The 72,089-nt window shown below is 38.4% G+C and overlaps 2 protein-coding genes across 5 annotated transcripts; both read right to left on the reverse strand.

Moving 5' to 3' along the window:
* Positions 1 to 7,333: 7,333 nt before the first annotated feature.
* Positions 7,334 to 38,110, reverse strand: blm (BLM RecQ like helicase). Of its 4 annotated transcripts, XM_060877720.1 has the most exons (22): positions 37,742 to 38,110; positions 27,131 to 27,191; positions 26,749 to 26,998; positions 26,602 to 26,649; positions 25,995 to 26,036; positions 25,720 to 25,840; positions 24,896 to 25,590; positions 24,607 to 24,783; positions 24,278 to 24,396; positions 24,067 to 24,180; positions 23,735 to 23,833; positions 23,222 to 23,370; positions 22,523 to 22,629; positions 22,268 to 22,428; positions 21,679 to 21,874; positions 17,717 to 17,907; positions 17,293 to 17,437; positions 17,017 to 17,216; positions 16,568 to 16,763; positions 11,348 to 11,470; positions 9,733 to 9,895; positions 7,334 to 9,406 (listed from the first exon to the last, which is right to left on the reverse strand). In XM_060877720.1, the coding sequence occupies exons 1-22, from the start codon at positions 37,834 to 37,836 to the stop codon at positions 9,244 to 9,246; spliced, it is 3,615 nt and encodes a 1,204-aa protein (XP_060733703.1). In that variant the 5' UTR covers positions 37,837 to 38,110; the 3' UTR covers positions 7,334 to 9,243. The 4 variants fall into 4 exon arrangements, with proteins under 4 accessions (XP_060733703.1, XP_060733704.1, XP_060733706.1 ...); XM_060877721.1 differs by lacking the exon at positions 11,348 to 11,470; XM_060877722.1 differs by lacking the exons at positions 7,334 to 9,406; positions 9,733 to 9,895; positions 11,348 to 11,470 and adding an exon at positions 11,480 to 14,468.
* A 23,004-nt stretch (positions 38,111 to 61,114) lies between these two features.
* On the reverse strand, positions 61,115 to 66,959 carry ppp1r15b (protein phosphatase 1, regulatory subunit 15B). Its single transcript, XM_060877724.1, has 3 exons — positions 66,150 to 66,959; positions 64,613 to 65,625; positions 61,115 to 63,130 (listed from the first exon to the last, which is right to left on the reverse strand). The coding sequence occupies exons 1-3, from the start codon at positions 66,304 to 66,306 to the stop codon at positions 62,924 to 62,926; spliced, it is 1,377 nt and encodes a 458-aa protein (XP_060733707.1). The 5' UTR covers positions 66,307 to 66,959; the 3' UTR covers positions 61,115 to 62,923.
* Between the last annotated feature and the right edge of the window lie 5,130 nt (positions 66,960 to 72,089).

A 72,089-nucleotide genomic window follows, 5' to 3' on the forward strand; every position in this document is an offset into this window, starting at 1 on the left:
TGCAAGCACATTCACATTTTCTTCAGGAAATGTCCGTTCCAATTATTATTATTCTTCTTCCGGACGCTTTTTCGGCATGTAACTTGTACCGCAGCTTTTGTCCTAGACCCATGAATGAGGTGTCAAATCGACCGGCTCATTGAGGAGAGGTGTGCTATGACTTTTATAAGCGATCTGACCAACGGTGTTCGCACAGCGGACGAAAAAGCGGCGAAAAAAGTCCCATACAAATGAATGGGAAATTCCTGAAATTCCTTTAAGCTCTCACACACGCAGCGTGCGCAGAGCTCAGGCACCGCTTCTCTCCTGTGTTCTCCTAGTGACTGTAGATGTAAAGGAGACTCTCAATACATATAACTATCAACTCCACACTATCAATCCAATGATTCCAAAAGTATTGGCCCCCTGGTGACGGCACTCGACACCACGTGACGTGACGTGTAGCCCTGCGCCCAAAATAAGCAAAATCAAAAAGTTAGCACAACATGGACATGTCATATATCAAAACACTCAGTACAATGAGGGGAACTTGCTCGCGGGTATTCTGATGACGTCACGTGTAGCCCCGCCCCCAAAATTAGCGAAATCAAAAAGTTAGCACAACATGGACATGTCATATATCAAAACACTCAGCCCGATGAGGGGAACTGCCTCATGTGTATTTTGATGACGTCACGTGACGTCATGTAAAAATAAATTTGCACAACGTGGACATTAGACATATCAAAACACTCAGAACAATGAGGGGAACTTGCCCACGGGTGTTCTGATGACGTCACCTGAAAAATCAAAATTTAGCACAACATGGACATGTGACATATCAAAACATTCAGCACAATGAGGGGAACTGCCTCACGTGTTTTCTGATGATGTCAAGTGACGTCACGTGATGTCACAGGAAAATCATAAATTTGCACAACATGGACATTCGGCATATCAAAACACTCAGAACAATGAGGGGAACTTGCTCGCAGGTATTCTGATGACGTCACGTGACGTCATATGGAAATCAAAAATTTGCACAACATGGACATGTGACATATCAAAACACACCCTTATGTCCCCTCATCTCCAAAAAGCACCAGCCTTTGCCAATACTTGCATAGTCAAATTCAACATCAAAGTTACTAATTTTAATGTGGCCTAGGGCTTTTGAGCCACATGCACCAAATTCGGATATGTCATAGACGCAGGTCTGAAGTTTGTGGCTAGTACTTTTCTAAGCGATTGGAATTCCGGAATTCCCGGTACGGAAGCTCAAAGTGGCCTTTTTTCCCCATAGACTTCCATTATAAACTTTGGAGGTTCATAACTCGGCAAGTTTTCGAGCGATTTACACTGAAATCGGTCAGGTTCTTTAGGACCTTACTCCGGACAAAGTTTTATTTCGGGGTTCCGACGGAACTTTCGGTTTCCCCATAGTTGACGATTGAATATCCCAGAAACCCCCATAGACTTGAATGGGGAATTCCTAAAATTCCTCTAAGCTCTCACACATGCACGGCTTCTCTCCTGTGTTCTCTGTAGATGTAAAGGAGACTCTCAATACATGTAACTAAAAGTATAATTTTTACTTTCATAAATAAACAATAAAAATTACATTAAAATGCAGGACATGTCGTCGATGGGAAAGAAAATTATCTATCAGGTTGATCCAAGAACGATTTTTTTTACTTTTCTTTTACGCGCGTGTGTTGTAGTCTTTCAAAAGTGCGTCATGAGCTGTCTGCTTTATTTGAACGGAGAAGCACAGGCACGCGCAGCATGCACGCGCAGTCAGAGCTGGAGGCGTTTATCTATAACGTTAATTGGCGGAAAGCCGCAAAAACGGCAACCAAAAGCAGTGAAATTTCACTATTCTTATTACCAGAGTTGATAGCACAAACAAAATATTAATGCAAACAATCCATTCAATATTAAATAAAAATAACATTTATTGATTTGTTCTTTGTCTTGTGAATATGACTGCATTCATTGGACACACTGTTCATAGAGAAAGCACACATACATGGACTGATTTGAATCAAGACTGGCATCATTACATCATGCATAAAATTTTGGTGTCCACTTTTGCCATTTTAAATAATATCATAACTTTTGGCTTACTATGTAGTCATATAATATATAATTATATATTATATGACTACATAGTAAGCCAAAAGTTATGGTTATATATATATATATATATATATATTATAATATAAAACTCTTCTTGTTTTAAATTCTCACTGAGGGCTAAGCCAACCTAAAGATGAAATCCTAGATCCACCCCTGCGCTAAGCCCCGCCCGCAGAATAAGCAAAATTAAAAATTAGCACAACATGGACATGTCGTATATCAAAACACTCAGCCCAACGAGGGGAAGTGCCTCACGTGTATTCTGGTCACGTCACGTGACGTAACGTGATGTCACGTAAAAATAAGAAATTTGCACAACATGGACATGTGACATAGCAAAACACTCAGCCCAATGCGAGGTACTTCGTCAAGAGTATTTGGATGGCATCACATGCTCGTCTCCACTTGCCTCCAAATGTTTTGGCACCCTATCTTACTGTCCACTTGCCTCCAAAAGTAACAGTGAGCCTTATGTCCACTCGCCTCCAAAAAGCACCGGCCTTTGTGAATACTTGCACCCTCAAAGCCAACATCAAAGTTTGTTGTGATGAACTTTACAAATCTAGTTATTCTTCTTATCTAACTTTTTATTAATTGTAATTCCTCCTAGGGCTTTCGACCAACATGCACCAAATTCGCATATGTTGTAGACCCTGGTCTGACGTTTTATGCCGGTACTTCTGGTACCGGGTCTCAAAGTGGCCTTTTTTCCCCCCCATAGACTCCCATTATAAAGTTTGGAGGTTTATAACTCGGCAGGCTTTCAAAGTATCTACACCAAACTCGGCCAGCTCCTTTAGGGTGATACTCTGAACAAAGTTTTAAATTGGTGTACCGACTGGCCTTTTGGTTCTGCCGCAGCCACGCCCCATAATATGCTGAATCAAAAATCTTTTTACATCATAGACATGTGACATATCAAAACACTCAGAACAATGAGGGGAACGTCCTCACGTGTATTCTGATGACGTCACGTGATGTCACGTGAAAATCAAAAATTAGCACAACATGGGCATGTGATATATCAAAACACTCCGCACAATGAGGGGAACTTCAGGAGTATTCGGATGACACCACATGCTCATCTCCACTTGCCTCCAAATGTTTTGGCACCCTATCTTTCTGTCCACTTGCCTCCAAAAGTAACACTGACCCTTATGTCCACTCACAAAAAAGCCCAACTCCAAAAAGCACCGGCCTTTACGAATACTTGCACTGTCAAAGCCAACATCAAAGTTTGTCATGACGAACTTTACAAATCTAGTTTCAAACTGAAATGCTACAGTTCCAGACTAGAGGCTGACATTTTTTCGGGATTCCCGCGGGTCACAGGAATCCCGCGGGAATCTCGTGGGATGGGAAACATAATCACGTGACTGGGACGGGACAGGAAAAAATGTCAGCAGGAGTGGGCGGGACCGGGAATACACAAATATACCTTTGATATAAATAAAAATATAATCTGTTTGCTTTGGTATGGCTGGTTAAATGAATGACGTGCTCCACACACCTGTGACAGTTGGTGGCAGTAAAGCAGCAAGTTTGTATGCCAACCACCAATAATATAAGAGAAGGCGTCTTCCCCATGCACTGTCTAGAAGCCGCGGAAATTAAAAATGGAGTCGGACCCGAAACTCACACTGCAACGACTACTCTGGGAAAAACATGACTCTGTCGAGCTCACTTCCATTTCTGCACAGTCTGAAATAACAAAGAATTTTTTCCGAATTGAGAAAGACTGTGTGAAAACGCCATATGCCAGCTGCAAAATGTGTAGACACATTATAAAATACGATTCTGTCTCAGGCACAAGTGGCCTTCAGCATCACACATGCAAAGAGGTCCACTCAAGTCAACCGACGATTTCTACATTTATGAAGCGCAAGTTACCCTCAACCGTAAAGTCGAGATTCACAGATGTAATGGCTCGTATGTGCAGCCAAGATCTACAACCGTTCACTATTGTTGAAGGACGAGGGTTCACTGAAGTTGTGAAAGAGCTCATTAATGTCGGCGCTAAATGGTAGCAGCATTGACGTCAGAGATGTGCTACCGAGTGCACGCACTATTTCTCGCCATGTTAAAGACGAATACGAGAAAGTACAGAAACATGTTATGCATGAGCTACAACAGGTAAGCCTGGCTACACTGCTTCCTTTAGGTTATGTTTACTGTTGGTTTTTATTTTTTTTAGCCATTTTTTACAATCCCATTTTACTTTGTAAATTGTAAAATAATAGCATAGAGTCAAGTGGTTATCTGTTCATGTAAGATCCTGTGAATCCTGAAATAACATTCATGACATACTCCATTTCATAAGTGCCCAGACTGCTGTGACAACTGACCTTTGGGCAGAAGAAAGGACAAACACGCATTACATAACAGTAATGATTCATTATATTCTTGGATGGAATTTGTTCAACTGGGTCCTGGCTACAAGGGAGATCCTGGGTATCAAAACCCATGAAAATATCAGAATGACTGTAGAGTCCATCCTTCAGGTATCTGTCCTTTACCCCCAGTTTCCTCCTGTGTGTACATATGTGTAATACTTGCAAAACAATGTTATACAGTGTACATTTGGTTTTGCTTGTCTAAGTAATATGGTACTATTCTATTAAGTCTCTTAAATGTCTTGTTAACTGTTCTGACTAGCTCAAGCTTTAACAATAATTTACTTAGAAAGTAATACTTATGTAACATTTATTTGTGTTTGGAATAATCTTTTATATTTGTACTTTTCTAATTTAAATAGGAGTTTGGCATCTTGAGCAAGGACATTGTTGTAGTGACTGACAATGGCTCAAATGTGGTCACAGCTTTCAAGGATTACACGAGACTCTCCTGTGCAGGCCATAACATTAACCTGATTCTTAAATACACATTTGACCGTTTGGATGTGGAGAACCCAAAGCACAGCCCAATCATCAACCTGTTTAGAGATGTGAAGACTCTGGTTACACACTTTAAAAGAGCAGGGTAAGATATTTTACAGTCTTGCCATGCCTGTTTGGTGTAGTTGGCAGGTATTTCTGTAGGATTTTATACAGTTTATTATAAAATTGGCATAAAAACAACTGTTGTATTTTTTAAATAGTTTGCTCTTCTTCAGCAAGCAATTTTTGACTTAACTATTCTGTTGTTCATCTTTTTCTAACAAACATTTATATTTTAAAAACCTGCAACAAATTGACTGAGATTTTAACACCTTACTTTGTGTAGTGTACACTGGCTCTTTCTTGAATTTCAGATTACAAAAAGCATTGGACAGATCACTTAAGCAAGCAGTGGAAACGAGGTGGAATACCAGACTTGGAATGCTGCAATCTTTAAGGGATGCTCTGCAGTCTGGTAAGCTGCATGAGATCCTGCTTCACCGAAATGAACTCCGTTATGTCAACAACATAGATCCAGACCTTCTTGAAGACATTATCCACCTTCTGGAACCTTTTGATGAGGCTACCAGGCACCTTTCCACTAATCAGACACCTAGTCTTCACCTTGTCCTCCCAACCAAAGAAACCCTGCTGAGGGGGTTGTTGCTTAAGGATAGAGACTGTGTTATTATGAAAGAGGCAAAATAATACAGTCCTCATTTGTAATTTTGTTGTTTATTAACAGCAGAGGGACATTATGCAATAATGTTGTCTATCATGTAATTTTATTTTCCTCCTTGCTGAAAGGGATATTAGGTCAGGCAGTGGAACTGAATTTCAAAATCCACCTTTACCACAAGATAGCCACAGCACTCTCTCCTAGCCTGAGGTGTTTCTTTAAAAAAAACTCTCAAAGCTGAGGAATATGCAGAGGTTATCAACACTCTGGTAGCAAAGATTAGGGATAGAGGAGGGAACCAGTGTCCAACAGGGTAATTCATAGCATCAGCACAAAGATGTTAGAACAGACAGTGCATTCTAAGATATTTTCGAATATCTTAAGTACAAAATATTATCTTGTGGACACACACACACTTGTATACAATATACCACCATCAACATAAAGGCGTGTGTTTTGCACTATATAAAGTATTATGCCTGTAATGAAAACGATTGTACCATAAGTATCTGTCTTTTTTCAGAAGCTCCACCACTAGTGGCCACAGGCACAGAGGTGCACAGTTTCTTCTCAAGCTGTGTGCAGGTGGAGAAGAGGGAGAAACATAGTAACACAGTCACTGAGCCACGATTTGGTGCTGAAATATATGAACAAGCCTATAAATATGACCAGAGGCAGCCAGTCCCTTCTCAACTTCTGGCAGAATATGTCAGGTGAGATGGTGCCAGTTGCCAGGAAGCTGCTGGCAATCCCAGCAACAAGTACCCCTTCAGAAAGGAGCTTCAGTGGTGCTGGAAGATTAATTGAGGAGAGGCGCACCAGCCTCAGTCCGGAATGTGTGGACAATCTCTTGTTCCTGCATAGCAACAGTGGGACTTCATCCTAATGGAAACTCAGTGAAATGTTTGCATTAAGCTGACATTGTTAAATAAAAGAACAAAAAACATTTTAGAGTGAGCTGTACTGTATCTCCTTACTGTAACAGAGATTTCAGACAAAATAAAAAACACGGGAGTGGGAGGGAATGGGAGTCATTCTTCTGGGATTGGGGCGGGATGGGATTTTCCCCAGTTTTTGTTTTTTTTGTGGGATTGGGATGGGACAGGAATTTTTTTTGGGAGTGGGATGGGAGAAGTTTGAAAATCCACTCCTGTGTCACCCTCCATTCCAGACCTCACATAAGTTCAAACAGATAAAAGTGCAAAAGATACATCTTCCATAAGTCCAATTATCAGTGATATGTGCTTGCCCTATCTGAGGAAAATGCACTACTGTGCACCTGCAACTTCCAACTAAATGTCTTTTGGGTTAGCAATCCGCAGGTGGTGTGATTTCCCAATGTGTACTTCCATATTTCTGTAAGATTAAGTGAATATTTAATAAGACCCATCCCAAACCCTACAGTGCATACGGAAAGTATTCACATTGCTTCACTTTTTCCTTTGCATAGTCCTCTCCACATTTTCCTATTTAACATATATTAACCATAGGTTAAGTTACCTTTGTGCTCATGTTCTGCCTATTTCTTTTTTGTTAAGAGCTAATTTTAAGTGCTACTAATCATGCTGTCTCCTGCAACATGGCACCCTAGGGAAGTGAAACTCTAGACCTTTTATCGCCTTAATTTGTAATAATGAAATAAGTAAGCAGGCACAGGAACTTCTTTTAAGTGAATTGTTTAGTTACTTTTGGGAAAGCTGTGAAAAGAAACAGACTCTGAAAATAATTCCAAACGGTTGAATTAAATATAGTGTATAACACCTCAAAGGTACACTTCAATCACATTAATTGCTTTCATTTTCATATCTATTAGGATGGTATACAGAAGCAAATAAGAAAATTGTCACCATCCATGCAGACACCTCTATAGACATTCATGAAAAAGAAATCAGAATATCAGTCTTTAGGAACACCTATTAATTTATGCAATTATTTCATCAGCCAATTGTGTAGCAGCAGGGCAATGTAGATTCAATTATGCAGATACAATCCAGCAGATTTTCTTTTGGTGATTCGCATCAGCTTTCAAAACAGGTGATCTCTGTGACTAACTGTGGCTTGGTTGTTGGTGCCAGATTAACTGGTTGAGTACATCATATACTGCTCATCTCCAGGAATTTTCCTCATACAACCATCTCTAAAGCTTACACAGAATAATGCAAAGGAAAAAAAAAAAGACATGCTGCCTGTTAGTTAAAACAGCTGTCTAGAGATCAGAAGAGAATGACCACACTGGTTTGAACTGACAAAGTCCTATAGTAACTTAAACAACCACTCTACAACCATGATGAGCAAAATTGCATCTCAGAAGACATCAACTTTGAGGTACACTCCTGTCAGCCAAGAACAAGAATGTGTAGTTTGGAAATAGACCAGGTGTCTTTTTTCTAATCTGCAACTGTCCAATTTAGGTGAGCCTATGCCCACTGAAGCCTCAGATGTAGTCTTATATAACAAGGTCAATGCTTTTCTGCTCACCACAGTTGATTAAGTTACTATTCAGTATACCAGTAAGGTAGAGCAAACTGAACTAACAATTTTTCCTGACCTCTCTCAACAAGTTGTTTCCAGCAACAGTGTCATATTTTGCTTACCATTCTATGTAAACTCTAAAATTATACCCTTGGATTTCAGACAACAGTTTCTGAAATATACATAATTCTATCTGGTACCAACAACCATGCCACAATCAAAATTGCAGAGATCATACTTTTTCTTCATTCTGACGTGAACATTAACCAAAGCTTTTGACATCTATCTGCATGCCATTTTTGAATTTCACTGCTGACACGATTGGCTGATTTCATTACTGTTTTTTTTGGGAGCATCTGCACATTCATGCATATATCTAGACTGCAACTGTACCTAAACATGAAGACCAAGAATCAAAGGCCCAGGTTGGTTACTTAAAACATTAAACCCACTCTAAACATCTGACAGACAATTATTAAAAAGTACATTTTTATTTAAAATTCTAAAAATAAAAACAGTATGGCTTAACCACAATAATGCCTAGGCTAGCCTGTCCATCAAGTAATTGAACGAGTAAATAAGGCATTAGTATAGCTGCACTCGAATTAATTTCTCTTGTGTATACTATGGGGCAAGGGTGTATGCAAAATTAATTTTTAGGTTTTTGGATTTATTTGTAATTTTTTTGCAAAACACATTGAATCCCCACAAACAAACATCAATGTTATTGGTTATTTTCCCCAATCTAAAGAATCCCCATAAAAAACATTTTATTTGGAGGAGTTACTCACTCCACTCAAAGTCTAAAATATATTTCGAATTTTGCCTAAAATGATAGAAATTGCAAAAAAGATGGGGATTTGAAATTAAAGCTATTACTAGATTAGCTAGAACATTTGTATCTGAACATTTTTTTTAATTACTTTCATTCTAAACATATAAAATACAAAAGTATAAAAAAATTATACAAATGAACTATACAGTTCAACACAAACTAAATATGGACTTAATATATACAAGACATGCAGGCAAAAAGTAGAACAGCACACATTTAGCAAAAAGAATTAGAAAGAATTAAAAAATGCAGTGCTTGAAGACTCAGCCAAGTTGAGAGAAGGCAGAATTATGGTATGGCAGCTCAGCACACTTTGGGATGGGCAGTGCCATGAAGCCTGGTTTCTTCCGTGCTGGAGCTGAAGGAACATGCTTAGAGAACTGATCCCCTCCTGTGTGTTTTGCTTTAGATGAAGACCAGTTTCCACTGCAATTGAATACAAATTGAAACAAATTAGTTTTTAAATCAATCAATCTGTGGATTAAGCTCTTGCCATAATTATAATTAATCATTAGAAACATTATGGTAAATTAAAACAAAGCTAATGACTTTGGATTTATCAACCTGTAAAGAGGTCTCATTCAATGGAAAGAGCTGTTTTCAAGTAACCAAATGCCAACTTGAAGACATTTCATTAGCACATAAATACTGGGACTAATTTTGCAGTGGCTTATTGATAGATTTTGTCAAGCTGTTTGGGTTTATTAAATCAAATACTGAATCAAATACTTGGCTCTAAATCAAATACTGACCATGTAGTGGAGTTCTGTTTGTTGTAACCCCTGCGCCTTTTGGGGTTCTTTGATGAAGGTGTTTTTTTTCTCTTTCCCCCTTGACTTTTGCTACTTCTAATGTAGACAGACAAGTTGCCATCTTCACCATCAATAGATTGAAAGTCCTTAGTCTGCTCCTCAGCTTCAGGGGGAAAAGAAAATCATTGAGTATATAAATTGTTAAAGGTTTGTGTTTTAAACTGTTGTTTATTAATATTTAAAAACGTAAGGCAGCTGAATTTCACCTAACGTATGCATAAATATTAATTTCCTATTTAACATATCTTGATGCGTTAAACACCTTAAAACATGGTACCTTTAACATAAATGCTCCTGTTTTTCAAGTGATAAAAAAAATACTGTAATGTGGCCAAAAGGTGTCTATGGCTGCACAGGTTAGCCATGTTAGACATATTGTTTTTGTGGGAAAAAAAAAAAAATAAAACACCTTTTCATTCAAACCAAGTAAAAGCCATATTAGAGTTGATTGAAAGCCAAAAATCACCTGATCATGTGACTTCAGCTTGAATGGAATGAAAACCTGACACACACACACCCCAAACTTGGCAAAGGATTATATACGCCTGAATTAATAGTCCACTAGACATTGAGAGCCACTCCTAATACAATATGATGCTTATTTATGTTTTGTAGAACATAACCTACATAACCAGACTCTAGGACCTTCCAAATGAAATTCAAAACTTGCTCTCATATGAAAAGAGGACTTTGGACCACCGGGGAACAGGCCAGTTCTTCCTCTCCTTAGCTCAGCTAAGATGCCTCTGACATTAAAAGAACAAATAAAGTTAAAAAAAAAAATCTACTTATCATGCAGGCGTAACTTAATGTCACATGACATGAGTATTACGCATAAGCGTAATATCATTACATTTTATTTATAAAATGGAGCGGCCAAATATGAGAGCTAAGTAATTCTAATTCAGATTTTGATTCTAGTGGCCATAATTACTCGAAGAACAAAGGCCCTGGATACTGAATGAGTCATTCATAATTTTGCCATCTACCACAGCAACCGCTGCATCTCCTGATTTGAGACTCTAAATAGTGTCATTTGGAAACTACATGGTGATACAGGTGTTAAGTACAGTATATGCAAAATCATTGGATGATTGTTTAATTTTGTTATTTGAATGCTTCTTTAATTAAAAAAAAAATTAAAAAAACAAGTTGCACTCTCTTGGTGATTTGAGACTCAAAATAGTAACTGGTAACTATTAAGTAGTATCCAGTAAATATAACCCCAGTGCTATAGGTGTTTGTTGTATTGCCATTGAATGAAATTCTGAAGTGTTCAATTAATGTCTATACAAAATCATTTAATTTTTTAAATCAGTGCTTCTTTATATTAAAATAAAGGGGAAAAAAATAATTTAAATTAAATTAAATCTAAATTTCATATCTGTACAACCTTTGGTTTGTTCTCAAGTTCCTCAAGTTTATTTTATTTCTAGAGCACAAAGTGAAATAACAAAGTCCTAATCCTAATAAAAATTTATTAGCCTTACATAATTATAATAATGCAAAATAAAATTTGCTATCTAATTTTTTTTATTTGTGTAAATATCCACACCTGAGAGCATCCATTCTGAGTATTTCTGCAGTAGCTCAATAAGCTCAGCGCCATACTTCTCTAGTTTGTCTTCAGTCACGCCATCAATCTGCAGTAGCACCTCAGGGTCAGCAGACAGAGTTTCTAGTCGGGGGAGGGGGTGTGTGTTACACTTAGGTCATCAAAAGATACTCAGAAGACATCACAAAAGTTTGGAAATTGTTAAGTTGCAATGCAAATGTTTCTGACAACAGTTTCTAAGCACAGAAGTATTAATGGGAAAAACATTAGTGTTTGTTTTTCATTTAGTCATAAACAGATCAGAAGGATCACACTGGTCGGCGCCATTTTGTGTATTTGCCCTGTAGTGTTTTGCATTGTCTGTCTGCACTGTATTTTGTCTCACACTTGGCACTTTATGCAACTAGGACAACTTTAAGTCCACAGCTTTGTGTTGTTTTATGTAGCACCAATGAAACATTGTTTTATTTCACTGTGTACTGTGTCAGTTGTATATGGTTCAAATGACAATAAGCAGCTTCTTGACTTGACATGTAGCAGTAAAGTATGAATGTAGCAATAAAAGATCAATGCAAAGAACAAGAATAGGCAGCAAAGATGACAAAAAAGGCTAAATGTGTCACCCAGTATTATTTCTTCTTCCTTTAGTCCCTTTCATTTCTTAAGCTTTATATGAAGCCCTGTAGAATTTTTTCTGCTTCATATAACAGAATAATGGTGGCTGCCATTACAAGATATCCACCATTTAAACTTCTAGCAATTCATGTTTATCAACAGAGAAAACTTGTCACTAATTAAAACCTTATAGACCAGGTCCAGTATTCACAAATCTCAGAGAGCTCGTAACTTAGTTTAAAAATTCCTAGCTAGGAATCTTAGCTTAAGAGTGATCTCAGAGCAACTCTGAACAAGGAAAATCAAAAACTTTTATTTTAGAGATGAAGCAGTGCTGACCCTTTTACTAGGTATGCTACAGATCTGTAGCTGAAGAACTAAAGTTTCGTTTATTTCCTGGAGGGAGCAAAAGTTGAACTCTGCTCTGCATGAATATTCCAATATCTACTCGTGCCTGACATTCCTTCAAGAACAAAGGTTAGATAAGCTGCTTTTTAATGTTAAGAACACATAAGTTAGCATGTTTTTCATGAATACATCCAACAAGCAGGACATCGAAGTTTGTGTTCTGAAAGGTAAGACAAGAATTGAAAAACTACAAAAAACTGTGTGTAACTTAATTGTAATAGCAGTGTTTGTAAAAGGTTTGAAGAAGCATGAAGAATCATTACTACACAAAAAATAAAGGGAACACAAACAACACAATGTAACTCCAAGTCAATCACACGTCTGTGAAATCAAACTGCCCACTTAGGAAGCAACACTGATTGACAATCAATTTCACATGCTGTTGTGCAAATGGAATAGACAACAGGTAGAAATTATAGGCAAGTACCAAGACACCCCCAATAAAGGAGTGGTTCTGCAGGTGGTGACCACAGACCACTTCTCAGTTCCTATGCTTTCTGGCTGAAGTTTTGGTCACTTTTGAATGCTGGCAGTGCTTTTACTCTAGTGCTAGCATGAGACAGAGTCTACAACCCACACAAGTGGCTCAGGTAGTGCAGCTCATCCAGGATGGCACATCAATGCGAGCTGTGGCAAGAAGGTTTGCTGTGTCTGTCAGCGTAGTTTCCAGAGCATGGAGGCACTACCAGGAGACAGGCCAGTACATCAGGAGACGTGGAGTAGGCCGTAGGAGGGCAACAACCCAGCAGCAGGACCGCTACCTCCGCCTTTGTGCAAGGAGGAACAGGAGGAGCACTGCCAGAGCCATGCAAAATTACCTCCAGCAGGCCGCAAATGTGCATGTGTCCGCTCAAACAGTCAGAAACAGACTCCATGAGGGTGGTATGAGGGCCCGACGTCCACAGGTGGGGTTGTGCTTACAGCCCAACACCGGGCAGGACGTTTGGCATTTGCCAGAGAACACCAAGATGTGCAAATTTGCCACTAGCGCCCTGTGCTCTTCACAAATGAAAGCAGGTTCACACTGAGCACATGTGACAGACGTGACAGAGTCTGGAGACACCGTGGAGAACGTTCTGCTGCCTGCAACATCCTCCAGCATGACCGGTTTGGCGTGGCATTACTTTGGAGGGCCGCACAGCCCTCCATGTGCTCGCCAGAGGTAGCCTGACTGCCATTAGGTACAGAAATGAGATCCTCAGACCCCTTGTGAGACCATATGCTGGTGCAGTTGGCCCTGGGTTCCTCCTAATGCAAGACAATGCTAGACCTCGTGTGGCTGGAGTGTGTCAGCAGTACCTGCAAGACGAAGGCACTGATGCTATGGACTGGCCCGCACGTTCCCCAGACCTGAATCAAATTGAGCACACCTGGGACATCATGTCTCGCTCCATCCACCAACGCCACGTTGCACCACAGACTGTCCAGGAGTTGGCAGATGCTTTAGTGCAGGTCTGGGAGTAGATCCCTCAGGAGACCATCCACCACCTCATCAGGAGCATGCCCAGGCATTGTAGGGAGGTCATACAGGCATGTGGAGGCCACACACACTACTGAGCCTCATTTTGACTTGTTTTAAGGACATTACATCAAAGTTGGATCAGCCTGTAGTGTGTTTTTCCACTTCAGTTTTGAGTGTGACTCCAAATCCAGACCTCCATGGGTTAATAAATTTGATTTTCATTGATAATTTTTGTGTGATTTTGTCATCAGCACATTCAACTATGTAAAGAAGAAAATATTTAATAAGATTTCCATTCACTCAGATTTCAGCCAATTGAAAATAATAACTGCTTTATTTTTTGTAAATGTGAGAGTTTTGTTTGTATATAAGCATGTCAAATTAGTCCTGTATGATGCAAGTTTCTTCTCAAACACATTGAAGTGTTAGCATATTGTTAAATGTATTTGCTATCTTTCAAGTTTCTGTGATGCAGATTATGTACAGATAAACATTATTTTAAAAATTTTACAACCAAGTGATGAGACTCAGGGTTTGGTAGCCACCTTGAAACAAGTGTCAAAGTTAGTGCAGACGGATGAGTCTAGGGCTCTGCAACAATCTACCTTCTGGGGAGCTTCATAGAAGTGACAGAGCCTGTACGTTGACAGAAAATGGAAGGGAATTTCAGAAAGAACATATTAAAGGGCTACATCACTTTGATAGCATTTATGAATTGTAAATAGCTCTGACTAAGGTGGCTAAAAAATAATATATAAAACAGGCTACCAACAATATCTTACAAGAACACATTAACAGCATTCAAAACGAGCTATTTGAGCTTAATCTTCAGTTTCTACTAGTTTGTCTCCTGCCTTCAAGTATTCTGAAACTGTTCAATCTAGTATATCCTCGGTTTTAAAAAACAAGATGTTGCTGAGCAAGATCATGGTGGAGCGAGTGTGTCACCATAAAGAATTACAAAAACTCAAAGCTGAGGATAGGCTGATAGTGGCAGACCAAGAAGCAGCTGCAATAGCTCGTCATCTTCAGAGAAAAAAAAAGGAAGAAACTGAACTCAAGATAAAGAGGGTGAGACAAGAAGCTATTTTGTTAAAGAAAGAGCAAGAAGAGAGTAATGCGAGAAGACAAGTGGACAACTTGAGTGTCTGGAGAAGCTGAAAAGGCAAAACTCCCAAGTGTATGATGAAAATTTGTTATATCCTGTTCTTGAGTTGTCTACATTTATGCAGGAAGTTGATCTGGTGGAACCCACTGATCCACAATTAAAGAATTTGTCTCCACAAAGTGTGCACCAAGATGACACTTAAGAGCTGGTGAAAATATTGGCAGAGGCTATACCAGCAAAAAAAAGAAAAAAATTAAGAGAAACTGTTCTTCTTTCAAAAATATGTTGCAGAAGAATATTTACATGCATGTCCAAAATACATTAGTAGTACATTAGTAGTAGTAGTAGTAGTAGTAGTCTGTAGTACAGAATTGTACATTCTTTCCTACTCAGAGTGCAAAGTTTAGAAAATTTGTGAAGATTCTAAAAATGTGCCATGGCTCATAATGAAAGTTTGCATACTGTATTCCAAATGATGGAGTTGAGAATCAGAAACTTGCTGCCACAAATAAGAGAGCTATACTCTTTCAAGAAAATTAATTTTCAAGCTAATGCATGGCATAATTTGGTACAAAATGCAGAACACATTGCTCCACAAAAGGAATGTGAAATTGGCATGCTGATTGGGTACAATTGCCCACAGGCTCTAATGACTAGAAATGTCATATTTGTGGAGGAGAACCAATCTTTTGCACTGAAAACTGAACTTGGCTGGAGCATAGTTATGAGATATGGTGACCTATAAGAGCATGATGACCATTCAATAGCTGTACCAATTTTGTATTTAAACATCTAGCCACTGAAAGTCAGGGTCAATTTAACCAAAGCACAGTTACATTCATCCAAAGAAATTTTTATGTCGATGGACTAGTAAGTGTAATGCTGGCTGTGAGGCAATCCAGCTCATAAAGGAGGAAAGAGAACTCTGCAGCACTGGTAAACCTAGACTACACAATTTAATTTCCATTAGAAAGAATTTATTGAAATCTATACCAAAGGAAGAGTGTGCGGAAAGTGTCAAAGACCTAGATGTGGCTTTAAGAGACACCTCTGATGACTTTCAGTTCAGTGTTACTGTCAGAGAACACCCAATAACCAGAAGAGGAGTGTTATCTACAGAAGCCTACATTTACAACCCATTGGGGTTTGTAGCACCTTTCATCCTAGCAGATTTTACAACAACTATGCAGATACAAGGTTAGTTGGGACAATCTACTCCCAGAAGATTTCAGAGCTCAGTGGGAGACATGGCTGCAAGATCCCTAACATTAGGATCAAGAGCTGCTAAAAAACTTAAGCCTCTTAAAAATCCTCTTCACTATTCCTAAGGCTTTTTGAATTTTCTTAGAATTATGTCACTAGAAGCAACTCTAAGAATCTTTATGAATACGAGCCCAGTATTTTAATTCATATTTTAGGCTTTCCAGTGTAGACTGTAGAACCCCACATTGAAGGCTGACTCAATAATGCTCAATTTGTAAGTTATTATAACAATTTTTTTAGCTCTCAAAATGCTAAGAGAAAGTAAAAAGTTTCAATTTTTAGTTTCAAAAATTCTGTTTGCGCTCAAATTTTCTTTGTAGTTTACACATTACCTTGTTTTTGTATATATGTATAAAAAACTTACCAGCAATCTTTTTCAAAGTGACTGTGGAAAATATGTTGTAATAATGAAGACCAAACACTTTGCCAAGCTTTTTGCACAGCTCATTAAGCTCTGCCAGGCAGTTTTTCACCATTTCCTCCCTCTTAGAAACACTTTTGATCATAGTGTCCTTGTGCTTTCTAATGCTAGAGGCACTCTCAGTCTCATGGAAAGTGACCTGAAATAAAAACATTATAAACATAAAAGGGGGCCAATTAGTATTATATAGCTGATACCATGTAAACAAACAACTCTGAATTACTTGGAATAATTATCTCTCTGAATAAAAATCAACTGAACACACTTGCAGTAAACTACATAGAAAAAATGTATAAAATGCCATCAAGATGTATAAAAGACTATACCTCAGTAAAATGTAGAAAGCACCTACTTCAAGAGCACTCCCTAAGGGAGGATAAATAAGTCAATACCTGCATGATGCCACTGAGGATGTCCATGGCTTTAAGGCCAGCTGAAATGTAGGCGACAGCTTGTCCATTTTTAGTAATGTATAGGTCCTCCTTTAGAATGTGGTCCAGCACTAGTTTCCTAAAAAGCCTTTCTGCATTGTGTTTGGAGTACGCTGCTCCAATCCCATATATTCCTGACTTGATTCTGGCACTTTTCGAGCCTGTCGAGATTTTGCTTTTAAAGTGCATTATATTCATTTAATTGAATTTAAAAACACTGATTGCTGAAACTCTTACCCAAATAAATGTCAATTAGCATGTTTAGTGTGAGTCTGTTTGGCTGGAAAGATTTGCCAGGTTTGCCAACAACCTTCTCACAGTTTTCCTGTATAAACCGCACAATCTTCTTTACATCCTCAGTAACAGTTCTTTCCTTGTATTGCTAAAAGAACAGAATTTCTAACATGATTATTATGCATTTATATATACACACACACCTATACATCAACTATCATTTTTAAACCCACACGTATTTAGTAAGATAAATAAAAGAAATATGAGCAAATAGAGCAGAGAGAAAACCACTATTCCTATACATCCCACTTTTTTCTTCAATAGTTCACTAATTACCACTCATTTCAAATCAGTGGGAAACAATAGAAAATGTGTGCTGAATAAATCAACACGCTTGCATAATTGGTAGATGATTTAAGGACCTTACGTGTGGTCGGGCACAGTTGTCACAGATGACCTCTGGATGCTGCTTGCAAAAATCTTTATTAAATTTGTGCTCTCCAAAGTATGCCAGTAGCTGAATCCTCCTACACTCGGTCACATTTTCACAGAAATGTACCATGCTGTGCAGGTTGTTAATGTGAATGGCTTTGGATTGGTGGTTGCCTTCTTTGTCCACTAAAGTGATATTATATGAAATCATTATTAATACCTTACAATGGTAAGTGATTCTTATAAACTATCAGCCAGTATGTATTTACTATTATTTACACCACAGAGCTATTTAATTTTCAAATTGTTTGGTCAGGTGGTGTGGATTAATTTTATATAACAATTGGCTTTAACAAATAATAGAAATAGCAACAGTTCAACATTACCAACTCATTATACACACCTTCATGTGGTAGATTCATCACATAGACTAATAATCAGATTACATTGTCAAATGTATGATTTAACAAAGAAAAGTGTAAAAAAAATTTACTGATGTAAAGGCTTTTTAGGGGATGATATGTAAGACTGATCTAAGGAGTCTCATTTTTCAGCACTTTGTAATGGCCAAGGTTTTGGACAAGTTTGAACATTAAAGCAGTTTTTTTTTCTTTACGGTTTCTCCATTTCACCACAATTTCTATAAATAAACAAAAAAACACAGCTGATTTAAAAAACAAAAACTTCATTATGTAGTCAAAAAGTAAACCATTTTGAAACCAGACAAAAAGTTAAAAAAAAAAAAAAAGTACACCCAATAATTCAGCAATACACTCTAAACCCATATTTTGTGTTAATGAAACATTTTAAGTGGTCATTACTTATTCTTTGTCGTTTTTTAAAAAAACATTGTCACTACTAATTCAATTAGTTGTTTGCACTATTCAGATGAAATATTGAGTGCAATGATCATGTTAAGCAGAGACAACCTGGTATGTTACGTTTCTGCAAGGGAGGGGAGGGGCCTGAAACAGGACGTGACTGCGCTGTCTGGTCCTCAGCACGCAAACCATGGATTTTTGAAAGCAATTTGAAACGGTGAGTGTAAATAGTCTAATATATAGAAATCTTTCTGACAAAAAAATTATTACCCTAAAACCGATGCATATTAAATGTTAATAAGTTAACTTACTGTAAATGTGACGATACGTGCTAGTTTTTTTTTCTCATTTTCTGTCCGTTCACAGTAACATGAGTTATTTCTGTCCCTAGGTCATATTTAATAACGTTAGCCAGTGTTATATGTTCCCGGTTACAACGTTTGTATTACGCTGGCATAAGTTTTTTTTCGCTGGTTCATAAAAGCGTGTATGCATGTACACGTGCTTGTCACTAACGGTAGTCATATGTCTCAGGTGTATTTTTCGTCGGTTCATATAAGCGTATGTAAGTTATGCATGTACGTTACACTCTAGCATATGCCTCTGGTGTATTAAAATAACCGTCAAAAACGTGTTTCCTAAATTTTCTTTTGAAACATTTATTATTTTTTGTTTGTTTGTTGTAGCAACTTAAACTGTTTAAAAGATGAAGTCATTAGCAGATGTTCATTAACGTTTTACAGTGAAAGTGATTTGCTAATCTAAACATTTTCCTTTGCTCTGTTTTCACAGGTTCTTTTGAACATGCAGTGGATGTGTATGTTTTGTGAATATATATACGTGAAACGAGGTTACCTATTAAAACATTATAGGTAAAACATGGAAAATACAGCAGAACTTTACCATTTACTTGCCTACAACAAGATTGTCTGTGCACATTTAACTCAATTAATGCACTTAAGGTCCACTTCTCTAAGATTCTGTTTAATGCTTTATTGTTGAATAATGTATTTTCCTCTAAACACTCTATTGTTAACATTGTGAACTTGAGTACATTGCAGTGTTACCTGTTTTTTGTCAACAAAAAAAATTAAATGGTGTTATTGTTTAATTTCTTATTAAATTAATACATAAAATCTCATTTAAGTAGTATAATTTAAATTATAAGACATTGCTTAAATATAATATTTATTTCTACTTAAAATCATTTGTTTAACTTAGTTATTTTATAAAACATATGCTCAAAAACATTAATGATGTGAACTAATGAATTTCAGTAAAAACTACTAATGTAAACTTGATTTGTCTATCGCATAACTTGAGATTCTATGTTCAAACAACTTAACTTTAGTTTTATCCTCTATAAAAACTAAAATGGTTTAGTGCAATGGGTTTCCTTGCAAATTTTTAGTAATGTCAACTAATTCGGGTTAAGAGTGTATAAACAAATTTGTTCATGTAGTAACATGAAAAACAGGAACCAGGAAAAACATTTCAGACCATATTGCAGCATGGAAATAATCCATAACTGTTTGGTAAGGCATCACAGCAGACGCAAGAGAATATTATTCTCAACCATGAAGTCTGCTGTGCAATATCTTATGTACTATCCCAATTTTTATAATGTTTAATTCAAAGAAAGCAACCACATGGACAACAGCATCATTAGAAAATAAAATTAAATGGCGAAACAGGGAGCATCACAGACTATCAAAATGGCATTAATGCAGATGATACCACTAGCTGATCAGATCAGCAACAATGATGAATCATCCAACAGGGAGGAAATCCAAAGCCTGTCATCATGGTGTTCTGTTAACAACCTCACCCTCAGTGCCACAAAAGAGTTCGTTGTGGAAAACTATTAGCAGACACTCCATCTACATTAAGGGGAATAAAATAGAGCGCGTCTCCAGATTTTAGTTCCTGTGCATCCACATACCCTAGGACCTGTCTTGGCATTATAACACTTCAACTATGGTTAGAAACAGCACCTTAGATCCTAAGAAGACTCAAAGTTCATCTGCACAGAGCATACAAGATCATCAAGGACTCAAGGTCACAAACTGTTCAACCTCTTCCCATCCAGTAAGAGAAACAGAAACATCTGCACCAGAACCAGCAGGTTCAAAGCCAGTGATTTCCGAACAACCATGAACTTACTGAACTCTACACTACTAAGATCCTGGTTGTTTCACTATTACTAATACTTCACTATATGTAATCACCATGCATTTCTGCTCCCCCCTGTACATTTCTTTACAGCTTTTCTATCAATTATAATATAACAGTAAATTCATTGCTTTACCCCAGTTTACATCTATTTATGTATATTATCTGTACTTAAACTGTATATTTCTTGGTTGATCTTGTACACAATGCATACATTTGCACAATATATATAATTCTTTTTTTAGACAACTGGACAACCGGCACATATTCCGGTTTTGCACATACTATAATTTATGCACATAACACCGACCATAACTATTTATTGTTGGAAATATTGTTGTCATATCTTAGGTTGATGGGCAACAATGTCAGAAGAGGTTTCACTCTGCCAAGAAAATAAATCTGAGGCTATAGTGGGTACAGTCTCACCAGAAGCTGACTTTTTTTTTTTTTAAACTGTCCAGTTTTCATTTACTTACACGCAACATAACCACAAACCTCTGTTATTTGTAGACTGTAATGTGCAAACATCCAAGCAGATCACAGGTTTCTGTAATATTCATGTCAGCATGTCTGACACAAACATCCCTTCCACTCAGATCACTTTTTTCATGCATTCACACTAGGACCTAATGGTTGGCTGATTGGATAATTACACAAATGTCAAGGTATAACTAATAACGTGTATTAAATATAGACCTTTACACAATTAATACAAAAAGGCAACTCTAATGTGCCAATTTTCTGTTAGTTGTGATCTCTGAAGGTGAGGATCATCTTACATTTACTGTATACTTTCGAAGCTTTGTGCATACGTAATACTTCTGATATACCTATACAGAGTTATACATACACAAGGCCCCAAGTGCATTCTTACTCTAAAATAGAGTAAGACATTCAAATACAAAAACAGTTCAACTAAGAAAAACAGTTCAACCAAGTATTGCAGTGTAAGTATACGTACTGGCTATTAGTCTTTTAATGCGAATCACATCTGTGTAAGAATAGAAGAGAATGCAGTGGGAGATGTCTCCATCCCGGCCAGCTCTGCCTGATTCTTGGTAGTAGCCCTCCACTGACTTGGGTAGGCTGGCATGGATCACATAACGCACATCAGGCTTGTCAATGCCCATGCCAAACGCAATAGTGGCACATATGACCTATACAGGATTTGCATAATAGATCATATTACAAATAGTAATTTAGAACCAAATTCACTATATAAGCAAGCCTGCTTACTACATACATAATACAAAATCTTTGTACAAAAATAAGCAGAAGTCTGGTTGGCATAACTGCATTCAAATTAAGCATATATGATTATAAAATCTTGACCCATACACAAAGCCTTATGCAACATTAAAAAAAAGATGGAAGGAATTAGCAACACTCTCTGTGGACATGTGGAGAATTTATCTACCTTCCTTCAGTTTATCTACCTTCCTTCTCTCCATCATATTTGTGTTTCTCTCTACAACTTTTATTATTATTATTATTATTATTATTATTATTATTATTATTATTACTTAAAAAAAGTTTTAAAAGCCCATTACCTGACAACCATCCTGGTTAATCCATTTGTTTTGGACATACTCTCGGTCACTGTCATTTATTCCAGCGTGATATGCTAGTGCTGCAATGCCTGCCCCCTGAAGACTACTAGACATGCTGTCACAGTCATTTCGTGACAGGCAGTATACAATTCCTGAGTCATCTGTGTGAAGAAATTACCTTAATTAGTGTTGCAAGACATATACAATTGAAAAATACTACTACATACTACTAAGTTTAAAATGCATAATACTCACATGGATAATATTTCTTAATCCAGTGAATACAGTCCTCCGCAACTTTCTTGGGGTTTTTAGGTAATATAGAATATTTGAGATTGTGTCTATTGAAGCTCATTGAGAATCTAGGGTAAGAGTAAACAGTGTGATTGACAGACATGAGAAACTCTTCTCAGTCCAGGCACAAAGATGGTAAAATCACTTCCTCCTGGCTGTCTGAACAGCATACAACCCCTGGCAAAAATTATGCAATCACCACACTTCGATGATGTTCACCCTGCTTTTTTACTTTATAGTAAATAAACAAATGAATGAAAAGATAATACTTAGAAATGGAAAATACAAGATAATTCCATACTTTTTTCCTTTACTTGATTAGGAAGAAAACACGCCAATAATAAAAAGAAAGCGTCAGTGAATTTGTTGATGCATGTTTCACAAAGCTAGGGTTTAATCTATTGAAAAAAGCTTTTTTGCGTTACATCTGTTATTTGTTTGTTGGATATGAAGTAAAAAAACTGAATGAACATCCTCTAAGTGAGGTGATTTCATCATTTTTGCCAGGAGCTATGTCATGTAAACATCCTGTTTCACAAAAAATACAATGCACATGAAACCTCCTTTTGTCATTTTATTGCTGTCCAGATAGGTGTTTTTTTTAAACAATGTTGGTAAAACCATTATGTAAATAATATTTGACAGAATGTTAAGACTTACACTTGTGGTTGAGTCATGGCCAACTGGTTAAGGATGTCCTTCTGAACCCTAGGTGTGGCTGTGGCCGTCAGTGCCATGATAGGAACTTTGGGAAACTTCCGGCGCAGTTCATGCATCCGCTTATAGTCTGGTCTGAAATCATGTCCCCACTACAAACAAACACTATGGTATTAACCATCATTTACAGAACTTGGTAAACAGCCTTATTAATATAGTGACACATTTATTACATTTATTTATATATTTATATATATATATATATATATATATATATATATATACACATATACACACACACACACACAAATGAGCAGTTTGCCGTCCTGCTCAAATTAACATTAGTGAAAGCTTGGTAGTGGTGATGGGATCTGAACTCACGTCCTTTTGTTCAGAAGTCAAATGATTTTACTAGTGATCCATCCCTACCACCAAAATATAGGAACAGCACACGAAGAAAAAAAAAAAAACAACAACAAATGAGTAATTGAATTGTACAATATGCATCTTGTCTACCTGGCTGACACAGTGTGCCTCATCGATGACAAAACGGTCAAGCAGACCTCGCTCATACAGATTCTTCAGTGCACTGATCATCCTCCCACTTGCACAGACCTTGTGACATACATGCACATATGTTTACCAGACATGAAGGCAGATGCATAAAATCAACTTAGTATAAAATAAGCATTAAAAACAATGAATGCATTAAAAATGTGGCAGTATGCTCAGAGAAACATGTTAAGACTACAAACACTACCTAGTCCATACTAACAATTCTTTGCTCTATTTTTTGTGTGTAACATCCTTAGCACTTTTGGTCCAAGTATACTTCTTAAAATATAAACCTTTTCAGGAGTAGCATAAAGCAGTTTGATGACTGGGTCATTCTTAGAAAGCTGCATGTAGATTTGTCCTGCCTCATAGTCACTTTTCCCTCCAGATAGGCTAGTTGCAGGGACCTATTTATTAAAAAATAAATAAATAAATAAAGGTCACAACACATTTCCAAAACAATTAGTATTGAATTTATTGAAGCAGAATCTTAAAGCTGTTTACATCCAAAGTTGTAAGCTTCTGGATCTGATCCACAATAAGTGAACAAAGTGGAGATATCACCACAGTCACTCCATCAGAAACACAGGCAGGCAGCTGATAGCAAAGGCTTTTACCCCCTCCTGTTAAGGGAAGTTAAACTGTGAAATAACAATGGATTTCTATATATTCATTGATTTGTGCCACTAATCCACTAGTGCTTTGGCACATTTGGCAAGGGCAGTTGTTTGCAGAGGTTGTTAAGGAATACAACTTTTAATATATATAACTAGATAAATCTACTAGCATAAAGCAGATATATTAATACTAGCACCTCGTGCTGAAATTCAAACCTGTAGGCATTAGCACAAATGTGTCCTCTCCGAGCAGCGTAGCATTGATGGCTTCTAGCTGATTAAATCTGAACTGATGAAGACCAAACTTTTTGTGGAAAATCTTCATCATCTCTGGAGAGTGTGGAAAGTTGAAGCCACAGAAGCGATCATGTGCTGGATTTCTGGATGTAACCTCTACAGAAACACACTACATTCTCTTAGTACTACAGACTATTAGAATGTAATGCAAAATTAATCTACACAAAGGACAGCAAATAAAACATTTATGTAGCTTATCACTACTAACCAGGTAACCATGGTTTAGTAAACTTCACAACAGCAGTTGAGGTGACAACACTTTTTGTATCACAAGAGTTTGAGAGTCCTCCTTCCCAAACATGTGGTAGTACAATGGAACTCCCTGACACAGATAAAGCTGTGGGTTCCTTACAATAATCCTGGATATCATTGTCACTGAAGTCGTCAATGTCAAAGTCACCAATGCAGAGGTCATTCACATCATTAGATGCTTTGCACTTTTGTAAAACTGCCCCACCAAGTGACACATTGCTGTCCACATTGTCCACTTTAATTGTATTTGGCGGAGAGATAAAATGTACCGTTTTCCCTTGTTTCACAGCCTGACCATTTGACTGACTGAAGGACAGACTCAAGGAACATTCTCCTGACTGACTGTTTCCATTACCACTGTTCTGGCCTGATAGCTTTTCATCATGTTCATTCACAGCCTGAATAAGGAAAGGATTCTGGCTGCAGTTGTCCCCTTGAACATCATTGTTAATGCAGTCTGAATCTTTATAGGTACTCCTGTTGGAATCCAGGAACATTACAGAAGCATTGGATTTACTGAGCTGAAAATGTGTAGATGAACAGTCACATTTGCTTGTGACAGCAGAGCTTCTTTTGTGAAGCGACCTGGGGTGAGCGCTGGATCCTCTATCTGTTTGCCACAACAATGCAGCATCAGCAACGATCCTTTTCCTATGGAAACCATCATATATTTGATAATGGTACAAACTGTGTTCAACTGTGTTGATTTGTGTAATTTAAATAAGACCAACTTAATAAATTCTAGCTCTAAAAGCTAAAACTAGTACTTTTTCTTTTTACCTGTGAGCTCTCAGTAAAAGCAATTCTGTGCCATAGGTCAGGGACATAAGCTCATTTTCAGGGATTGTGTCGACCAAACAACAAATAGATTCCATAACACCAAAAAGAACATCATCAAACCCTGAACAGATCATCAGAAAAAAGTACAAAAGTTAAGAAACGTGTTTTGTTGAGTTAAATAATTATATTACCATAGGCTCCTCTACACAACCTTATTCATGGTTATTACTGCATATGATTTTAACACATCCTGAATTACAGTGCTGGATTCGCACCTTTCAACGGTCCTTGGTCATCTGTCCTTTTCCTGTAAGATACTAAGAAAATACTGTTAGTACAGTAGTACTATCATTTTATGTTTTGTTAAAACAGCAAATTCAGCAGCCCAGTGTTTAAAATGCATTAAGGCAGGTAAAGCCCTATGAAGCTAAAGTTCTGGATCAAGTTGCTGAATGGTCAAAAATTTCCCAAAATGTGAATTTAATTGCTCAGATGCAGATGCCTATAATATACAGAATCCTTAATCAAATCTAATTTCATTGTGAATCAGTTTGAATTCACAGCCCTAACTGCTATGCGTCAACCAAAATTCTGATCCTTCCCAAAAGGAGCAAATTTCTATAAGCAAATTTCATTACATTAAAAACTGGAGAAGAAACCTGCAGTTTCCTCACTTTATAAAAATACTGACCTTTTATTCCTCAAAGTGATAAAGATACAAATGATAAACCATAATCATGAACAAAAAGACAACAGCCTGTAGAACAGCTGAAATTCCCCTTAATTTCTTCACAAGGCTTAAATGGTAGTGCTTTTTTCTTCAGTCACTTAGCATTTACTTGTGTTCTCAAATTCAGTGTTTTGTATTGATGAGGTATTTACCATCACTATGTCTTAACTGGGCGACACCCTCATCAAAGGCAAGAGTTTCTGTGAAAACAAAAAAAATTGTTTGATGTTCCAAAAGATCCAAATTGGATCCAATTGGCAAATTCCTTTGCTCAGTGTTGCAAATCTAAGCTCCATTACCTTTAATTGACAGGTCTGGTCCTGGTCCTTCTCCGTTGACTGTAGTTTTAAAATCATCAAAGTGGTCCCAGTCATCCATGGGAATAGCAGACAAGATGCAATCCTCAGCTACTCCTACGGCTGTGATTCCACTGTTGCCTGAGAGTTGGTTCTTTTGTGGTTTATTCAATCTGCTGATGAAAGGATCAATAAAACTAGGTTTGCTTACTGCAAACGGGTTGGCTACTGGGTTGAATGTCTCGGTCTTGGCCTTGTCCAAAAGACAAAGAAAAGTAGACATAAATAGGTTACGGTTGTGTTCTCACTGAGTTTCTAGAAATATAAAAAAGGAGTTTTGTTTTTTGTGAAACATTATTTTGCAAATGACATTTGCACTAATTACCTTTAGAGGAACTTCAGCTTTGACACTGACTGATTTAGACTTCTTTTTAAAGCAAAAAGATCTAGAAATGAAGAAGGGAATAGTGAAATTATTTTTACACACACACACACATCTGCCATAACATCCCATCTAAACAAAACACCCATCTAATCACCCTCTAATTCACTGTAGGTCACCCTTATGTTTTGTATTCTTTTTGAAAGGTACTAAAGACAGAATCTTGGAAATATACCCAAGACCTGCTATTTATCCATGACAATTTTGGCATTTGTAAGTCACTCAGATCCTTATGATTGCCCATTTTTCCTGCTTCTGGAACACACCAACCCTGAGAACTGAATGTTCACTCAATGTATAAATTTATCCCACACATTGACAGGTGCCACATGGTTTTGAGCACTAATGGTTTTTTTTTCCTCAATCCAACAGATTTATATCCCTGAAGTTTAATTGCTGTTATACTTTTATCAAATGTTTTCTTTATAAAAGTATAACAGCAATTAAACTTCAGAGATATAAATCTGTCTAGTAAGAAAGTATAAGTGATTGTAAGTTAGATTCACCTGCTTTCATGCAAATGAAAGTGAGAAAAGCTGTACCAAAAAGGGAATGGTTTTGCAGATGATAGTTTTCCACACCGCTCTTCTTATTTTGCTAGCCAAAAAAGTTAAGTTAAGAGTCAAGTCAAAATGCTTTTAATGTCATTTCAACCATACCATGCATTGCATAAGTATTCATAACCACTGAACTTTTCCACATTTTGTAGCATGTATTTTATTGGGATTATGTGTGATAGACAAATAGATTGGAAGATAAATGATAAATGGTGTCCATTTTTTACCAGTAAATATCTCAAAAGTGTGCCATGCAATTGTATTCAGCTGCTCAGAGTCAATACTTTGAATGTTTATGTACATTTGCTTGTAATGTGACAAAAATATGAAAACGTTCATTGGGTATGAATACTTTTGCAAGGCACTTCATATAGCTGAGGCAGGACATAGTGAAATGAAAGAACGATTCTCCAGGACCATGGTGCTATATAAATTATCATAAACTACATAAAACACAGAGCTAAAGACTTAAAGTTGTCATAGCTACATAAAGTGTATTGTGTGCAACCTAGTGCAAACAGTGTAAGAAAAAAAAAAAAAAAAACACTACAGGAAATACAGCACCAGTGTGCATTCTGTACATCATACAGTACATTGTGCAGCCAAAGTAAACAAAAAGGGTTCAAGTAAACATATATACACACTTATGTAATAGCAGAATTCTGGTGAGGTATTGACAATACCCTTATTGCTGTTCTGCTGGTAACACAATCCTCAGAGCCATTGTCAGATCTTACACTGATGCATTGAGTCCTGGGCTCCTCCTGGTGCATGACAATGACTGGTCCCGACATTCCCCAGAATTAAATCCAATTAACATCCTCTGGGATTTTATGTATCGCGCATTTGAAAACATCCAAGTAGCACCACAGTCCAGGGGTCTCATTTATAAAGCGTGCGTACGCACAAAACAGGGCTGGAAACGTGCATACGGCAGTTTTCGCCGCAAAGGTTGTGATCTATAAAAAACAAACTTGACGGGAAAATGTGTGCACCTTTAAGCACACTTTGGAGACGTGTATACGCACATTCTGGAGACAAAGGGAATTGGCGACACAGATGGTGAGGTCGTGAACTGAAGTTAGATTGTAGAAAATACATGAGAAGAACGATAGTGTAAAAACGAAATATTTTCCTTAATGTACATGTATCATAAAATGTCAAAGTCTGCAAATACAGTCATGAAGCACAATCGCTACTCATTATCGGTCCTAACTATTACGGTGTTCATTAAAAAACCATCATGAAGAAGTATGTGTTCACTATAGTGAACACATACTTTTTCGTCTTAAAAAACACATACATTTTCGTCTTAAATTTTCGCCCACAAATTAATTCTGTGATTTTGTCAAGGTGTTAACAATCAGTCTAATTGCTAGAAACATATAAATCCTCCGGTGACCCGGGTATGTAATGCTTCATGATGGCACTGCTGGCACTGTTGGAGGATTACGCCAATGGCAGAATAAGGAGAGAACGAGTTTTCAGGGACCATGATGATTTCCTGGCCCATGATGATGACTGGCTAATAAGCCGATTTAGATGTCATCCCAGTCCAAATACAAGTCCTCACCACTCTGGGGTTCTTGGCAACCGGCTGTTTCCAGCAAGAATTGGAAGACAGGTAAATTATTTATATAAAAAAAAAAGTAATCCTCAACTTTGTGTCTAAGACCTTTTTGTATATGAAATAATTCTATTGGAATCTATCATCTCACCCTATAGGTCTGGTATATCACAGCCATCCCTGAGTGCCATAATATCTGTCGTTTTGAATGGTATACTTAATATGGGTAGTCGATACATCAGGTTCCCCTACACTGTGCGAGAACATTCCGAAATTAAAATGCAATTTGCTGCAATGTCTGGTTTCCCAAATGTAATCGGCGCAATTGACTGTGCTCATGTTGCTATAAGGGCACATCTGAAAATGAATTTGCTTATGTTAATAGAAAGCATGTGCATTCTATTAATGTGCAAATCATATGTCTCCAACATGACTCCAACATGACTCTCACAAACATTGTGGCACGCTGGCCTGGTTCAACACATGATTCCTTTATCTTGACACATAGCAGTGTAGGGAACAGACTAAATGCAGGCGGAGTACATAATGGCTGGCTTCTTGGTGAGTTTAACAATATTAAAAAGTAGAAACTGTAACAATGTTGCTTTTAATATAATTATAACCTGCAGGCGACAGTGGCTACCCCCTGAGATGCTGGTTCCTCAGCCCATTTTTAAACCCGCAGAGCGCAGAGGAAACTCATTATAATGAGGTCCACTCTCATGCCCGCGCAGTGATTTGCATTGACTATTTATGGTTAAAAATGGGAATGTACAGGGCGGGATATGAGGCTGGTTCACGTATGCACATCTGCGGGTGATCTGTGATTTATAAAGGGAATATTGCTTAGAGGTGTGTGTACGCATGGTTTTATAAATCGGACTATTTTTTGGCGTACGCCATTTTTGGCTTTTGGGCGTACGTAAACTTTTAGTAGGGATCCTACGCACAGTTTTATAAATGAGACCCCAGGAGATTATTGATGCCCTAATCCAGGTATGGGAGAAGATCCCCATGACACCATTTGCCATCTCCTCTAGGAGCATGCCCAGACATTGTCAGGACTGCATGCAGACGAGTGGGCATCCATACACACTACTGGCTTACATTAGGAATTGCCATGATGAGATTTATGCAAATTCAACAAGGCTGCAATTTTCATTTTTTCCTTTACCTTATTTTTTGGTGTGATTTTGAATCCAGCCGTCTCTGAGCTGACTCACTGAGTTTCCAATTACCACTGTCACAATGTATAGTATTGTGCTGCTCCCCCTTTTGACGCCAAAACAGCAATAACCTGTCGAGGGATGGACTCCACTAGAACCCTGAATGTGTGCTGTGGTATCTGGCACAATGCTGTTGTGCTCCTCAAACCATTCCTGAACCATTTCTGCTTTGCTGCAGGGTGCATTATCCAGCTGAAAGAGGCCACAGGCATCAGGAAATAGCGTTTCCATGAAAGGGAGTAACAATGACATGGTCTGTATGCAGACATGGTCTGTAACAATGCTTAGGTAAGTGGTATGTGTCAAAGTAACATCCGAATGAATGGAAAGACCCAGCAGAGCATTGCCCAATGTTCATCACACCTTTCCAGCATTAACTACTTTAGCAATTTGAGCTACGCACGGGCCAGCCTTCGCTCCCCACCTGCGTCATTGAGAATTGGCCACCCATGACCCTGTCGTCGGTTCACCACTGTTCCTTTCTTGGACCACTTTTAATAGATACTGACCACTGCAGCCTGGGAACACCCCACAAGAGCTGTAGTTTTGGAGAAGCTCATATCCTGTCATCTAAGCATCACAATTTGGCCCTTTTCAAACTCATTCAAATCCCTACACTTGCCCATTTTCCTGCTTCTAATGCATCAATTTTGAAAACAAGATGTTCACTTGCAGCCTAATATTTCCCACTCATTAATAGGTGCCATGATGAAAAGATAATCAGCCTTTTTCACCTTTCAGTGGTCATAATGTTATGCCTGATTTGAATATTTTGTTCATTTAAATCCAATGTGTGATTTAAGTGTTCACTTAATTTTTTTGAGCAGTGTTCATTGCAGCTTGAAGCATACAGGGCTACACAGCTGCAGACCAGTCAGTGCGCCCAAGACCCCGTCCACTGCTGAAAGTGACAACAATAGGCATGGGAGTAGGGGTGCCTCAAAAATATATCATGATATTTCAAGAATATTTTGCAATAATCATATTTGACAGTATATAAAAAAACATTTTATTGCCAATTGTAGCTGGCAGGCAGCAGCATTTATTAGTGCAAACAAAATGAAGGGCATTTTCCATCCAATGAGCCATCATTGATGACAGACTACCTAATTTGAAGTGTAATTCTATTGTCAAAGTGGCAGCAGCATTATAGTGCAATAGTCGTGACGGTCACAATATTGTCACCTAATAAAATTTTAAGAACAAATGTAAGCAAACAGCAGCAATCTAGACAATCCATCAAAATATAAAAAACTGACTGCCTATAAAAATTCAATAAAAACGCTATCAAAGTTACAGTTAAATCAAAGTAGGTAGAATTTCATTGCTGAAACCGTTGCATTGCCTCTAATTCTTTGTGCAAACACAAAATGGAAGTCAGGTTAGAATGTCAGTGCTGGAACCTGTACAAAGTATAACTATTTCTTGGCCAAACAGCTGATCCGAGGAAAGTTCATCTCATGCGTCTTCCACCACATAAAGGGATCACTCTCGCTGTCTGCTGGTGAGCAGTTCAAGTAGCTGTGTAATTCAGCTGTAATTTTCTCAATTGTGACTGAGGAAAAAAGAATGCATTGACAATAGCATAGTGGCTAATCTGTTGCATCATATCGCTGCCATAATTTATGCTCCAGCGATGCTTGGTTGAGTAACTTGTTTACTTTCAGGCCACACATCATCAGCTGCTATTATCTCCTCCTCATGTACCTTCATAGCCTGGTTGTACTCGATGGTGTGTTTTTGTACTCAAGTGGTGAAACAAGTTTGTGGTGTTTCCACCTTTAGCGGTAACAGTTTTCTTGCATTTTTTGCAAAATATTTTGCTTTGTTGGAGGTCTAACCTCTTGTAACCAAACCACTAGTTCCATACTAGATCCATACTAGTGAAGTAGCTCCCCTTTTCGGTACTAAATCATCATCGGAGGCTGACATGCTGCTCTTGCTTTTAGGTGTTGTTGCCGTGCGGGCAAGGGAAAGTAAATGCGCCATACGTCATCACACCGCAACCTTCGATATATCATTGATATCGCGAGGTGACACTTTATTATCATGTAAAAAATTACACCAGTGTTATAATAGACGGTATGATAAGGCACACCCCTACATGAGAGCATCAAAACTAAAGCATTTACACTTACAGCATTTACACTTACAGGCACCATTATCTGTAATGACTTTACATTTTTATACAACTGAGCAATTGAGGGTGAAGGCCCTGGCTCAGGGGTCCTGCAGTGGCAACTTGTTGGATGTGGGATTCAAACTCACAACCTTCCGATTGGTAGTCAAACACCTTGGATGCTCTGCAACATTCTGCTGGAAAACCTTGGGTCTTTGAATTCATATGTATGTTACTTTGACACGTACCACCTTGCTAAACAATGTTGCAGGACAAATATGCTCCTTCATTACATCAGAATTTTCCAATAGCTGTGGCCCCTTTCAGTACGATAATGCTCCCTCCCACACTACAAAAGTTGCTTAAGTATGGTTTGAGGAACATTCAAGAATTCAAGCTGTTGACTTGAAGGATTTGAGGATCCATCTTGCAACTTACATGATTTTAAGATCTGCTGCTAATGTCTTTGTGAGAAATATCACAGCACATTTTCAAGATCTTGTGGAATCCATGCCATGATGGGTCAGAACTGTTTGGGATGTTATCCAGTCTGTTAATTAGGAGTCAGCAGTAAAATGCATAATACAATGCAGATACAGTTCCAGATCAAACACCAGAATGAGGGAAATGTGATTTGTCTAACTTTACAAATGGCATGGTTGTTGGTACCAATAGGCTGGTTTGAGTAGTTAATAAACTATTATTCTCCTGAGATTTCCATACAACCGTCTCTTAAGTTTGCACAGAATGGTGCAGGGTTTCCCGCAGCACTTTGCAGTTCGGGCGGCCCGCCTAAGCTGGGAAACCCTACCGCCTTAACTAGGTCGTCCAAAAAAAAACAATTCCGCTGCACAAAAGGCCGTCAAGTGCATCTCGGAGAACAGCGCGGACGAACTTCACACCGCGAGCAGGCACGAGCGCCACACAGCCGAAATGAGAGAAAGACGTGGTCCGTCACTGTCTGGAGGATAACTAGCCAGTTAATAAAACGCGTGTCTGTGAGAACTGTAAGTGGACTTATGTTTTGGGTTTATTTAAGCCTGTTATTGTATTAGTCTATAGTTCTTGCAAATTTAAAGTAAGTTAGCTGGTGATTTTGTTGTTGGAGTTCTTCACCTGCTAGCTAGGTTGCACGTTCCTGTTTTTAATAATTGTTAAACGTAGTACAGAGTCTGTGATCTCTCTCAGAAAGAAGCCCCGCCCCCCTGGAAGCATGGTTAAACTAGCCATACATATATTTCAAGAACGCAGCTGTTGGATACTAAGCCCTGAACAGAACAATAACATTAAATCCATTACAAAATAACAATGTAAAAATGTTAGCTGATAAAACTCACTCAGATCACTTCATAATAGCATACTCTATGCTCACAATAAATATCAGCCAATTTTCCGGTGGAATTTTTAATAAAATCCTATTCAAATTCACCATATATGTCAACATAATTGCACCAGTGGGAACATTTTAATCCATCATAAAATATATATATTTTTCAAATGAGTTTTATTTAATGAAAACCATCTAAGATAAGTTCATAATGACCTACTCTATGCTCACAATAAAGATTAGCCAATGACAATTTTATTGTGAAATTTTGTTTATAATACCTATTCAAAATTACCATATCTGGCTATATAATTTTGGCAAGAGGCACATATAATGATAAATCATAAAATATATTTTTTTAAATGTTAGTTGATAAAACCCCCTCAGATCACTTTTTTAATGATCTACTCTATTCTTGGAATAATAATTCATATATTTAAATTTACCATTTGCGATATAATTATGCCAAGTGGCACTATTTTAATCCATTATAAAATTAAAATTTCAAGATGTTAGTTGGTAAAACCATCTCATTTCACTTTTTCCCCCTCATGTCACAAAGACTTTCTTAATAATTCCTATTTAAAGTCTCAATATCTGTCAATAAAATTGCACAAGGAGGCACTATTTTATATATACTATACTATAATATACTAGACATTTTATGTGTGCATTTTTGTGTCTGTATGTATGTTCATTGCGCTGAAAAGGGCAAAAGTGTGACCTATTGCCCCACTAAATGTGGCGGGGTCAAATTGACCCCCTGCTCTTGAGGAGGAAAGTATTTATTTTACGAACACATAGTTCAACGAAAATAGACAAAATTAATTTTACTTGCAAAGTTCATCATTTGGAACAATCCTGGTAAATTACAGGCAAATATGTGGAAGAAAACCCAAGTTATGACACATTAAACTGTCCAGCAGGGTCAACTTGTCCTGTGTTCTGCAGGAGTGTTAAGGGAATTTCTTAAAGGCACGGTGCACGATCTTTGAAAGCCAATGTAGATGAAGTCTGATGTTAATGTGCCCCACCTGTAATTAACATATAACTAAAGTGGGAACTAAATGGCTGATTACATTGTGCCTGTGCCCCAACTTGTGCCTGTGCCCCACCTGTAGTTAACATAATGGCTGTAAAGCAATCAACTGATCAATACCCATGATGGCCCTTCTGTCCTGTCAATTGTAAGTTCTCCAGTAGAATGTACCAACTATATCTGTCTATTGTTTGAAGGCACTTTGTTACAGTGTATAAAGTCTGGTCACACAGAAAGTACCTTTGGGTTAAGCTCAAGAAGACTGCGATGCTACAGGAACATCTTCAATAAGCACTTTTCCCCTGAATTTACTTTTCTTTTATGTATTAGAAGCATTCTATTACGTTGGCAAGCCACCAAAATTCAAGAAAAATGTAACATTTGGTCATCCTGAAGTAAACCGAGTCAGATTGATCTAGTAATATTTTGTAAATGTTCAATCTAATACGTCTAGCTTCTGGTTAAATTTTATTGACAGATATAGTGATTTTAAATAAAAATTCTTTCAAAACTCTACAGTAAAATTATTTTAATCTTTACTGTGAGCATAGGGTATCCTAATATAAAGTGAATTGATTCAGATTTATCAACTAACAATTTGAAATGTACATTTTATTAAATGTTAATTTTATAATGGATCAAATTTGGCTTCTGGTTGAGTTCAATGGACAGAAATATTGGATAAAAATTACTTCAGAATTACAGAGTAGAATTATGTGATCTTTGTTGTGAACATGAGTATTTCATTGTGAAGTGATGTCAGATGGTTTTAACTAGCATTTTGAAAAATCCATTCTATAATGGATTAAAATGTACCCCAAGGTGCAATTATTTTGGCAGACTTAATTTTTGCTTATAGAGTAGGTTATGCTGAAGTAACATGAGATGGTTTTACCAGCTAAAATCTTGAAATTTTAATTTTATAATGGATTAAAATAGTGCCTCAAGGTGCAATTACACTGTGGTCATTTTGAAGAGGAATTAAGAAATTCCATAGTAAAATTGGCTAATCCTTATTGAGTTTACCAAGTAACATTTATTTTATAATGAATTAAAATGTGCCTTCTTGCACAATTATACTGCAAGACATGACTTTGAATAAAAAAAATTCCACAGTAATTTTAGCTAAGCCTTATTGTGTTTATCAACTACAATTTTTAAATTTCCATTTTAATGGATTAAAATGCGTCTCCTTGTGCAATTATATTGCCAGATATGGTAACTTTGAAGAAGCATTATAAAAAAAATTAAAAAGTAAAATTGGTTGAAGTTTATTTTCTTTTTAGTCTAACTTGTTTCCAACATATTAACATATATTTTGCAAATATTTTTGTAATTTTGGTATAATAAACCTCATTAATATGCAAAAATGACTTTCTAGTAAAAAAAAAAAATAAAATAAAAAAATAAAAAAAAAGATTTTGAATTATTTTCACTACAGAGGCACAAAAGCTGATGCACAATTTCAGGCTGGTATATTTCAAAGCCAGGAGATTGTTTTGAAACTATTTTGACCATCTTTAATGTCAATAAATAATAAAACCTGTTTTTTCCAGGTCAAATTGACTTGAATGCTTATAAATCAAAAATTATACAATTATCACCATTCTGTGTGATCAGCCTTACATTTGTGAACATTTTACACTTATGTCTATTTTGTCTGTGTGTGTAAAGCTTGTTGGTAAAGAAGATATTGCTCCCAGCTGGACAAATGCATATTACAAGTGTGAAATATTTACAAATGATTGTTGCTGTTTTTTTGGAGGCCCAATGAAATGCAATGCCCAATGCTTGTGTGTGTGTGTGTGTGTGCACACGCGCGTGTGCACGCGAAGCTTGTTGGTAGAGAAGATATTGCCCCCAGCTGGACAAATGCATATAAGTGTGAAATATTTACAAATGAGTAGCTTTTGTTTTTTCTGGAGGCTTAATGAATCGCAATGCCCAATGCTTGTGTGTGTGCGCGTGCGAAGCTTGTTGGCAGAGAAGATATTTCCCCAGCTGGACAAATGCATATTACAAGTGCAAAATATTTACAAACGAGTAGCTTTTGTTTTTTCTGGAGGCCCAATGTATTGCAATGCCCAATGCTTGTGTGTGTGTGTGTGTGTGTGTGTGTGTGTGTGTGTGTGTGTGTGTGTGTGCGAAGCTTGTTGGCAGAGAAGATATTGCCCCCACCTGGACAAATGCATATTACAAGTGCAAAATATTTACAAATGAGTAGCTTTTGTTTTTTCTGGAGGCCTAATGAATTGCAATGACCAATGCTTGTATGTGTGTGTGTGTGTAGCATCATTTCGTTAGATCATATTTTGCAATGCCCAATTTGTGTGTGTGTGTTTTGGGTGCGTGTGTTAGTGGACATTTTATGTATGTATTTTTGTGTCTGTATGTATGTTCATTGCGCTGAAAAGGGCAAAAGTGTGACCTATTGCCCCACTATGTGGCGAGGTCACATTTAGAAATACATGGTTCAACGAAAATAGACCAAATTAATTGCAAAGTTCTTGCAAAGTTCATAATTTTGAACAATCCGGGAAAATTTCAGGCAAATATGTGGAAGAAACCCCAAGTTATGACACATTAAACTTTCCAGAAGAGGTTAGATTGTCCTCAGGAAAACCGGAAGGTTAATACCTATGCACGCTCCACACAGTGAAAAACATAAGATAAGCTTAGGACAGTTTTATAAGGCGGTAACAATCCCAGGTAAACTTACCCAGTCTTTGATTTGGCCAGAGACTTGATTCGTTCGGCTACACTGCTGTGCCGCTCGAGCTGTTCTTTTAAATTGTTCTGAGGAACAGGAGGCATCGCGCTGGTAGCTTTTAAAACGTGCGTGATAAAATAATATGCAAACGCTGACAACTTCCTAGCTAGCTAATACAAAAGTAATCATTCCATTCGTGTTTGCTAAATGGCTAAGTAGCCGAGTACTGTTTTTTTTTTCACTGCTGCAAGCAAAAGAATCATTCGTGACCACTAAGGTAATATATTCTATCGGAAAGAAAATTTATACAAAACTCTATCACTACAAAACCGCCTAAAACATTGAACGTACTTGTCCGCCTTCCCTGACCGTTTTACAGCGGAAATCAAACCGCGGCGCATGCGCAAGGACGTCACATGACACGAGTGCCACAGAAATGAAAATCCCGCAATACTAACTTTTTATCCTATAATTAAATGCATAGTGCCGAGATTATGATAAAATACATACTATTTAATATTATCAATAATAAAAGTGCTAACTAATAATAAAAATAATAATAAAAATAAATATTCAGTCAGTCATGTCTTTATGTTTCCATCCATGCATGGTAAAGAGAAGTCTGGTGTAATGTAGGTAGGATTAGAATAGCCTGTCCATGCTTCCAGGTTAAAGGTGGGGTCTCTGATTTTTGAAAGCCAATGTTGACATTTAAAATCACCAAAACAAACACGTCCCTAACCCAAATGGGTCCCACCCCTGTATTGATAGCTCAGCCCACACATACATACGTAACCCAGGCAACTAATGGAAAGAAATGTGTCTTTATCATAGCTGAAGAGAAAAACAATATGATTGCAGATAAACAAACAAGCAAAAAATGACACACAAGCATAATCATGCAAAGGACGGCATATATTAGTTCTGTGAAACAAAGCAAAACCAACGTTACTCACCTTTCGAGAAGAACAAAGCAACCTCGCCGTCTTAAGTAAAGTTGGCCGCATATTCACAGATTCGAATTTCCTGAGTCAATAACTCCTGAGCTAAACGCTGTTACTAGTAAAACGCAGTTGTAGCTGCCTCTCTACATTAGTACGATAGAAAAGAGGTGTTATTTGTGTAGTAACAGCGTTTAGCTCAGGAGTTATTGACTCGGGAAACTCGAATCTGTGAATATGCAGCCAACTTCCCGCTCCTTCAGTTCTCTCCAGCGCTGGTTAGTTGATCCTATATTAACACGGGTCCTACTTCTTGCCTTATCGTAAGCCTTTCTTTGCTTTCTTTCTTTGTTTTTATCCTCCATGTCAATGTTAAAACCGCTTTCTGCTAATGTCACACATGCGCACTGAACACTCTCTCCACCGCATATTGACAAGACCTGCCCCTTTCTGCTCATTGGCTACACGTTTGTTTTGTTTTTTGTTTAGTATTCGGCCCGACTCACTTTTCTGAAGCCTTTCTCAAAAATCAGAAACCCTACCTTTTAGTCCAACACCTCTAATTTCCCGATGTCATTAAATGGGGCTCCCTGAAAACCTGGCAATTCAAAAAACAATCATTCCCAATAGAAAGTATCTCATTTGTCAGTATTCCCATAGATAACTTCTACAATACATGTAGCAATCAGCAATCCAATAAAGGTTATGAATATTCTTTTCTTTTTATTAAAGATTTAAGTTTGCCTCTGAATGAGGCAATTAACAAAAGTTTTCTTTCATCAATAATATATTGTTTTTGTTTGTCCTCCATTTCTTTTCCAAATTTTAATTTAACTCAGCATGGTTGTCAAAGTTTAAAACTTTTGTAAGGTTATTCAAACAGAGATAAAAATGTGTCCCACTGAAATCAGTGTCCTGACAAATTTTATACTGTATTAGGCTTAAAATAAAATAATTCATTTGTTTGTTCTAATTTCTAATTTAAATTTTCCAATAAGTCAATTTGTTGTATTGTAACACCAGTGTACTGGTAAAATTCCCCATCATTGTCTGCACCTATTCCCCATCATTGTCTGCATACCTCTGATTCTGATATTTATTTGAAGTCACTTTTTCTTCAACTTCTCTAGTGTTCACAGCTTGTGTCACTTTGTTAGGAGGCCCAGACAGGGAATTAAATACATTTACATTTACATAGAAATCTCCTCACGTTTAAAGCCCTTCATAATCTTGCTGCACCATACCTTCTACAGTTCTCGTACAGTTCTACACTCCCTCCTGTACTCTCCGCTCTTCCTAATCTAGGCTCCTTATTACACCTCCTGCCCGTTTAACCACCATGGGAGCTAGAGCCTTTAGTCGCACTGCTTCTCGTCTTTGGAATTCACTCCCAGAAAACATCTGTAACATAGACTCCCTAACCACAATAGATAGATAGATAGATAGATAGATAGATAGATAGATAGATAGATAGATTTAGATTTACATTTACGTTATTTAGCAGACACCCTTATCCAGAGCGACTTACATTTTTTATCCAACTGAGCAATTGGGGGTCAAGGGCCTTGCTCAAGGGACCAGCAGTGGCAGCTTGATGGACGTAGGAATCGAACTCACAACCTTCTGATTGGTAGCCCAACACCTTAACCATTAGGCTACCACATCCCCCATAGATAGATAGATAGATAGAACTTGATTGTCATTGCATTGTACAGGTACACAGCAACGAAATGCAGTTTGGCATCTACCAGAAGTGCAAAATGTAGCAGTCGTGCAAAAGTGCAGATAAATATCTAGCATATTTACAGCAAGTGGTATATATGAAAGCATATACAGTGAATAAATATAAAGGCTATAACAGTGCATAGATGTATGGACATCATTAGAAATTACAGAATTACAGAAATGGTTCTAGTGCAGATGTGATGAGGAGTAAAAAAAGATAAACTATGTAATATGTACATGTATTGTACAGAGGTTATATACAGTGTTTTGTTTTGTGTTTGTTTTGTAGTGATCTAGCGGTGTAGTGTAGAGTTCAGTAGTGTGATGGTGGATGGAAAAAAGCTTTCCCTGAACCTACTGGTTTTGGTGCGTAAGCTCCTGTATCTCCTTCTTGATGGAAGGAGGTTAAACAGTTTATGACTGGGATGTGAAGAGTCCTTGATAATGTTGTGAGCTCTGTGCAGACATCTGCTGTGGTGAATGTGTTCAATGGCAGGTAGTTGGGTGCCAGTGATGCGTTGGGCGGTTTTGACCACGTTCTTTTACGTTCACCCACAGTGGAGCCTCCGTACCATACGGTGATGGAGTTGGTCAGGATGCTTTCGATGGTGCAGCAGTAGAAACCCGTTAAAATCCCCGGGGACAAATGAGATTTCTTGAGACTTCTCAAGAAGTACAGCCATTGTTATGCTTTTTTAACCAGAGCTGAAGTGTTCTGCTGCCAGGACAGATCCTCAGAGATGTGAACTCCCAGGACCTTAAAGCTGGAGACTCTACCTCAGTTCCGTTGATGTTGACTGGTAGATGGTAGACTGGTAGACTGGTGATGTTGACTGGTAGATCCTGCTGTTGGATTTCCAAAAGTCCACAATGAGCTCTTTGGTCTTTGTGGTGTTGAGGGTCAGGTTGTTGTTGGCACACCATGCTGACAGATTTCGGATCTCTTCCCTGTAGGCCGATTCATCGTTGTTGTCGATCTGGCCGACCACGGTGGTGTCATCTGCATACTCGATGAAGATGTTGGAGTTATACAGAGGAGCACAATCGTGGGTGAACAGGGAGTAGAGTAGTGGGCTCAGGACACAGCCCTTCGGGATGCCAGTGTTCAGAGTGAGGGTTGAGGATACCTGGTTTCCCAACCTAACAGACTGAGGTCTGTTGGTGAGAAAGTCCAGAATCCATCTGCAAGTGGAGGTGCAGATGAGGTGAAATGTCCTGTGCTTTGGTCAAAACGAGCAAAAAATCAAAACATGACTCAAAATCTATTTGTTCAGAAGCGCTTATTCCAGATGATCTTAGGCTGCTCCTTGAGCATCTCCTTTATGTTTGATGTTAAATAACTCTCTCTCACTCACTCACCCATTTTCTACCGCTTATCCGAACTACCTCGGGTCACGGGGAGCCTGTGCCTATCAGACATAGGCGTCATCGGGCATCAAGGCAGGATGGACGGAGGACGGAGTGCCCTGGACAGAGTGCCCTGGACAGAGTGCCAACCCATTACAGGGCACACACACTCACACTCTCATTCACTCACGCAATCACACACTATGGACAATTTTCCAGAGATGCCAATCAACCTACCATGCATGTCTTTGGACCGGGGGAGGAAACCGGAGTACCCAGAGGAAACCCCCGAGGCACGGGGAGAACATGCAAACTCCACACACACAAGGCGGAGGCGGGAATCGAACCCCCAACCCTGGAGGTGTGAGGCGAACATGCTAACCACTAAGCCACAGTGCCCCCCATGTTAAATAACTGGTTTTGTTAATATTGTTTTATTTATTATTTATTTTTGTTTGAATTTGAGTGTTGACTTTGAGTGACTTTAGATAAAATACAAATACAAATGTCTACAAATAAATTGTATTAATGTACTATCCTGCATACTCTTCCGGACATAACTTCGGCGCGTATCTTGTCCCACAGTTTTTGTCCTAGACAGGAGTGACATGTCAATTCGACTGGCTCATTGAGGAGAGGTGTGCTATGACTTTTCTAATCGATCCAAGTACCGGTATTTCCGGTACTGGGTCTCAAAACGGCCTTTTTTCCCCGTAGACTCCCATTATAAACTTTGGAGGTTTATAACTCGGCAAGCTTTTGAACTATCTGCACCAAACTCGGCCAGCTCCTTTAGGGTGATACTCTGAACAAACTTTTAAATTGTGCCGCAGCCCTGCCCCCAAAATATGCAAAATCAAAAAACTTTTTACAACATGGACATGTGACATATCAAAACACTCAGAACAATGAGGGGAACTTCCTCACGTGTAATTTGATGAAGTCACGTGAGGGGAACTTGCCACGTGCAAGCACTATTCACATTTTCTTCAGGAAATGCATGTTCTATTTATTATTATTAATGGTGCTTGCAAAGCAACATTCTTGTTATTGTGCCAGACAAAACTTCAGCGCGTATCTTGTCCCACAGCTTTTGTCCTAGACCCATGAATGAGGTGTCAAATTGACCGGCTCATTGAGGAGAGGTGTGCTATGTCTTTTATAAGCGATCCAACAAACGATGTTCGCACAGAAGACAACAAAGCAGGCAAAAAAAGATCCCATAGCAATGAATGCGAAATTCCGTGAAAATCAAAGATTTGCACAACATGGACATGTGACATATCAAAACACTCAGCACAATGAGGGGAACTGCCCCACGTGTATTCTGGTCACGTCACGTGACATCATTCTACTCTATTCCTGCTGTATTGTAAGGAGCACATCCTGGGCTTTCTAGTGATATGTCATGTTATATCTTCTTCCACTGCATTCACAATGGCTGGCATTTTAACCCTTCTGCAGACCTTGTCTGCATTCCTATGCAAATTAGGAGCGCCAAGTCAAGTTTACCTTGTCTGTTTTGACTGCTTATAAAAAAATGAAGTATATATGATAGCCTTTTTTTCACCTTATTTGTCTAACTTGTTTACAACATATTAACACATATTTTGCAAAAAAAAAATTCTCTCATTAATATACAAAAATGCCTCATTTTCTAGTAAAAAAAACAGAAATTTTAAATTCTTTTCACTATAGAGGCACAAAAGTTAATGCACAATTACAGGCTGGTATATTTCAAAGCCAGGAGATTGTTTTGAAACCATTTTGACCATTTTTAATGTCAGTAAATAATAAAACCTGTTTTTTTCCAGGTCAAATTGACTTGAATTCTTATAAATCAAAGATCAGCTTACATTTGTGAACATTTTACACTTGTTATGTCTATTTTGCCTACCAGATGCCACCTGATCACCCAAAAACGGGCTACACACACACACACACACACACACACACCACTCAAAAACATGGCATAATTTCTTGTGAATAAATATTCCTTTACACCTCTTATGCTTTTTATTATATTTAATTTCTAAACAATAAACCTTATGAAATTATGCCATGTTTTTGAGTAAAATAAGCCGAAATTATTAAATATTATTTTGGATAACCACTGGCTGGTGTATGTCAAACATCCCCAGGTCAAAGCTGACTGATGCAACTAAATTCATAAATAAGAGAGAAACAAATATGATTTGAATATGAAAACACAAAATTTGTGTGTGTGTGTGTGTAAAGCTTGTTGGTAGAAGAAGAATAGAAGAGAAGATATTGTCCCCAGCTGGACAAATGCATATAACAAGTGTGAAATATTTACAAATGATTGTTTTTGTTTTTTCTGGAGGCCTAATGAATTGCAATGCCCAATGCTTGTGTGTGTGTGTGTGTGTGTGTGTGTAGCATCATTTCAGTAGATCATATTTTGCCCTCTGCTAGGCAAAGGTATATCAAAAGTGAGAAATATTTACAAATGTGTAGCTTTTTTTTCTGAAGGCCTATTGAAATACAATGCCCAATTTGTGTGTGTGTGCGTGTGTGTGTGTGTGTGTGTGTGTGGTTTGTGAGTGTGTGTTTTGGGTGCGTGTGTTAGTGGACATTTTATGCGTGCATTTTTGTGTCTGTATGTTCATTGCACTGAAAAGGGCACAAGGGTGACCTATTGCCCCACTAAATGTGGCCAAGTCAAATTGACTTGGGATGACGTAAGGAGGAAAGTATTTTTACGAACAGCTAGTTCAAAGAAAATAGACAAAATTATTTTTACTTGCAAAGTTCATAATTTGGAACAATCCTGGAAAATTTCAGGCAAATATGTGAAAGGAAACCCAAGTTACAACACATTAAACTTTCCAGATGAGTCAAATAGACCCCAGGTATGCATTTCATGAAAAATAGAGAATTGTGTTTTTTTTTTTTTTTTTTTATTAATTCTATTTTTTTTTTAAATAATATCAAATTATGTTCTTATTTATTAAAGTGACATGCATAACAAATTTATTGCTGAAAGCAGTTATTTTGTTTGCGTTTTAAAATATTATAATTTTTTATGAATGTCAATCATAATGGACACCAGATCCATATAACTGTACTTAATAACATGTTTCTGTATAATTTATTCAGTTCTAGGAAATACACACTATTAATATTGCAGTGAGCTGTGCTACAACCAGTGATAAATCATCAGTGATAAATATAATTTATTAGTGAATGCTAAAATTATCCACATGATTTAACTAGATTTAATTATTATTCCTATTACTTTTCATTTATTGCTGTTTTTCCAATCATTTCCCATGATTTACACCAGTTCTAGGCAGAGCCTCTCTCTCTGCTCTCACCCAGCTTTGTTTTTGCCGTCAGCAGAGGCGTTGTGTGGGCCTCGATTATGGGGCTTGCAGGTGGCATTGGTGGAAATGGACCTTGCGATGGGTATTCCCCTTTCTCTCACCCTCTTCTCCAACTCAAAAAGCCTTGGCGTCCGGAAGCACATTAGGCAGTTTCTTATGAGCCAAAAGAAGATCTTGTTAGAAGAGACCACAGCATTGTGGAGAGATCCTACTTTGCCATCCAGGTGTATGTTGAACAGTGGCAGCTTTTCAGGCCTACTAGGCTGATGTGATGAGGGGCATCAGACACTGTTTGACTATTATAAACTGTTCTAGAAAGGACATTATTTACATTTACATTATTTATTGTCCAGTGTCACCCAAAATGAGAATGGATTCCCTTCTGAGCCAGGTTCCTCTCAAGGTTTCTTCTTCAAATCATCTCAGGGAGTTTTTCCTTGCTGCAGTCGCTTCCTGCTTGCTCATTAAGGATAGGGGTAGATATATAGTATTTGAAATTTTAAGTTAATATTTTTAAATTAAATTTAAACTTTAATTGTAATATATATATATATATATATATATATATATATATATATATATATATATATATATATATATATATATATATTACAATTAAAGTTTAAATTTAATTTAAAAATATTAACTTAAAATTTCATATATATATATATATATATATATATATATATATATATATATATATATATATATATATATATATATATATTTATTTTTATCCTTATTTTTCTTAGTATTATTATTATTATATATATTTATTTTTTTCCTCTCTCTCTCTTGAGTTTCCATACTTATGTGAAGCTTCTTAGAGAAAATGGGAATTGTTAAAAGCACTATCCAAATAAATTGAATTTAAATTCAATTCAATTTAAAATAGCATATAGTGGAGGTGCGACCTGTGTGGTATGTCCAGAAAGCACACAGCATGTTCAGTTGATAGCATAAGTGACACAGAGATATTGTTTCTCAGGCTTCGACTGACGTTGTATGTACTGATGCTTCCCAGAGCTCAAATGATGTGACAACAAATGACAGCATTGAATTTCCACATAATTTTAATTATTTTCAATTCTTAGGAATGTTGGTTTACTGTACCTAAAATTGCAATGACAGCTCCTCCTTCTAGCTTCAACAATGAGTTAGGACAGGATTATTCTTTAAGTACTGTAAACTACTGTCACTTTTAAAAAATTACATGTTTAACAGATGTGCTAAAGTTTTCTCTGAGGTACTAGAGGATTTAAAAGATGTGGAGGAAAACAGAATAATGGTAGATGATAAAATGGTCAGAGGTTTGGATTCTATTGAGAATTTTGGTTTGCACAGCATTGGTGGGTTTAACGAAAATTTCAGTCGTTCTCACTACTTTTGCATGTACTGTGAAATAATAAAGAAATTTGAAGGTTTACATTGTAGTTCTTCCACACAAAATCTGCTCAAACCTGAATACAGATGAGTAAAAACACTTCAGTTACGATTCTGCTGTTCATGATCTACAAACTGAAGGCATTCAAGACTACGAAGGCAAAAGGTAAACTCTGTATTCAATACTCTGAAATCTTTTCATGTTTGCCATCCTGGTCTCCCACTTTGTTTAGGGCATGATGATGATTGATGATGTCCTATCATATAATGTTGCATTGTACTTTAAGTATTTTAAGAAAACTTTATAAAAAAGATTTTCAGTAATAATTGGTGACAAGGTGCAAAATCCAAAATTGGTTTAATTTGTGCACAGAAGATTTCATCAGCACAGGTAGCCTATCTTGACATTCTAATACAAGAATATTTGGACTCAAGAAAGTCTTTATTTCCTGAGAGTCCACTAAAACATTCAGCTTTTTTCAGCAAGTCAAATTATTTACACATTTTACCCTAGCCTTTACTGTGATGCAATTAAACATGCAGAGAGTTTAGCTTTTCAGAAATCAGTACTAGTGTATCCACAAACAAGCTACATCATATAAAAAGGGTAATTTCCTTGAATTATGAGACCACTGAGTTTGGAGAACTTCTCATTATTTTAATTAAAAATGATGCAACTGTGTATTTTGTTATAGAAATACATAAAAGTACACTCTGTGACAAAACAGCACACCCAGTTGCAATGTCTTAGTGTTTTAACGACTTGGTAAATTTTTATCCATTACCATCATACATTGTTTAATCTAGCCACAGGGGTTGCAAGCCAGTGATTTCTGTGCCTGTCCCAAGCCCAGATAAATAGAGAGGGTCGCATCAGGAAGGGCATCCGGTGTAAAACATGCCAAACTTAAACATGCGAATCATCAGTAGCAGTGTGGCTTCATGCCCAGAAAGAGCACTACCGATGCATTTTTTGCTTTGAGAATGTTAATGGAGAAGTACAAAGATGGTTAGAAGGAGCTAAACTGCGTCTTTGTGGAATTAGAGAAAGCGTATGACAGGGTGCCTAGAGAGGAGCTATGGTACTGTATGAGGATGTCAGGAGTGGCAGAGAAATATACCAGAGTAGTTCAGGATACTGTATGTATGAGATCAGTATGACAGCATTGAGATGTGCTGTAGGCAGAAGTGGGTAGTAACGAGTTACATTTACTCCGTTACATTTACTTGAGTAAGTTTTTGAAAAAATTATACTTCTAGGAGTAGTTTTAAATCACTATACTTTTTACTTTTACTTGAGTAGATTTGTGAAGAAGAAACTGTACTCTTACTCCGCTACATTAGGCTACAATGATCTCGTTACTTTTCTTTTTACCTCTTTGGTATTCTACGCATCAATTTTAATGTTTTATTTTGACAGATAGAGAAACTATCTATCTGTGACTGTTTCACCAATCAAACGTAGTTGTGCAGTCTCGTCACGTTACCATACTCAATCTCAGCGGCGGGACAGGTTAGTTAGCAACACAAACATGTCAGAATCAACCGTTGGCAATGCAGACACAAATGAGGAGGAAAACCCACACCCCTGGCTTCATATTGAAAGCATGTTTACCTTAGTAAAAGTGCGAGAGAGCAGCTACATTATGAGGTGTCTTATGTGTCTGCCAAAGCAGATAGGCGCATGTTTGTCTTTTAGGTTACATATGACAGATCTCTCAAGTCTTCACCGTGAGACACATTTCAGTCAGTTCACACCTTGTGTTTCTTACGCTGAGAAGTAAGGGAGAACTTTTTCTGCTATATACTGAATTAATGGACGAGGCGCAGGCATACAGTACACAGAGCAGTTTTGTCGAGTTCAGCTGTTTCGAGTTTTTTTTTATGTGCTCAACTTTACTCAGCGCCGCAAGAGCCGACAAACAGATGACATCAGACGTGTCGTTTCTTGCAGCGCCGAACACACATATTTAAAGGGATAGTTCACTCAAAATGAAAATTCTGTCATCATTTACTCACTCTCATGTTGTTACAAACCTGTATAAATTTCTTTGTTCTGATGAACATGAAGGAAGATATTTTGAAAACAAAAACAGCTTTGCAACCAGAAGCTTACCTGAAACTAAGGAAAGTACTAGAGGCTTCCTGAAATTAATTAAAGGAGTAGAGATGTATTTCATTATCATTGCCTTTTCATCAAGGCATCAAATGTGCAACAGTCACAACACAAAAGAAATGAAATGTGTGTGTGTGTTTCCTTCTGTTGTTCTGTCACTGGAGACACACACAGTTTATGAGAATTTATGGGCTGCCTCGTTCTAGTTCTGCCTGGTAAAAAAGTATAAAGGTTTGGAAATTTGTGTTACTTGTGCATATTTATTTTTTATTTATTATTATTTTATTTATTAAGTACTTGAATATACCTGAATTATTTTAATTTAAACTATTTTGTAATTAATTAATTTAAATTTATTTTCTTGATTGGATGAGCCATAATTTGCCTAAAGATTATTTTGTATTTTTGTCTGTCTGATTGTTGTTTTGTGTTAAAAAATAAATCAGACGTTACTCAAGAGTTACTCAGTACTTGAGTAGTTTTTTCACCAAGTACTTTTTTACTCTTATTCAAGTAATTATTTGGATGTCTACTTTTTACTTTTACTTGAGTCATATTATTCTGAAGTAACAGTACTTTTACTTGAGTACAATTTTTGGCTACTCTACCCACCTCTGTAAATCAGTGAGGACTTGAGGTCATCATATTCATACAGTATGTATTCATATTGAATATATGTATATTCATATGTAACAGAATAAATCAGTGATGACTTGAGGTCAACATATTCATATGTAACAGAATAAATCAGTGATGACTTGAGGTCAACATATTCATATGTAACAGAATAAATCAGTGATGACTTGAGGTCATCATATTCATATGTAACAGAATAAATGATCTGTTTCAATCGGTTCTACGTGGATTTCACAGCAGATCGCAGTATCCGCTAATTCTGTCTAATGGTTCGTTCGTCTTTAAATGCAACTATTTAAAAGACGATTTCTCTAATCGCATCTCTTTGACAGCTATCAACAGTCGTTATTAGACTGTTTTAACTGGCGCTAGAAAGTTAACGGGAAACTTACATCAGTGAAAGTCTAAGGCGGTTAACTTGGCAATTCAAACTAATTTCTGCTGTGAAATCCCCACAAATCTAAAAAGAAATATGAAGCTTACTATCATTAATATACTGTAAAATGATACCTTAAGAAAAATTCAGGCACGGTCTTACCTTTTTGCTGGTGGCACGTCCTGATTTTGCCACTGGTGCGGTGCAGGTGCAGAACGTTTTTTATTTTGTATTTTGGCGGACTCTGCAAAATAGTGATAGTAATTGGGTCACACATAGTGATAACGTCGTAAACGCTTATTGGCTGAGGTCTCAGGGCGACACGGACTTGGCAAAATCAGGACGTGCCCTCCATGACGACGTCACTGAGCTGGTAGATGTTAGATACCTTGCGTTCCTCCACCTTCTGTTTAAGTATGCCCCACAGATGTTAAGTAGGGTTTAGGTTTGGAGACATGCTTGGCCAGTCCATCACCTTTACCCTTAGCTTCTTTAGCAAGGCAGTGGTCATTTTGGAGGTGTGTTTGGGGTCATTATCATGTTGGAATACTGCCCGGCAGCCCAGTCTCCATAGGGCAGGGATCATGCTCTGCTTCAGTATGTCATAGTACATGTTGGCATTCATGGTTCCCTCAATGAACTGTAGCTCTCCAGTAATGGCAGCACTCATGCAGCCCTAGACCATGACACTCCCACCACCATGCTTGACTGTAGGCAAGGCAGCATTCATATGTCTGTTTCCCAAACACAACCTCTGGATATGATGCCATCTTTATGTAGAGCAACAATTCTTTTTTTTCAGATCCTCAGCGAGTTAGTTGCCATGAGGTGCCATGTTGAACTTCCAGTGACCAGTATGAGAGAGTGAGAGTGATAACACCAAATTTAACACACCTGCTCCCCATTCACTCCTGAAACCTTGTAACACTAACGAGTCACATGACACTGGTGAGAGAAAATGGCTAATTGAGCCCAGTTTGGACATTCACACTTTTGTGGCAAGAGGATTAGACATTAATGGTTGTGTGTTGAGTTATTTTGAGGGGACAGCAAATTTACAAACTGTACAACTCACTACTTTATATTGTAGCAAAGTGTCATTTTTTCAGTGTGGTCATATGAAAAGATATAATAAAATATTTACAAAAATGTGATTGGTGTACTCATTTCTGTGAGATACCAGTGGTGTGAAAAAGTGTTTGCCCCTTCCTGATTTTAATTTTTTTCAGATCATCAAACAAATGTAAATATTAGTCAAAGATAACACAAGTAAACACAACATGCAGTTTTTAAATGAAGGCTTTTTATTATTAAGGGAAAACATAACTCAACTGTGGTTTATCACACCTGAGTTCAATTTCTCTAGCCACACCCAGGCCTAATTCCTGCCACACCTGTTCGCAATCAAGAGATCACATAAATAAGACCTGACTGACAAAGTGAAGTAGACCAAACAATACTCAAAAACTACATATCATACTATCGAAAGAAATTCAGGAACAAATGAGAAAGAAAGTAATTGAGATATATCAGTCTGGAAAAGGATTTAAAGCCATTTCTTAAGCTTTGGGACTCCAGCGAATCACAGTCAGAGCCATTATCTAAAAAAATGGCAAAAATATGGAACAGTGGTGAATCTTCCCAGTAGTGGCCGGCCAACCAAAATTACCCCAAGAGCGCAGCGATGACTCATTCAATATGACTCATTCAAAAGACCCCACAACATCATCCAAAGAACTGCAGGCCTCACTTGCCGTAGTTAAGGTCAGTTTTCATGACTCCACAATAAGGAGACTGGGCAAAAATGGCCTGCATGGCAGAGTTCCAAGATGAAAACTGCTGCTGAGCAAAAAGAACACAAAGGCTCATCTCAGATTTGCCTAAAAAACATCTTGATATTCCCCAAGACTTTTTGGGAAAATACTATGGACTGACAAGACAAATGTTGAACATTTTGTAAGGTGTGTCCCCCATTACATCTGGCGTAAATGTTACATTGCATTTCAGACAAAGAACATCATACCAACAGCTGTTGCGATGCCTGTTGAGATGCTGAGGGATGACCTTAAAAAGGTGGTACATGCTAAAAGTCAAGATCAGTATCAGTCAAGATTTAGGCCTAATCATACCACAGAGACACCGCTGGTAAAAGTTATAAATGATCTGTTACTGGCCTCTGATCAGGGTTGTCTCTTTTCTGGTATTGCTTGATCTTAGTGCAGTTATTTTACTTGATAGGCAAGAACATGTTGTTGTTAAAGGGACAGCCCTATCCTGGATCGCTATCAGTTCGTAGATCTAAATGGTGACTACTCTAAACAAACTAAGGTACTGTTCAGTGTTCTGCAAGGTTCTGTTTTATGCCCACTGATATGCTGATGACACACAGCTATATGTTTCAGCTATGTCAGATGTGAGTCACCAGCTTAATAAGATTGAAGATTGTGTGAAGAACATTAGATACAGAGAGATACAGGTCTCTCATTTGAAGCTCATATAAATAATATCACAGGGTAGCCTTCTTTCATCTCTTAATCAGAAATGGATTTTATAATTTTTGATAGTGTATTTTAAAAATTAAAATTTATAACATGTCTTCCATACTATAATTTCCATACTATAATTTATATTCAGGATCTCTGTGTTCATATAGTTTTTTGTTTCCTTGCCCTAATGTGTAGTGTTATGACACCTAAGGACACCTAAGGACTGTTTCCTAGACTGTCCCTGCAGGTGGTGGAACTACTTTACAGGGTGAGACATTAGTCCATGTTATTTTTCCTTCACATAGTACTGCAGCATCAGTGATTAACCATACTTGGTATTGTCCCTGCCTCCTAGGTTCGAATGGTTTGCTTTTAAATGATCATTTCATTAACAATTGTCTTAGAATTATAGTATGCCCACCCTCAGGTGGGGGTTGCCAGCAAGCTTCAATTCTGCCTTTGGCCATCTGTACTGCAATAGTGAGATTTTTACAGTAAGCCTTTGTGAGTGTCTGAGGCTATGTGTACATCAGCCTCTCTAAGATCAATGGCACCTGGCATTGGCATGGGGCGCCCTGTGATGATTTCATGCAGACTTAATCCAAAAGACTGATTAGGGGATGCTTTCCTGCTACAAAATACTACTGGCAGTGCTGTTGAGAAATATCTTAAAAGCTCAAGAATGCCTCAAGGTTGAAAACTTATACATTAATAGTTATTATAATTGGTGTCCTAAGACATAGGGGATTAATCACAAGAACCAGATGTTATAATAATCAAAGGAAGTAAAATAACCACACCTGAGCCAGAGGGTAAACAGGTTAGTTAAAATCATAAACTTAAAAATGTTATTATTTAATAAGTAAAGTCCAGGAGAGGCAGGAAGTGGGTCTGGGGATGCAGGCCTGTCCTGTTGGGGGGCAGGGCATGGAAGACTTTATTATCGCCACATAAACATTACAGCACAGTGGAATACTTTGCTTCACATATCCTGAGGAGGTTGGGGTTAGAGCACAGGGGCACCTATGATACAGCTTCCCTGGTGCAGGGATGGTTAAGGGCCTTGAGCCACCACTGTTAGATAGGCTTCTATACATCTAGAGAATTTATATACAACTACCAAGACATCAGTCTTTCCCTTGCATGGGCCATGGTGGGGCTGGGGTATGTGCTGATGCTGTGACAGTTATTATTCTATTGGCATACAGCACAACATTTGCCTATTTCTGAAGCTATTCTTCTAAAAGCAGTATTAGGGTTAAGATATGCTTTTACCTTCATCACTGCTAACTGTTTTGGAAGAGTCATGGCAAACATTAGGTCTCTGACTAAATCCCCTTATTTACAGGAATTGAAGCCTGCACAGGGGGGCACGGTGGCTTAGTGGTTAGCACGTTCGCCTCACACCTCCAGTGTTGGGGGTTTGATTCCTGCCTCCGCCTTGTGTGTGTGGAGTTTGCATGTTCTCCCCGTGCCTCGGGGGTTTACTGCTCAACTCTTTCATCAGTAGTCTCGTGGATTATTTGCTTTTACAGCTACAATGAGTTTTCTCAACTTCTATTTCATTCTATTTTTTATTTCAAAGTTATTCTTTTTGTTACTATTCTTAATACTATTCTATTCTATTCTACTATTCTATTCTATTCTATAATACTATTCTTTTTGTTAATTCTGAGTGTAGTTAAAGCCTTTTTTATTAATGCAACATTAATAATGCACTCTATGCTTCTCTTAATGCTGTCATGTTATTGCTATATTTGCTTGTGCCTATTCTGTAGCTTGCCAAGTTTACTATATTCTCACAGTCTCAGTCCACTAATTCCTAGACTGGGCTTGCTTGTGCATATTTTTGGCACTAGCTCCACTATTCTCACTAAAAGTTACTCATCCCATTAGATCGACAGCTCCAGCAGGCTCACCCATCTGGTCTGATGTGTCAGCCGACTGCCATGTCTCAACCAGCAGCTCGTCTCACTTCCTCCAGGTGGCCAGTTGGACTTTTGTAAACATACCCTCGCTGGCAGCTTACTCACATGTCAGGCGAGCTTACAAAGTTCTTGGATCACCAAAGTGCCTGAGTGTCCTTTCATGCCACCACACATTGTGAGTAAACCGTTTACTTTCAGTGAATCTACAGTGCATTGTGGATACAGTGGATTTCAGTGCAAACAAACTGTTACTGTACAAGTGATTTCCAGTGGACTCAAAACATTCCAGAGGACATAGGAAGAGCACCAGGGTCTCCGTGAATTGTTATCGGACCCTGAAGACGATGCAGGTGGTGGAGAGAGACAAAGCAAAAGCGAGGATGTCGGGCAGGACTACTTGTTCGGCTATGTAAACAACCTTTTAAACCACCGCTTCCGAGTATCTTTCTCACCAATGCCAGATCAGTAACTCATAAAATGGATGAGTTGGAGTTACAGCTAGCAACAAATTGCCTTGTTTGGGACTGTTGTGTGATGATAATAACCGAAACCTGGCTGCAGTCGCTAATTCCAACTATCAGGATGCACAATCCACCGGCAGGACAGAAACAAAGACTCGGGTAAGAGCAGATGAGGGGGACTTTGTATTTTTGTTCACAGCAATTGGTGTAACAACAGCAATATTATAGACACGTACTGCTCGCCTGACATAGAAGCGAAGTCTGTTATGTGTAGACCGTTCTACCCACCGAGAGAGCTAACAGCAGTAATCATGACTGCCGTTTACATCCCTCCAGATGCTAACGCTAGCGCAGCTCTCACTCAACTACATAGCACTATAGATAAACACCAACGGAAACAACAGCATACACCCCACTGAGGAGGAAAACAAAACCAGTCACAAAGATCATCAAAACTCAGCTGCAGGACTGCTTTGAACAAACAGACTGGAAGGTTTTTGAACATCAGGACCTGGAACAATACACAGAATCTGTTTTGTTCTACATTAAAAACTGCACAGAAATTGTCACGATCAATAAAAAGATTTGGGTGTTTCCCAACCAAAAACCCTGGATGACATTTGATGTGCAGTCATTAATTAAAGAACTCTGCTTTTAGGTCTGGTGCAAAGCCTGGTATAGCACTGCTAGATCCAACTTAAAGAGAGGCATCAAACTCGCCAAAGAAGACTATAAAAAGAAAATTGAGGACCACCTCACAGACAAAAATCCAAGAAGAGTGTGGCAGGGCATTCAGAGCATTACCAATTACAAAAACAATAACTACAGCACCATTACCGCTGTTACCTCACTGGCCAAGGAACTCAACAATTTCTTTGCCTGCTTTGAGGTTAAGCAACCCACAACTAATTCAACACATTCACCAACCTCCGGCACCTACCATCTCACTCTACAGGAACATGGAGTGAGAAGGGTACTTAAAACTGTAAACACAAGGAAGGCCGCTGGTCCGGATGGAGTAACTGGCAAAGTACTCAAAGCCTGTGGAAACCAGCTTGCTGGAATTTTTACAAAAATCTTCAACCTTTCACTGTCATCAGCCATCATTCCACCCTGCTTAAAATCAGCCATTATCATTCCTGTTCCTAAAAAAGCAGTCATCAGCAGCTTAAACAATTACAGACCAATTGCACTAACACCAGTAATCATGAAGTGCTTTGTGAAAGTGCTTCCTCCCACACTTCACCCACACCAGTTTGCTTACAGAGCAAATAGGTCCACAAATGATGCCATCTCAATAGCCCTTCACACTGCACTCAACCACCTTGAATGGCAAGGAACCTATGCAAGAATGCTCTTCATAGATTACAGTTCAGCGTTTAACACAATCATCCCAGACATTCTAATCAATAAATTATCTGCACTGGGCCTTTCCCCCTCCATCTGCATATGGATAAAGGACTTCCTCACAAACCCGCCCACAAACTGTTACGCTCGGCTCCCACCTCTCCCCTACCATCACGCTCAGCACAGGCTCTCCACAAGGCTGTGTATCCCACTCATCCCACCAATGCCATCAAATTTGCAGATGATACCACAGTGATTGGACTCATCTCAGGAGATGATGAATCAGCCTACAGAGATGAAGTCTGAAAATTAGAGGAGTGGTGCTCTGTAAATAACTTGTCCCTGAACACCTCTAAGACAAAAGAGCTTATATTGGACTTCAGGAGGCGTCACACTGAACCAGCCCCACTCTACATTAATGGGGAATGTGTCGAAAGGGTAAACACCTTCAAATTCCTAGGAGTACACATATCCAACAACATTTCTTGGTCTACTAACACCTTAGCAACCATCAAAAAGGCACAACAACTTCCTCAGAGTGCGCAGGAAGAACAACCAGAGAGTAAGCTGCTGGTGTCCTTTTACCGCTCTACCATAGAGAGTGTGTTAGTGTACTGCATTTCGGTGTGGTACTCCAGCTGCATTGCAGCAGACAAGAAAGCCCTTCAGAAAATAGTAAACACAGCCCAAAAAATCACTGGCTGTCCACTACTCTCCCTGGAAAGCATCGCTCACTCCCATTAGCTCTCTAGGGCCAAAACCATCATAAAAGACACATCCCACCCAGGACACCACCTGTTTAATCTTCTGCCCTCAGGCAGGCGGTACAGATCATTAAGAGCAAAAACTGCCCGCTTACAGAACAGTTTCTTCCCAGTTGCTATCAGACTTTAAACTCAATGCACTAATCTAACCATGCTATTCTGTTATTCATAGTCATATATTTCACTTAAAATCTCTTCTGTCTAAGCTGCTGCTATTCTTATATATGGTCACATTACAAAATAGGCACTTTATTACCATCAATGGTCACTTTACTCAATGGTCAATTTTATTCAGACTATTTAATGTGAATTTCACTTGGTGTATTTATGTGTAAAAGTGTATTGTATGTGGTAATATGTCTGTTTTTATTGTCTGTGATTATATGTTCTTTCTTACACCAATCAGAAGTAGCGCTCCTTATTTCGTTGTATGCGTAATACAATGACAATAAAGGCATTCAATTCAATTCAATTCAATTCCTCCTCATTCTCACACTTCACCAGCCACTCCTGATTATCCTGAGTCTCCAGATCAGACTGCTGATTTCTCAACAACAGACACTCATGTAAAGACTGTGACTCCTATTAAAATCTGACAAAGATCTTAATATGGAGACCCTAGCAGTGACAGAGACTATTCTGACCATTTAGCATTATATTGTGCTAAATGACCCAGAAGACTGCTCATTCAATGCTAATCATGGGCTAACATGCCTATCATAACCTAATGACATTGTTGAGCACCAAGTAAATTCAGACACTGCTCACAATGTGCCACTTGTAATTGAAGACACCTTAGTTAATGCATTAGTAGACAGTGGTGTTGACATTTGAACTCACCAAACAAACACGCCCCTAACCCAAATGGGTCCCACCCCTGTATTGATAGCTCCGCCCACACATGCATACGCAACCCAGGCAACTAATGGAAAGAAATGTGTCTTTATCATAGCTGAAGGGAAGAACAATACGATTGCAGATAAACAAACGAGCAAAAATGACACACAAACATAATCATGCAAAGGACGGCATATATTAGTCCTGTGAAAAGCCAAAACCAACATTACTCACCTATTGAGAAGGAAAAAAGCAACCTTGGGGACTTAAGTAAAGTTGGCCGGATATTCACAAAGTCGAGTTTCCCAAGTCAATAACTCCTGAGCTAAACGCTGTTACTACACAAATAACACCTCTTTTCTATCATAGTAATGTAGAGAGGCAGCTACAACCCAATTTTCCTCAAAATCAGCTTTCCTCCATGGTGGACAAAATACACAAGTCTCTATGTGCAGACGACTGATAGACAGATTCCAAGGGACTGTCTGCAAAGCGAAAAACCCGAAAAGCAATAATACTATAAAAACAGTCAATAACTTCACTGTAATACACTGTACTGTCACCAAATTCAGCTCACACATCACTGATGTCCTGATAGTTATACTACAACACTTATTTGGAGGAAATGTCTTTTTCTATCATTTTTATGATTTTTTAAATATGAAAATATTAAACTTGAATCTGTGAATATGCAGCCAACTTTACTTAAGTCCCTCGGCGTCCCATCGCAGGCCTTCCCACTCCTTCAGTTCTCTCCGGCACTGGAAAGCTGATCCTGTATTAACACAGGTCCTCCTTCTTGCCTTATCGTAAGCCTTTCTTCGCTTTCTTTATTTGTTTTTATCCTCCATGTCAATGTTAAACCCGCTTTCTGCTAATGTCACACATGCGCACTGAACACTCTCTCCGCCCATATTGACAAGACATGCTCCTTTCTGCTCATTGGCTACACGTTAGTTTTGTTTTTGTTTTGTTTGGCGGCCCAACGCAGTTTTCTGAAGCATTTCTCAAACAATGGAGACCCCACAGTTAATCAAGCAGTTTGTCTGGAACTTCTGGGACAATTCTCTGTTAGGCCACCAGAGGGGGTGCTGGCAGAAATTCTGGTTTTTAGGTCATGTGTACTTTCTCACTTGTTGCTCATCATGCCTAATGTGTTGCCTTATTTATACCTTTGTTCATCATTGTTTTTGTTGCATTCTTGTTGTGCCTGTTTATGTGTTTATTTTGCCATGTCAGGTTATGTCTTGTGTGAATAAATGTACAAAATTGTATCCTGCAATTGGGTCTGGCTTTGATGCATCCCAGTGAGAAGGTGACAGGTCCCACATACATCTATCTTTGGAGATTTTTTGGATTTAGTTGGTACATTATAAGCACTTTATGATAAATACTCAGGACACACACATCAGGTATAACCATCAGGTCAGCCAAGAACCAGACCTCTGAACATCTGGCTACAGTTGACACAGGCTCATCAAAAATAGACTGTACACAAATAACAAGCATGTCAAAATATTCTTTTACATAGTTTTGATTATCAATTTTACATACTGTTACAGACCATGCTGCTTCCCTTTTCCCTGCCCCTTCCATGCTGTTACTTTACTTCCATACATCTCCTATGGACTGGATGATCGTGCCAAATAATTTTTAAAAATATCTGTGAGCTTTTCTTGCAAAAGCGTTTTAGTTTTTAACAAGTGATATTCTTAATCTGAGTGTGTGAATCTCAATAATGAATTAATCTCAAAAACATGCTGACATTTATGAACAATAAAGCTACCAAAGATAATTAATTCTTACAAGGCAGAGTATACTTTATTCAAAGAGATTTAAATCATGAATGGTTGAATGCATAGAAAGACATATACAGGATACATGTGCAGTGTGCAAAATTCAGAGGTGTGGTCATACAACAGGGGCAGGGCTAAGGTCAGTCAACTAGTTCTCAAGAGCTGTAAGATTAATTACCTATTGTACAATACCTATTGTTAGATAGGTTGAAATGACCTGTGGTTGCGCTCCTTCCTACCCTACAGGTGTAGCAGTCTGCTGCTGAAAGAGCTACACAGGGTCTCACCAGTCCCATACAGGGGGTGAGAAGTGTTGTTCCTAATAGATGTCAGCTTGACTAACATCCTCTTCTCACCCACCTCCTCCACAGAGTCCAGTGAGCATTCCAGGATAGAGCTGGCTCTCCTAACCAGATTGATCAGTCTCTTCCTGTTCCACTCTGTACTGCCTCCCACCTAGCAGACTATGGCACAGAAAATTATGGTGTCCACCACAGTATTGCCAAAATGTCCTTAATAATGTCCTGCACACTCCAAAGGACTCTAGTTACCTCAGCAGGTGGACACTTCTTGTACAGTGCATCAGTCTTATCAAGCCAGTCTGGTCTATTGTTTAAGTGGACACCTAAGTATTTGATCATATCCACCAAATCAAGAACATAGCTAGTCAGCACAGTCCCCGAGAAGTCTGGGGCTGATTCCATCCAACCCTGCGACCTTCTTGCATTTATCTTCCTTAGTTCACACCTTACCTGGTCTGTTGTTAAGGAGGGAGGGGCATGATAGGACTGGGATGAGTGAACAGGGATGCCTTTTCTCCTTCTCTGTATCTCTGAAATCTCTGATTTCTGTCCATAGTCTGATGTGACTTAGAGCTAACATCCCGGATGAACACAATAGAGCCATGACTGAAGGGGTCTCCCGAGGCAATTTCAAATAGTGCAAAAAAGATTACAAGTCATACTGCAAAGATAACCAGCTTGGACCCCTTTAGTTGTGTAGTAGGTTTGATAAAGTGAATTAAAATACAAAAAACATGGCAAGAAACATTAAAAGAAACCAAAAAGAAAGGATGGCAGAGCTGATGTGACTGGCTGCCACTCATGCAGTGCCATCTTAGATCAATTAAGTTACTGAAAGTTGGAAGACTGTATTTGGAAATCAAACCAGCCACTGAGATTTAACCGCTTAGTGGCTGGGCTGGTTCCTTGCCTGGGAATCAAGCCCGGGTCATTTCAAGTCTACTAAAGGTGGTAGATCGTTTTCACATTTAGCTCCAAAACTTTGGAATAGCCTTTCTGATGATGTTTGGGGCTCTGACACACTTTCCCAGTTTAAATGTAGATTAAAGACATATCTCTATAGTCAGGCATACACATAATACTTCCCATAATCTTGTGCTCAAGTACACCTGATCAAATGCACATTACCATCTAGTGCTTGCTAATATTATGAACAGCAGCCTCTCCACTGCTTCTCTTTTCTACCCATTCCAAGGCATCCAGAGATTATACAAGTTTCAGTTGTGTCATGAAGATTTTGGACCTTCATTGAGATGAGGCCAACCCTATGAGTCTGACTGTCCAGTCTGATTACGATTCATGAAGAATTCAAACATTCTAAGAGGAGTTGCCAACTACATGTGGACTTTTAAGACAACAGCCTCCTAATCAATACACAATTGCCAGACTGTATATTTATAATCACACCCTTGTGTCAAGCCATCAAATTTTTCCCCTCTGAAGAGAATTATAGCACTGGCAACAGAGTGCTACTGGCATGCTTAAGTTTTTATTTTCTCCTTCCTCCTAGTGTTGGACAGTCTTATATCAGACAAAATGACAATGTTTGCATTTTTTAATTATTCTTATAATAAATATAGTAAAATGCCAATAACAGCTGTTTGCAGTCTTATATTAAAGTTTAAACTGTAATAGAGGTCAGCATACTTCTAAGACACTTAAATGGTGCATAGAACGTTTATTTCATTTGGTGTCTGAAAATGTTTAATTCTACACTAAAAAACAGTTCAGTGAAGTTATTTACTTATTCAAATGTGTACATTGGTTCTATGTGATTGAATTAAGTTACATTAACACAATTTGTTTACATATAGCCAAAATGATTTGAAATCATGAAATAAAATGAATGAAATAAAATCAATCCAGTAAAACCTCTTAAGCACTGGATCAAACACAGGACTCAACAGTCTTTTCTACACAACACAGTCTCACAATATATTATAACCTAATTTTAATACAACAAAATTATTCAACTTTAAATTGATTACACTTACTCCCCATAGTTCAAACTAGTACATTACATGTCTATTAGATTAAATTACATTACTATAAGCATTGACCATATTTTGGTGAGGAACTAAATATTTGAATGTAAACTATATTTAATATGTTCTCTTAAACCTGACCAACAACATAGTACCTTATTTTCTCAGTATTTTTTGGAAGGTGGATAGGGAAGATTTTCCATTTGTTTGAAGGATTTAATTGGCTTTCATCCCACAATAACCCTTGCATAAGTGACAATATATCTTGACTAGATATGATATGAATAAGGCTTGCTATCAAGTACACAGAACAAAATAACCTGAACTAAGAACTTTGATAAACATAATGTACTTAATATTTAATCTGATTTTCAACAAACCATACAGCAAAAACAAAATTCAACAAGCGAAAATAACAAGCTATATAATAACAAGTTAATAACAAGCACAGATTTTTAGTCAATTTAAACTTGAATAAAACAAAATGAGTCTTCACCATTCTTCACCAAGAACATGGGAGGAAACCCTGTGGTACTGTTTGAGTTTGTCTATGCTACCTTTTGTGCTTAACTCTCAGCGGCTCCTGATTGCATCAGATGGTCTTAACAGTGTAATTGGGACTCCAGAGATCAAGTCCCATACACTCCCACCTTCTTAGCTTCACCACTCTCTATTATGACCATGCTGGCTACACTCCAACAATGCGCTCTACCTGCTGCAATCTCCTGTAATGCTTTGAGAGCAACAAAGCACAGATCTCTCTGTTGCCTTGCAACCAGGTACACTAACATCAGAAGAGATAGCATAAGATTCAGTAGTACACACAAACACAAATGCAACCGAATATCTAAATGTGTCAATCACAACTATCTCCAATACACACATATATCATATAAAGGCTGCATGTTAACAAGTGTGCCCAGCAAAGCAAGCTTACAACATTTGTAAAATAACATCCATCGCGATAATGAATGTTACAGGTTGCCTACATTATTGCTCCTCTTTACACCATGCAGTTTGTGCTTCCACTGGCGTGCCAAGGGAAGATGCTAATTGATTTCTTCTCAGGGGAGTGAGTTTCATCATGTATTGTTTTTAACCCCTCTGTTACACACACTCTACTTACAGGGTAACTAAACTCTGACAAAAACAATAAACTATATGAATACACAATTAAGGGCAGTTTCTTGAAAAAATTGTGTATGAAATCATTCTGTATCCTCATCACTTAAAAACAACAGCCTCAACCATAAATGCCACCTTCATTTATAGTAAAACTGCTGTTACATTGTTCTTGTCACTAGTATATAAGGCACTGTAAAAAAAAAAATTATTTACTTTAAAATGTGTTCACAACACAGTAGAGTTGTTAAGAGATCCAGTCCAGTTCCAATCCAGTATTCCTGGAATATGGTTATTTGGTGCTTTGGTGATAGATCAAAAACTTATCTCTGTGTGACTGCATGAAACAATATCCTATGGCCTGCTCTGTTTCCCAAATTCTCCTCTTGAAACGGTCCCTATCCCGAGCATGCTCCTCCCATGGACCCTTACGGCATGCTTGAAGAGCAAATGACCAGGCTCTCATCTTGTGTATTTGAACAATTGGAGAGAATTTCACCTGAAAAGGGAGACATATTATACATAGAAATCACTCAGTTCAAAGAGTAAAAAATGACAAATAAATAAAATAAACGCTACAACCCAATTCTTGGCTGTGAATATATTACATAATTCATTTGAACACTTATTCTATAGAGTAGTTTTGACAGTGAGCAACTTGTGTGTGCTTGCAACAAGCTAACATTAACTGTGAAAGGATGCTGCAAAACCTAAAACAGTTAATTACATCATACATTCGACATACGTTTTCCCACCCCTAAAATGATAGATTTTAAAAATTAAGCCAAGATCAATCCAGCCAGATCCTTCTTGGAATTATCCAGTACTATTCAAATATTCATGTTCAAAAGGATTTATTATGCACCCGTTACCACTGAAGCTATCTGATTAACCCCAAATAAAGATAATCTGTTTATCTATGACTTTTTTGACAGTACCTTCATCGAACCACTAAAGCAGTGGCCTGCAAAGATGTTAAAATGTATGTACAAATCTTCTTTTCAAAAGGATTAGAGGAAAGTTCAGATTAACTGCTAAAACATTAGATTTACCATGGATTCAAGGCTATCATCTACAAATTGAAAAATGGGGCACAGTAACATTACCAAGATGAGGGACCTCAAAAAGAGGAAAATTTGCAGGGAAGCTGCCAAGACCTATAGCAAAATCAGTGGAGCCACAGGAATAGCTGGAAAGTACTGATCACTAGAAGATAATACCAACCTGTCTTGCCATAAAATTTCCAGGTTGATGACAGAAAAAAGTTTCACCTTCCAACATAATAATAGCCCAAAACCAAATACTAAAAATTAATGTCTTCAAAATGTGAACATCAACATTTGGAGTGGCCAGTCAGAGCCTGAATACTGTATCCTTACAAAAACCTGTGAAGTCACTTAAAGATGCACAGAATATCCCCTTTCAATTTGATAGATTTTGGAGCATTTTTACAAGGAAAATCTGCCACGAAGATGGTAGACTTGTGCAGAAAGGCCAAATATATTACAAGCAAAAGAAGCTTGAACAAAGTATTAGTGTGCATTAGTGTACACACTTCACGGATAATTGCATGAGAAATACTTCTGAACATGATTTTTTTCTCTAAAGATCTGTCACTTGAATTTTGTTTATTTGGTATATAGGATTAAAGGTGGCTAAAATTTGACATTATTTATTTTGGTTTCATTGTTTACACAAATACCTGAAAGTTTAACAGGGCTAGACTTTATATATTGACAGTATCTCCATATACCCCAATCGTTCAGAAAAACCAAAACAAAAGCTATCTATTAATGCCATCGAATGAGTACTTTCACAAAATTATGGCATTATTTATTTGTATAAATTTAGATTATGCAGCTGTAGAACGATTCCTCTTACATTACACTTACATTACACTAAATATAATTCTAGATTTATTCATTATTGTTATTATTATTATCATCATAATTATCATTATTATTATAATTATTATTATTACCCTTTTCAAAGTAGAAATTTTCTTTGTTATCTTGGCATCAACAGTCTTATTTAGGGGCTTTTTCCAGGGAACTTTTGCTGGCTTTTCCACACACAACTGAGGACACTGGTGACTGATAATTTGCCTTTGCATCAAAAATGCCTTAGGACATCTAGTGCTTCTGGGGTCTCTGGATGTTTTAGGGCTTTTCTCATGGGAGTCTTTAAATGTATGTGCACTGTTAAGAAGAGCTCTAAAATTCAGTGGGTGGTAAGGGTCGTCATTCCGACACAGAGACTTCCACAATGCCTCCTCTTCGTCTTCCGAGTTGAAAATCTCCATGTTTCCTTGCTCACTAGTATCTGAGCAACATGACACACTAGATGGCATTGATGTGAACTCGTTTCTTTGCTGACTTGATCCTGTTTGTGTTCTCTGTTTATTAGTAACTGCACTGGATATACACGCTGTGAAGTGCAGTGGGTGGTAGGGATCATTTGAACACCTAAGAAGATCCCAGAGCCCATCACAGTTCTCTCGATCTATGGAGGAACTGTCTGAGCTGCCCCAGCTGAACTCGCTATCTGAACTTTGACTTTTCAGCGTTAACCTTGATAAATTACAGTCCAGGCCAGTACAACAATCACTCTGTTCATGAACATCCTTCCCATGAACACTTTGTATACATTCTTCATCTACTCTACTCTCTAGGCCTTTCCAGTCAAATCTGTGCTTCCAGGCAAACTGCTCGCCTGCACACACATCTTCATTATCATTGAGACACTCAGTTGCGTGAGATACTAAATTGTCCACCAGTGAGCAGCAGAGATCATCTTTAACAAGACTGGAGAGAACAGACCTGGAATGCGTGTTTAGGTTAAAAGGATCCTTGTTAAACCTTGACAGAGGACTTTTAAACAGTGATGACAGCAGTAAACCTTCAGTATCACCACGAGCATTCGTCATGTGCTGAATATGTTCTCCTGTGTCATCTGTGATGCGCAGGTGAACTTCAAATCTGAACATCTGGAAAACTTAGCAACAAATAAAAACCTTTAAATATGGACATAAAGTAACATTTTATTTTAAGGAACATACAGTTTATTAAATTGATCTTGTTAAATAAAGTCCAAATTAAACATGTTTGTACTTACTATATATTACACTTTACTTAGAAACACTTGTATTGTTTTCTAAAAATGAATAATAATAAATGTATTCTCAGGTTTGATAAATTATTAATTGCACTGTTATGCAAGCTGTTGTACATGAATTAATAATCTAAATTCACATCTTATAAGTGTATCACTGGCAAATGTAATACTGTACAAGTGGAAAGAAAAAACACTTGTACAGTACAAGTGTACAAGTCTATATTTGTTTTTGTCTTGAAGACAGACAAAAACAAATATACATGTATGTATTTATGTATTCATCCATCGATCAATTTATATATCTGACCATCTTTCTCTGTCTGTTTGTCGTTATTACATATTTATTTAGTACATTTTGATTTAATAAACTTTTAAAATACGAACCTACTGTTAGATCTGCTTACCTGCCATAAGGCTGCAACAGATGACGTGAAGCATTAAGCGAACGTTTTCCCACAGTACTATCAGAATCTGTCTGGTCAACGGTAAAAGCGCCTTGCCGCTGTGGCTGAAGCGCTGCATTGCGCTTCCCTCTCTCGCCTTTCCAAAAACGCTTTCCATCTTCAAGCAGCTCAAAATGGTCAGGTGTTCTGATAATTCTTCCCGGCGGAGCTTTCCTCACAGCGATTTGTTGTTTGGTTCCAAATCTTCGAAAAGCACATTTTCTCTCGAGATAAAAAAAAAAAACTCCGACGAAAAATATTTCAAGCCATGTTTTTAAAGTGTTGTCCTTGAACAGAGCTTGAACACCTTTATAAATCACTCACTTATATAAGTTGCCACTTCATTCGACCGCGGTGGTGTCACATGTTGGATATGTCTTTGATTTGAAGCTAACCACGCCCATTAACTACAGATTTGTTTCACAGTGGATGTGTGAGCAGAGCAGTAGCGACGCGGAAGTAGCACGCGCCCGTTTTGTTATTTTATGCCAGCAGCGATTGTATCACGCTTGTGTACAGCAAACACACGAGTTTGCATCACTTTAATTTGATTTAATGCAAACGTGTTAAAGTTAATGCTTATAAGAGCATCGATGCAGTTTATCCAAATTTAATATGTTGTGTACTCTTTGTTTTTCATGCAGTGTGAGTAGCAGACAGAAAAAGACTCACATTTTATCTGTTGTAAAGGTTAAGAACAATGAGACGCTGACTTTGAATTCACTCAACCACCCCTGTCACGTGTTTTTGTTTATGATCGCCAGCATTTTCTGCGTTGATGTGATAGTGTTCTCTCCAACACAGAATATCAACTGCGGTTAAGTCAGCCTTTGTTTACGAAAGCACGGTTATACTAGCCGCACGTATATTCTAGGGGCGCGGCTTTTGCTATGAAAGAGGAAAGCAAGCGTTTGCAAGCGCCTACTACACAGGAAAAGAACATACTATAAAAAGTATGTATAAAATGAATACGTTACAAAACGAATACAAAACAATTCACAGTTATTTTAACTGCGTGCATAATTCACGAAGTAAAAATACTAAACTTTTTATAACCCTTCTCATTTTGAGAATGGGGAAAATAAGATTTAAAAAGCACAAAATTATATTAAGCCAGAAAAAATAATTACGAAGATATTTCTCTTCAAAATCACTGTCTGTAATATAATTTATACAGAAAGCAGTTTTAATGTGTAATTATTTAATAATTCCCCTTTAATGTCACCATACATACCATTATAAATTTAATCATTCCAAATGTTATTTAAAAAAAACATACCGCCTCACTTCAGAATGACCTCATCTATGCTCACAAAAAGATCATCCAATTTTACTGTGGAACTTTTGAATAATTCCTCTCCAAAATCATCATATCTGGCAATATTATTGATCCAGAAGGCACATTTTAATACATTATAAAATTGATTTTTCATTATAAAAATGTTAGTTAAAAAACTGACTCACATCACTTCTATATAATCACACCTTCCAGTGTCACCCATATGAGGATTGGTTCCCCTTTGAGTCTGGTTCCTCTCAAGATTTCTTCCTTTACCATTCAAGGGAGTTTTTTTCCTTGCCACTGCTGCCTGAGTCACCTCAGACTTTCTCATTGGGGATAAGTACAAACACAATTAAATATGTCTAATATTAATCTTGAATTTTGTATTCTATTAATCTTTATATTATTCTTTATAATAACCTTTTGTTCTATGTGTATGTTCTGTAAAGCTGCTTTGAGACAATGTCAATTGTAAAAAGTGCTATACAAATAAATTTTAATTGAATTTAACTTCTGGATGACATACTCTATGCTTACAATAAAGATTAATCATGTATTTTGTTATGGATTAAAATTTTTTTTATAATTATAATGGCTTACAGACACTGTAACTGAACAAAAATGACCATGAAATACCTTATTGTCTGTTCTTTTTGCATAAAATAGGTCCTGAAGTGAACTGAGACAGAGTGATCTATACATATTTTAAAATGTTGAATAAATCAAAATGGTTCCACTTCTGGTTGAATTATACTGACAGATATGGAGACCGTGAATGAAAATTACTTAAAAATTCCACATAGAATTCTTTGATCTTTTTTATAATTAGTAAAGAGTCATTTTGAAGTGAGTTAGGTTGATTAAGTAAGAATTTAAAATGTAAATTTTTATCATGGATTAAAACAATGCCCCCCTCATCGAACCGCCACCTTATTGTGGTGGAGGGGTTTGCGTGCCTGAATGATCCTAGGAGCTATGTTGTCTGGGGCTTTTTGCCCCTGGTAGGGTCTCCCAAGGCAAACAGGTCCTGGGTGATGGGCCAGACAAAGTTCGGTTCAAATACCCCTTATGAAAAATTTTATATCAAGGTCTGTGACATCACCCGGTATGGTGCAACCGGGGCCCCACCCTGGAGCCAGGCCCGGGGTTGGGGCTCGCATGCGAGCGCCTGGTGGCCGGGTCTTACCCCACGGCACCCGGTCGGGTTCAGCCCGAAGGAGTGACGTGGGGCCGATCTCCTGTGGGCCCACCACCTGCAGGAGGAACCGTAAGGGGCTGGTGCAATGTGGATTGGGTGGCAGCCGAAGGCGGGGGCCTCGGGGACCCAATCCTCGGACACGGAATCTGGCTCATGGGGACATGGAATGTCACCTCGCTGGGGGGGAAGGAGCCTGAGCTGGTGCGGGAGGTTGAGAGATACCGACTAGAGATAGTTGGGCTTGCCTCCATGCACAGCTTGGGCTCTGGAACCCAACTCCTTAAGAGAGGCTGGACTCTCTACTACTCTGGAGTTGCCCGCGGTGAGAGGAGGCGGGCTGGTGTGGGTTTGCTCGTAGCCCCCCAGTTCAGCAACCATGTGTTGAAGTTCACCCCGGGGAACGAGATGTTATTTGTGCTTACGGGCCAAATGGCAGTGTAGAGTACCCGACCTTCTTGTCATCTCTGGAAGATGTGCTGGAAAGTGCTCCGACCGGGGACTCCGTCGTTCTACTGGGGGACTTCAACACTCACGTGGGCAGCGACAGTGACACCTGGAGAGGCGTGATTGGGAGGAACGGCCCCCCCGACCTGAACCCGAGTGGTGTTCTGTTATTGGACTTCTGTGCTGGTCACAGTTTGTCCATAACGAACACCATGTTCAAGCATAAGGGTGTCCATCAGTACACATGGCACCAGGACACCCTAGGTCGGAGGTCGATGATCGACTTTGTGGTTGTTTCATTAGACCTCCGGCCGTATGTCTTGGACACTCGGGTAAAGAGAGGGGCGGAGCTGTCAACTGATCACCACCTGGTGGTGAGTTGGATCCGATGGCGGGGGAGGAAGTTGGACAGACTTGGCAGACCCAAATGTACTGTGAGGGTCTGCTGGGAAAGTTTGACAGAGTCTCCGGTCAGAGAGATCTTCAACTCCCACCTCCGGCAGAGCTTCAACCAGATCCCGAGGGAGGTTGGAGACATTGAGTCCAAGTGGACCATGTTCTCCACCTCCATTGTTGACGCGGCCACTCGGAGCTGTGGCCGTAAGGTCTCCGGTGCCTGTCGTGGCGGCAATCCCCGGACCCGGTGGTGTACCCCGGAAGTAAGGGATGCCGTCAAGCTGAAGAAGGAGTCCTATCGAGCCTGGTTGGCTCGGGGAACTCCGGAGGCAGCTGATAGGTACCAGAGGGCCAAGCGAGCTTCAGCCCGGGTGTTTGCGGAGACAAAAACTCGGGTCTGGGAGGAGTTCAGTGAGGCCATGGAGAAGGACTATCGGTTGGCCTCGAAGAAATTCTGGCAAACCGTCCGGCGCCTCAGGAGGGGGAAGCAGTGCCCTGTGCACACTGTTTACAGTGGGAGTGGGAATCTGCTGACTTCGACTGGGGACATCCTCGGAAGGTGGAAGGAGTACTTCGAGGTTCTCCTCAACCCCACAGACATGTCTTCCACTGAGGAAGCAGAGGCCGAGGGCTCAGTTGTGGACTCGTCGATCCCCCAAGCTGAGGTCACTGAGGTAGTTGAGAAGCTTCTCAGTGGCAAGGCACCAGGAGTGGATGAGATCCGCCCTGAGTACCTCAAGTCTCTGGATGTTGTGGGGCTGTCTTGGTTGACATGCCTCTGCAACATCGCGTGGCAGCTGGGGACAGTGCCTCTGGACTGGCAGACGGGTGGTGGTCCCTTTGTTTAAGAAGGGGGACCGGAGGGTGTGTTCCAACTACAGGGGGATCACACTCCTCAGCCTCCCCAGAAAAGTCTATGCCAGGGTACTGGAGAGGAGAATTCGGCCGATAGTCGAACCTCGGATTCAGGAGGAACAATGCGGGTTTCGTCCCGGTCGTCGAACACTGGACCATCTCTATACCTTCGCCAGGTTGCTGGAGGGTTCATGGGAGTTTGCCCAACCAGTCCACATGTGCTTTGTGGATCTGGAGAAGGCATTCAACTGTGACCTGTGGGGGGTGCTCTGGGAGTATGGGGTCCGGGGCTCTCTGCTAAGGGCTGTCCGGTCCCTATATGACTGGAGCAGGAGTTTGGTTCGCATTGCCGGCAGTACCGAAAGGTCGTGACCGAAAGGACAAGATCCTGGATACAGGCGGCCGAAATGAGTTTCCTCTGCAGGGTGGCTGGGCGCTCCCTTAGAGATAGGGTGAGGAGCTCGGTCACTCGGGAGGAGCTCAGAGTAGAGCCACTGCTCCTCCACATCGAGAGGAGTCAGCTGAGGTGGCTCGGGCATCTGTTCCGGATGCCTCCTGGACGCCTCCCTGGGGAGGTGTTCCGGGCATGTCCAACCGGGAGGAGGCCCCGGGGAAGACCTAGGACACGCTGGAGGGACGTCTCTCGGCTGGCCTGGGAACGCCTCGGTATTCCCCCGGAAGAGCTGGAGGAAGTGTCTGGGGTGAGGGAAGTCTGGGCGTCCCTGCTTAGGCTGCTGCCCCCGCGACCCGGCCCCGGATAAGCGGTAGAAAATGGATGGATGGATGAATGGAAAACAATGCCTCCAGGTACAATTATATTGCCAGGAATGTTGACTTTGAAAACGAAAAATAATTCCACAGTAAAATTGGTTAATCTTTTATGTGAACAGAGAGTAGGTCATTATCTGGGTCAGTTTCATCAACTAATATTTTGAAATTTTCATTTTATAATGGAATAAAAAGTGCCTCCTTTTGCAATTATATCACCAGATATAATGGCTTTGAAGAGTAATTTCATTGTAAAATTGGTTAATTTTTATTGGGACCATAGATGAGATGGTTTGATCAACTAACAATTGGGACTATAAATTATATAATGGGTTTTAAAAACAGCAGAGTAATGAAATTGTGTTATTCATTTTGCTTTTTCTTTAGTACCCTATTTTTAATAGTTTAAAAAAATGCTATTAAACATGCATCAAATTAAATACAAACTATATTTGCATGTCACGTTCTATGCTTTTTGGAGGCGAGTGGACAGATGGCATCAATATGTTTAGAGGCAAGTGGACCTCTAGGGTGCCAGAACACCCGGAATCCACTTCTCCTTTATGCATCAAGCTCTTTGATACACACTGTAATAAATGATTGTTAGGCTAGGTAAATGAAACAAAAGAAAATTTGTATTTTTTGCAAATAATAATTTTGCTAAAGTGAAAACTATAGAATATTAAGTAAAATCTATATATGTACTTAATTTAGACATGCAATACATTAACAGTCAAGTAAATTTAAATGAATTAGAGTATTTATGTTCCTTTAGAAAATCAAGTAGAATTTAAGATGACTCTAGTTCAGTCAGGACCACTTGAGTCAAAATAAAGACAAATCTTTTAGACATATATTAAATTTTTTTATTTGCAAGATTGTTAAAATTACACTTGGCGGTATGTCTCTGTTCTGAATTCCCCATCGTTTTCATGAGCTCCATGAAAGCTAGTCAGGG

Source organism: Tachysurus vachellii, chromosome 9 (genome assembly GCF_030014155.1).
Source record: "Tachysurus vachellii isolate PV-2020 chromosome 9, HZAU_Pvac_v1, whole genome shotgun sequence".
NCBI classification, from domain to species: Eukaryota; Metazoa; Chordata; class Actinopteri; order Siluriformes; family Bagridae; genus Tachysurus; species Tachysurus vachellii.

What these genes read in the sequence shown, in the direction of transcription:
- blm (XM_060877720.1), bottom strand. Translation starts at nt 37,836, where the DNA reads ATGCCTCCTGTTCCTCAGAACAATTTAAAAGAACAGCTCGAGCGGCAC. An exon ending in AGAAGCTTACAACTTTGGAT is followed by an intron (nt 24,181 to 24,277) that starts GTAAACAGCTTT and finishes TTTAATAAATAG; the next exon opens with GTCCCTGCAACTAGCCTATC. An exon ending in TTAACCAGGATGGTTGTCAG is followed by an intron (nt 21,875 to 22,267) that starts GTAATGGGCTTT and finishes AATCCTGTATAG; the next exon opens with GTCATATGTGCCACTATTGC.
- ppp1r15b (XM_060877724.1), bottom strand. Translation starts at nt 66,306, where the DNA reads ATGGAAAGCGTTTTTGGAAAGGCGAGAGAGGGAAGCGCAATGCAGCGC. An exon ending in CTGTTGCAGCCTTATGGCAG is followed by an intron (nt 65,626 to 66,149) that starts GTAAGCAGATCT and finishes TTTGTTGCTAAG; the next exon opens with TTTTCCAGATGTTCAGATTT. An exon ending in AAATTTCTACTTTGAAAAGG is followed by an intron (nt 63,131 to 64,612) that starts GTAATAATAATA and finishes CTCCCTTTTCAG; the next exon opens with GTGAAATTCTCTCCAATTGT.